Here is a 60,948-nt window from a genome sequence, read left to right as displayed (position 1 = left end):
CTACCTACGTTTCAGAATGATATTTCACTTTTCATTTTAGTTTGTTTCATAATGTTTGTTAATTGGGTAAAAGTTTGCCGCTAACAGACTATATATCATGCATGCAGCATGCATGTTTGATAACCAAGTATAATTTTCTAACTAAAATAATTTTTAATAAGCTCAGATAGATTCAGATAAATTTAAATAATTACTCTGTCTATAGATGTATTTATCCAAGCATAGGTCAGCGCTATGAAATTTGATTAAGTAGTACCGACGTTTTCAGTCAAAATGTGAGTAATGTATTGTTGAATGTTGACTGTTAACATGTCGTATAATTGAAAACATTAATCTTGAATTTTCTTCAGTAAAATTTACGTGACTCTGTTTGTTTCTACTACGGAGTATGACTTTCTCATCTTAATTTTCTAGCTTTCTTGTTTTACAAATTCTTGTAGGAAATTCTACAGGACACTAGTTGTTTTTCTTTTTAAAGCAATACGTACGGACTATTTACTTGAATAAAATTTATTTTGTTGAAAATTACTTCGCTATTTAGTATTTAAAGTTCTCGATCTCATTCACAATTACCGTGATTTGCTAAAATGGAATTTATTTGCTTCAGTTCAATTTGACAAGTATGAATTATTTGTTAAATTTTGACTTCTTTGGTAGATATTGTAAGACTTTTCAATAAATTGATTTTAGTTTAAAAAAAATATGTTACGAGTACTTACTCATCTAAACAACTTTTGGGAAACCCAATTTCATTCAGAAATTCATTATTTTAAAACAACATACACTATATATACACTAGGTGTACAAAAATTCTTGTACACTACCAATATTGATTGAGAATAAAAGCAATAATTGTACACTGTAAGAGCCAGTATGAGCGGGGTTAAGAAACCTCCAACCGATCCTTCCTAAAGTGTTATTATTGGAATTGAACTTTCAACCTCAAGGTCAAAACGTAATGATACCAAAAAAAAATTAGGCTTCATGTATGATTAAGAAACGACAATACATTCCTAATATGAGTAACACGTACTTTTTTTTGGTTACGAAAGAGCCAAGATCATTATAAATTACAAAGACCAAGCAAGGCTTGGCCTAGTGGTAAAGGTTTGGCCTCATAACCTCAAGGTTATGGGATCGAACCCACTAGGGGGTCTTTGTGAGTGAAGATTTTCCCTATAACCCCCCTCATTTCCAATGAGTTTGACCTGCAAAGCTGGCTGGAAATACTAGTGCAGTAGATCATTTGTCGGTCTTTATCACTAAGTCAATACCTTGTTGGTAATATGTGTAATATTTGGGTCGTGATATAATCCGACCCTCAACTTAGATGAGAAGTAAAACGGGCTTGAAGGGTCCTTGAGTTTGGTAGTGTATTTGAAAGCAATTAAGCAATGCTTCATAAAGAATGGAAAGTATGCAACTGGCCATAGAGTTTTTTATTTATCAAACAATGACTAAGATGTCTCTATTAGCACACCGTGGTTGACCCTCCATTCCTCCAATATATAAGGAGTATATTATTTTGCATAAAATCTTTTGTATACCAAAATATCCAGATAAACAGTTCATCATTTTAATAATTATATTTTGTCATCATTTTAATAATTATATTTTTTTCATCATTTTAATATTTATATTTGGTCACATAAGTTATTCAATAATTGTACTAGTAATACACTAATACATACTACATGGATTACTAAAATGGATGCCAAAATTGCCAACTGTTTAGGTTGTCTTCTTCTCAAAATAATAAAAGTTTTTAGGTAATTGTGTAAGAACTAATGTAGAGAGAAATAACAGAAATTGGGTGATCAAAGAGAAATTCAAATCATTAATCGCCAAACATTTGAGTCGTGAGTAAAGAGAGAAGTTAAAGATGTTTATTGGAAGTTTACAACTTTTTTAGAATTTGAGATAAGTTACTAATCTATTTCTAACATAAAAGAAAAAAAAATTAGTTATGTAAGATCTTATTTGATTCGTCTGATAGCGGTTTAACAACAGCCCGTCTCTTGTGTGGCCGGTCACACCATCAATTTGATGGTGTGACACATTCACATTGAAGATTTAAGTGTAAGCTTCTTCTCCAGGATTAACTTGGCATCACTCACATCTTTAAACTCCATATTATTGGTGTTGATGTGTTGACGCAATAATTCCAACACTTGATCATCTGAATGACGACGATCTTGCAGGGGCGGACCGACTTGACCCCGGAGGGGTTCAAGGGGACCCCATTATTTTCCAAAAAAATTGTTAAATTGATATTGAGGTAATTAATTATACTTAAAATAGTTAAAATATATTAGTTAACCTACAATAATGGCAATGAAATACCCTTGGCTTAATGATTGATTGATTTATGTTTTACCCATGCAATTTGGGTTCGAATCCTCACAAAAGCACATTTTTTACAATTTTATTCGTTAATCCTCTAAATTCTTCAATTTTTTTTGTTTTTTCCTTTGTAAGTCGTTTTTTCTTCTCACTTTTTATTCTTTTTAGTTCTATAATGATGAATGATTTTGCTTTATAAAAACACAAAAAATAATTAGTAATGTAATTTTTTCTTAAAAAAGTTTTCGGAATTCCCATAAGATATACTTTTAATAATGTATGTAATACTTCAATTTTTTCTTATAGTTGCATGTTACTTCAAACTTTTTAGAGGTCTAATTAATTACTTCGTATATAGATTTATAATGCCCAGGGTCTTTGTGTGCTATTTGTTCAGTGACAACTATTGTAATAAAGTAAATCTCTTTCAAAGTATGAAAAACTCGTTTTCATTTTAAATTGAAATCGCGCCAAGTTTTTGTTGTAACTTGGACTAGGTATTGAGTTTTATTGTTATGAAAACCTAAAATTAAAGTTCTTAAATTCTCCACATATTTTATTAAGGCATTTATAATATTTCGACTAGTTACCTTTCAACTTTAAGCCGCTAAAAGGAAAGAAAATCATAAATTTTTTGGACCCCCATATATAAATTCTTGGATCCGCCACTGCGATCTTGTTCTGTTTTTAATTTCTTGGGGATGGAACGTCTGGTGAGCGGATTATAAAAAGAAGTAACTGAAATTATAAAAAGAAGTAATCACTTACTAACTCTACTAATATTTTCTAAAGCTATTAAAGTAATTACTACTAATATTACTATAAAAAGTAATAGATCTAAACTATAGAAGTAACATACCCAAACTAAAAAAATACCTTCTCTAAAATTATATATAAAAAAAAAGTAACATGTCTAAACTATAGAAGTAACATACATAAACCAAAAAGGTACCTCCCATAAAACTACTCCGTATAAAAAAAAGTAACATGTCTAAACTATAGAAGTAACATACCCAAACTAAAAAAGTGCCTCCTCTAAAATTATATATATAAAAAAAGTAACATGTCTAAACTATAGAATTAACATACCTAACTAAAAAGGTACCTCCCCTAAAACTACTCTCGTATAAAAAAAAAAGTAACATATCTAAACTATAGAAGTAAGTCAATTAACATACCTAAACAAAAAAGTACCTCCTCTAAAATTATATATATATATATATATAAAAAAAAGTAACATGTCTAAATTATAGAAGTAACCTACCTAAACTTAAAAGGTACCTCCCCTAAAACTACTCCGTATAAAAAAAAGTAACATGTCTAAACTATAGAAGTAACATACCTAAACTAAAAAAGTACCTCATCTAAAATTATATAAAAAAAAGTAACATGTCTAAATTATAGAAGTAACATACCTAAACTAAAAAGGTACCTCCCCTAAAACTACTTCGTATAAAAAAAGTAACATGTCTACTTCTTTCTTTTTTTACAAGTATATCTCTTTTCCTTTGTTGTACCAAACGACCCCTACGTGTTACTACTCACTCGAATTCTTGAAGATCATAGCAGATCTTTCATGATATTTTTTGGATTACCCAACATAATATTCAATAAACATATGATTCAGTGGGAGAAGTTACCTATCACTACATTTAAAGGTTACTAATTTATTTTTTAAAGAACTTATTAACTTAAATTGAGATGGGGTATAGAGGTGGACAAAGTGAAAAGGCACAAAGGAAGGCATTGGAATAATATTTAATAATGAGTATGAAGCCTCTGCTTTCGCATGAATGAGCATTGTCGGATTTAAATTGAAGATATAATGAGAAATTAATCCATATAGTGTAAACACGTCACACCATCAAATGATGGTGTGGACGGTCTCATAGAAGACTTGACAGTTTAACAATATCTATTTATAATATTATTTACTAATACGAAATTAAAGATGTGTATTAACAAATGTGCACAGTTAAAACAGGATCAAAGTTACATTTCTTATCTCTGTTATATAAGTGAAGAGACGTTATTTTAGTAAATTCACAGGTGTCCCCATTGAATTACTAAAATATCCTCTACACTTATAGAGTAGAGAATATAATGACAACCTACCCAATAGGAAAAGACCAAATAAACATTTTAATCAATCTAGCCGCTAAATAAATTCTTACTCCCTCCGTCCCGGAATACTCAACCCGGTTTGACCGGCACAGAGTTTAAGGGACTTGAATTGACTTATTTAATTTAATAGGTAGTAGTTGATAGTGGGGTATTATTTTAATGTAGTTAGTGGGAGGTGGGTTAAGAGGTGAGATTGGGGGAGAGTAGGGGTTGAATTTTTAATTATTTTTTGCATGGAGTAGGGGGTAGGTGGGCTAATAGGGGAGAAGTGAGAAATAATATAATATTGTTAGAATATTTTCATTTTTAGAAACAGGTCAAGTATTAAGGGACGACCCGATAAGGAAAACAGGTCAAGTATTCCGGGACGGAGGGAGTACCATTTTAATCAATCTTTTTATGTGTTCGGCTCTATCTAACTTATATGTTTCTTATATTCACATGCATCGCATTTATATTATATTTTTACATGTTATTTTAAGTTTAAATGTAATAACGCAAATCTATTTCTTATATCTGCACGCACCACGTTAGTGAGTAATTGACTCGGTTGACTTTAGACCGTCAAAACCTCATTATAAATGTTCCACCAGCAAGCTAGCAGTTTCAATAATCAAAGTCTAGTTCTGTACCGGTGGATTGGTAACGGCATGAACTTGTTTTATCAACACGGAGCAGCCAACAGGACCATTTTGTTGAGCATATACAATTTACAAGTTGATGGAGTTATTTCTCACATTGTGACAGGATGAGATTTATCATGATTAAGAATATAACATGATTTACAAAGTCGATGTTATAGGGAGTAATGTTGCATATAAGGGTGTTTTTTCTTCAACCTATAACTAATAAATTTCATATTCAATAAGTTCAAATAGGGAGTAATGTTGGGGATGCACACGGAAGTTTTAATGGACCTCAATTATATAACAAAATTGTATTTCCATTATTGATTGCATTAATAAGAATTGTACAATAATATTTGCGAGAGCCCATCTCCCTCACTTATATCTTTGATAAAACTCTTGTTTCTACCCCACTCATGTTTATGTGGGAGCTCTCTTGATTTGCTCATCCCTAAACTTATGCAAATACAACCTATTTATAGTTGTTGTATTATGGTTTCTAGATTCTTCTACTCCCCTCATCATCTAGATTTTTCTTAGGAATGGGTATTTCCTAAGATTATTCTAGATTATAATTTACAATCATATTTCTAGATTTTTCTACACAATTAATACATTTTACTACTAGATTTTTACAAGTATATTATCTAGATTTTTCTAGATTAATACTTTAACATCCATTCTATTGGATTTATTTTGACTGAACTTATATTATCTGAACTTAACTGAACTTATCTGAACTTATTTTATCTGGAAAAAACTTATTTTGTCATAAATAAACTTATTTATGTGTGAAAATGTATGAAAAAAACTTATTTTTGCTGAACTTATATTATCTGAACTTATTTGAACTTAACTGAACTTATTTTATCTGAAATAAGTCAAAATAAGTCGAACAAAACAAAGTCTAAGTTCTGATTAGATCTAATTAAAAAGTGCATAAACTTTTAGACGAAAGAGAATGCATCTATACCTAGTAGTATTTAAAAAGGAAAACCACAAACGATTAGATGACACGTGTCACTCCAACTTTCATCCACGGTTTTTTTTTTTTAAAAAAAAAAATGTCATTTTGTTGTTTGTTATACGAACCATTTTACAGTTTGTATACCTCTTTCACTTCATCTTCCTCATTCAATACCGATTCACCATTTAGTTTATCTATTCATTCAACATCTTTCACTTCATCTTCCTCTTCAACAGTCAATATTAATTAACCATCTATTTTATATATTTTTTCTACATTTAAATTTCAATCCTATATAAATCATATATTACCAATATAAGGACAAGCCCTTAATAAAATTAGTACTTTAAAAGATAGCTTAACAATAATTATATATGAACGGGCTTAAACGCTAGTTCTATTTAAATGTTTTACCACGCCCAGTAGATTACAAGAAAATTTGATAATACGGAGTAATTCGTATAAGATTGTTTTGCTTAGAATTAAGTTTGAACTACTTGGAGTTGGAGTTGGAGTTGGAGTTGGAGTTGGAGCTGGAGCTGGAGCTGGCAACATTAACTCTTGTCGAAGCGACAGCATCATCGGACCCAAAAAAATATACTCGTAAAATTGAAAGATGCTGAATGCGCATGTGAGCACTATGTATTTTATAGAATCGTTGGAAAAATACAAACAAGTAATGCATAAATATTGGTACATGACAACTTTTAACTTTATAAACCATAAAATTATTCAATTAAATTACCATACAGTTGGTATAATTCGAGAGATGATCACCCTTAAAGGCTTAAACATACAACTGAAGGTCACTTAAGAGCATCTCCAATAGTAAGCTAATTTGATAATTAGCTTATTATGCCACATAAGATTTCAAGCTATTTTATTGTCTAGCTAATTTGTGCTCCAATGGATAGCAACTAGCTTGTTAATTAAATTAGTTTCACTTGTCCCACTTGTCAATTAATTATTTGACAACTTTGGTAGCTAGTTGTCAAGCAAATTAGCTTAAACAAGCTAATTTGCTTGGCCAAGCTAATTTATTATTTGCACTCCAATTGTCTAGCTATTAGCTTGAAACTTTTATAAATTTCAAGCTAGTCCCTAGCTACAACCATTGGAGATGCTCTAATTAATAATGACTTATATGAAATGATTTTGTCACATCCGTTATTAAGGCACAGAAAACTGTGTTACACTCACATAGATATATACTCCGTAATAATATCAATATAATGATGTGTCGAAATTATTATCCCTTTACATTATCCCCCTACGGTTCTATATTAGATCATTGTTAATCATGGGGGAAAAAAGTCCTCACCTCTTTCTCTCTACTCACTTCCTCACTCATCTTTTTTCATTTTTCCCATTAACAAAAAAAATCCTCCATCCCTCTCTTATCCACGAGCAAAAAAAAAAAAAAAAAACTCTCCACCCCTCTTTCTCTACCCTACTTCTCTCTCCAACAACAACAATAATAACAATAACACAATACTAATAATAACAACAACAATAATAACAACAACACAATAATAATAATAACAACAACAACAAAAAATTAGACATTAATTAAGTTTTTGGTACATATATATGTAAATAAGCAAATTAGAGAGAGAAATGAAAAAAGATTGTTAAATTATATCAAAGTGGGTGTCTATTTGTAGATCTTGAATTTTTATGAATGATTGTAATTTTATTTTATTTTTTTATGAATCAGAAATATAAAAAAATTCCCGTTAAAAATAATCGTTACATGATTTTTTTATGTCATGCCACATGACGGATTTAGATTGGATGAATTTCCCCACTCCAAATCTTAAAAATCCCAATGCCAAGGGGATTTTTGGTTTTCCACTCCCCAAGTACAAAATTTCCCCAACCATCAAGACCCTAATTTTAGTTTTCCCCCCTTATTTCTCCCCAAGTGTAAAAAGAAAATACACATGATTAACAATGCTCTTACATAACACAGACATCTGAGTTGATGACTTGAATTTTGAGCCCTACATATCAAGTTCGAGTCAAACACTTTGACCCAGAGTTGAGCTAGCTAAGAGCATTGACGGATCCCGAAACATTTTGACCACTACAAGAAAAACTCTCATCAACGACGATTTTTTCAGTCGCAAATAAGCCCGTTTTGGTCGTAAAAGGTCTTTTACGACGAGAAAAGCGTATGGTCGTCGGTCGTCGCTATAGGCTTGGTCGCGAAAGATATATGTCACTTTTACGACGGTTTCGAATTGGTCGCCGTAATTAGTTTTTGACGACGAGATCTATAACTTGTCGCAATTGGTATATTTTACAACCAAAATTCTCGTCGCAACTATTCCTTTTGAAAAATCAATGACGCATTTTTCACCACAAATATAAATATGTAATTGCGACCATATATCCTTTGTTTTAATATGAATGAACAACAAATATAAAACCCAATATATACGGAGTATGGAAAATTCTTTTATAAAGTAAAACTACCTTTTAATTATTTATATTTATGAAGGAGTATGGAAAATTACAAAGATACAAATATACAAGGAAATCATTCCAAACATTTATTTTACTGGAAAATTACTATCCACGGAAAGTAACAATTCAACATGGAAAATTTTGATAAATATATGTTACAATATTTATTTTTGTCCTGTATTTCTTTTTCTTTTGCTCCCATCACTTGAAATTCCAAAATCGATCAAAATCCCCTGCAAACACATACGAAAAAAATAGATATTATAAGATGATTAAACAAAAAGCATTGAACTAAAAGTATGATTAATCAACCAATTTTATTTGACATAACAAATTATATGGTATTTTTAACACAAAGTTCAAAAAGAAATCCAAAAAACGTACCAAGAGAGATGGAGAGAGATAATGATTAAAAATAGAGTTGAGTAGTCGCTCACTGCCCTATATTAAAACAAGAATATCACATATGAGTATGGTGTGAAAGAAAGTCGTAGATCTACTTAAAAGAAAGAAGGAAAGTAATTAAGAAGCAAAGAGAATGAGAGAAAAAGAACATAAGAAAAAGGAGGTTGCGGCGGATGAAGGAAAACAAATTAACCTAAGTGAAGAAATAACCTAAGTAACTCGATTAAAAATCTCACTAGAATTTCTTTTTTTTGGCGACCAGAATTTAATTTTAACGACGAGAAACGCGTATGGTCGTAGATAATTCTTATTATTTACGACCGCTGCAAAATTTGGTCGTTGTTATAGTTAATTACGACCAGTAACGCGTATGGTCGTTAAATTTGGTCGTAAATGAACCATTTTCTTGTAGTGGACCCATGGTGAGCTATCTACGAGCATTGGCGGAACTCCCTTACATTTTGACCTGAAGTTGAGCTACCTACAAGCATTGGCAGATCCTGCAACATTGTGACCCGGAGTTGAGCTACATATAAGCATTGACGGATCCCGCATAGAGGAAGTGGGTCACATTACCCCACTTGGAAAAAAACCTAATTTAGTTAATTTTTCATGATTTTTTAAAAATAATACTTAAACCTGGTTAATTTTACATTAATTTTTAAATAATGACCCCACTCCATATGTTTTCTAGATACTTAAACTTGGTTAATTTTACATTAATTTTTAAACTTACTGATCGGAAATATTACTCCAGCTAGCTGTTCCGATCATTTGATCTCTGAATTAATTATTCGTAATTAATCTGCACCTTGGTATTACACTAATACACCTTAGGTGAATGAGATATTTCTTTCAGATTTTAACATACAACAAGAGTTTTATGTTTCCCCGAAAAAAGTGAAAATAACAAGATCTAAATTTGTATTTTACTTAGTATACCACAATGCTTAATTAAACAATTTGAACTAGATGTTTTACACAAAGTGAAAATTTTACTGCGTTGTTATTTTTAATTTGTACCTTATATTTTCTCAATCTCACATAACACATAAAACCAATAAATTCTGCTTCATAGTTTCTCCATAATCATCACCATCATCATCTATCACCAATATAATTCATCCAATTCTTAATTAGTGACCCATTTTTTTTAAAGAAAAACAAAATAACCAAAATAAATGATTTTTTGACAGCCTCATTTTTTAAAACTGTAAGATGTTACTCTCTTTTTCATCGCCTGACGTAGTCTAGGATGCGATGGAACTCATAGAATAGACTTGAATGTTCTACCTTGAGCTCAGCTCTGGTCATCCGGTTGCCACCTGCCAAATTATTGCACGGGTTCCCACCAATCAGAAGATCAAATCCATTGAGCTTCTCAATCAGCCCATTTAAAATCGAATTATAGATCTTTGAACATAAATAACATGAAAAAATCTACCCTTTTAATTTTCCCTTTGTAACATTTTGGGAATCCAAGCAACATGTGTATTTTGGGTAACCAGGTGACTATTAAGGGGGTTTAGAGAAGAATTACAAGGTGAAATGAAGGTTTTAGTGGCTGCATTTGGTGGTGATTATCGCAGGTGGATGTTGGCATCATAGAAAATGGGGGAAAGAGAATTCGATAGAAGGAGGTGGGAGAGAGAAAATTCTAAATTTCGAAATTCTTACTGGTTATGGGTCGACGATGGTTTGCAGCTGAGTGCGAGTCAGTGGTCAGTAAACTAGGTGTGGGCAGACCGACGCTAATTGTGGGTCGCCGGTGAGTGCATGTATGTATTTAAGAGATATACTTGGCCAGACACGTGTATTAAGAAGAAGAGTTGAATGAATTAAAATAGTAAAGCAAGTGGGGTTGGGTAGATATTTTAATAAGTAAACAAGTGCGGATCATGTCATTTTTGGGGTGGGAGGTGGGGTAGGTAAATTAGATAGACTATTTAATTAGATGGTGGGGTTGATAAGTTACTAAAATGGCAAGTGTATCTCTGAAATAAATACGGTCGGAAAAAGCAAGTGTATTTCTTAAATAAATACGGACGGAGTATAAACTATTATTTACGAGTAATTAATAATACTCCGTAAACAAATTTAAACCTTATTTTCCTACCAAGTTTATCCCCAAACACCATTGAACCAACAGAAAATCGGTACAACCTCAAACTTTCAAATTTGTAAATTACAAACTTAAACTTACATCTCTACTTTAAATTACAACCACGAATCATTTTCTGGTGAAATCAGTTAGAATATGATGTCATTAATTTTATTAAAACAAATTTTCATAATTTCTGAAAAAATAAAATAAAAGAACAATTAATTTCTGATTAATTTGTTTTTGCCTTTTTTGGAATTATTTAATTTATGTTTAGAGGGTTTTTGGGTTTTTTTCCTTCAGATTAATATATTAATGAATTCATATTCTGATGGTCTTTGTCGAAAATTAAATGACTCGGGTTGTGATTTAAAGTGAAGTACTTCATCCGTTCCTTAATACTCACCCCGTTTTTATAAATGACATATTACTAATATTGTATCATTTCTCTCACTTACCGTAGACCCGCATATATTCTTAATTCCTTAAAAAAAATATTAAAAAAATTCAACCCACCCCCACCCCTCCTCCTTTATTTGACACATTTTCCACTAATTGTATTAAAAAAAATACCCAACTATCAACTACTCCCTCTGTTCCTTTTTGTTCTTCCCGTTTGGGAAATGGTGTGGGAATTAAGAAAATGAAATCTTGTAATGATTGGGTGTAAGAGTAATGATTGGGTGTAAGAGTAATAATTGAATGTAAGAGAAAGTAATAAAGTAGTAAAGAAAAGTAATAAAGAAATGAAGGAGAGGGAAAAGACTACATGTACACCTAGTGTACAAGATTCTCTTATACAACACCATTAATTTGTTGACACATCATCAAACCCACTAAAAAATGAGAATGAAAGACAATAAATATGCAATTTCAACCAATAGAAAGCATGGTGTACAAGATGCCTTGTACATTAGGTGTACATGTAGTAGGATCCGAATGAGAGAGAAGATATTTTTAATAAAGTAATAAAAAATCATAAAAGTGGGGTTGGGTGGTTGAATAGAGAAATGTGAATGAATTAAATAAGGGATGGTGGAGAATTTATGGTAAAAAATCATGTCCAAAAATAGAAATGGGAAGAACATATAGGAACGCCCGAAATAGAAACGGGAAGAACATTTAGGAACGGAGGGAGTAATGGAAAGTTTAAGATTGTAAATTCAAACTCCACTCGCCCCTCCCATTTTATTCGACACAAGGGAAGGGAGGAAAAACAAAAGGGATCGGAGGAAGTATAAATTTAATCCTCACCCCATCCCACCCCATCACCTCTCCTTTATTTGACACATTTCCAACTAACTATATATATATAAAAAAACCACTATTAACTACTCCTACCACCTAATAAATCAACAAGTCAATTAAATTGTCTAAAACTTTATACCGGTCATATATATCGGGGCGAATATTAAGGGATGACAGAAGTATAAAATTTAAGGAGTGTAAAGTAAAATTAAGGAATACAAAATTTCCTTATTTTTAAACGTTTGATTTACAAAGTTTTTCTTAATGAAAAGAAATATGAAGTACTATGATAACGGCCCCCTTGATGCAATAATCTTGGTCCCGCCACTGATTACAACCTAATGCTATTCTATAATAAACATGTATATCTCACGGTTAATATTTCCTCTAGTCTACATTTTTTTAGGGAGATCCTCTGATCTACATTTGAACGTAGCTAATACATTAATGACTTTATTATTTTGTTAGTGAATGGTGTTACCTTATTTTATGTTCTTAACTTATCTTTCTTGTGTCCCTTATGAGACATACTCCATATAACATAACCAATGGTCAACTTGTATAGTTTAATTAGGCTTACTAAATTAGCTAATTAGACTCTTGTCACAACTCACATGTCCTAATAAGATAAATATAATGGCTGAATTTAACTTGTAGTTGGACCATTTTGTCTTAAATATGATGTAAGCAAACAAGGTGGTCTACGACTAAAACTCTATATTTCTTCTATTTAAGTGTTAGTTTCCTTGCACTTTCCTTGTAAAATCTCAATCCAAATAATACAACTCTTTCTCTCTCCTCATTTTTTTTCTCTCTCTCTCCTCTTTGAGTTTCTCTCCAATTATATTGGTGAGAAAAATGGAAGAGAATTCAAAGTCAGACATAATGACAGAAGAAAGAAGCAAAGTAATAGCAGAGTTTGATCCTATGAAGAAGCCTGCTAAGAGAAACAAGTTTGCCTTTGCTTGCGCTACTTTGGCTTCTATGACTTCTGTTTTACTTGGATATGGTAATTTATTTAATTTCTCCCCTCTTTCTAGTACTTTCATTAATAAACGGTGGTAATAATAATGATAATGATAATGTGTTCCGTCAATTATGCTATGTTCTTTTTAAGTATGATGTTTTGACTTTCTCGCTTGTCAAGGCACATATTTGACCATTAATATATCTAAATATGTATTTCCTCCGTTCTTTTTGTTCTTTATGTTTGGCTTTTTTAACGACTAATTAATGTACATTGAGATCCCTCTATTTTTTTTATTTAAACAAGGCAAATTACGTTTGTTTATAATGTTTTCACTTTTATCAAAATTCTGATATTGGGAAAATGAGAAAAATTTATTGTCCCAGTGGAAAAATGTGAAAGAGATTAAATGAACCAATGAATTTAATTGGTTAAAATATTTATGGACACAAATTTTGTTAGAATATTAAAGCATTTATGCGATAATATAAAAGAAAATGTAAAGAACATTTTAAAATACCCAAAAAAGAAAACGTAAAGAACAAAAAGAAATGGAGAGAGTATAAAATTATAAAACAATTGATATTATGAAAATATAAATCTAAATAAATATAATAAGATCCCATAACCATGTTTTAATTTATGTATAATTCATCAAAGTCGGTCAAAAGAAAGTATATAAATAATATAATAATCAAAATGTTGCAACTAAGATGTAAAACGAGACTCATTTTCAAAGTGTGTGTGAAGTGTGGTCCGTGTATGGCCCTTGAGTTAGTCCTACTTATGATATATGATATGACCATTCAATCATTTAATAAGATCCTTGCCAAAAAAAAAAAATCATTTAATAAGATGAAACAGGCTGATATTTTTTTTAAGAGAATTGCACGTCTTAGTCACAACTTGGTTGTACACTCTGGTTGTGAGCAACTAGCCAGCTAGTACTATACTTCGTATTTTGAGTTTGCCCATAACTTTATGAGATTCAAATTGTACATTACTTTCTCCGTTTCTGAATCTTATAACCAATTTAACGGAGTATAGATTTTGAAAAATTTAATTTGATAGAGAGAATAAGTGGAAAAAGTTATTTAGAGTTGATCAACATGGGCGGCTCAGCCCGGCCCGTAAAATGCCGTGTTTTGGTAGAATTTTCTAGTCCAAACTTTTTAAAAAAATTGTGGGCTTTGGGCAACGTAAAATAACAATTTTAGTTATAAATTTAGCCCCGTTCGAAATGGCCCGAAAAGCCTGTTATTTTTTACTCGAAATAACAGGGTAGGGCAGAAAAAATTGACCCGAATCTTCATCCGGCCCGACATAATGGCAGATTTTATTACAATGGCCCAGCCCGACTTTTGATCAAGGCTAAGTTATTTAAATAAATTTATGAAATTTAAATTGTATACTTAAAAAATAAATAAATTAGAATATGAGATATTTTTAAGAATAGAGAGAGTACTCCTTAAAAGAGCTACTGTCGAATTGCGTTTATATCCACTTTTTCTAGTAAACATGACATTTTTATTATGGCCAACTTGAAGGACTAGTAGTCAAAGGTTATCGAAAGCCAAAAGTTTAATTATTTGGATTTTCTTAAAAAAAAAAGGGTAAAAGTTAGAAGGTTACCTTTGTAATCATTAATAAATCTAGAAGTATCATTATTTTATCCCTATACATATCGGCCTTTTTACTGTGGAGTATTGAAACTTCGTATATATTTTCATTTGTTGGGCTAATTAAACAATACGGAGTCAATGTCAAAAAAAAAAAAAAAAAAAAAAAAAACAATACGGAGTAATAAGAAGTAAATGGAGTGAGGATGTGAGGTGGAGTACCGGTATTTTTACTTCGTAATATTTTCTCCGTTTCGAGAATATTATCCAATTTGTTTTTTATACTATTTACACTACGATTTTGACTATTTTTTGCGATTTGTATGTAGTTATGTAGCGTCATGTTAGATTTTTATCGGATAAATATTTTCCAAATATTAATTTTTATAATTTTTACTTGCACACGATTTGAGATATTAAGGGCCAAAGTAATGATTAGAAAATTAAAAGTTAATTATGATACGATATTTTCGAAACATTGAAAAAATGAAACTTTTACGGTAAATAATTTATGAACAAATACTTTGTTGAGTAGTTTAGTAATTCTAGGTCGAAGAGTATAAGACGTAACTAGTCTAAAATATCGGAGTTGAAGGTACCACAAGTCTACCACCACCAACTAGGATATTTCATGACAAGAAAGATTTACTAAGAATAAGACTGTATATTTATTTGCTGTCACATTTTTATTGCTCCGTTAAATTATACTCCCTCAATTCCCTTGTGAAGTTGTGATGTTACTTCGGATTACAGTTATGTACGTTATGACGAATTTATCACCACTGAATCTACTTTATTTTATTCATGGTAATATAAATTATAAATGATATAGGGAGATTTAAACTTAGACCCTATTATACACATAATATATACCATCGGTTTTAACTATTAGGTCAATACCTCATTAATTCATATAAACAATGTAGGTGATGATAAATGTCGTAAGTTGCGATAACATTTAGTTATCGCAGTCTTACGTGTTGGAGTTTAATGACTACATATAGGCGCCACGTAGGCTATGCGTTATCAGAATATTTTTACTATCAATGCAATATTTTTACTATAAAAATATGCAAATAAGATAGTCGATATAAAAAAGGAAACAAATTAGAATATTAAAATTTTCCTACTTTTTTTTTTTTGTACTCTCTCCGTTCCTATTTAAGTTTCCACTTTGGACATTTACGCAGTTTTTAATAAAACTGAATTGTTTGGAAGAGGTAATGATTAAGAGTGTTTTTTTTTTGAAAAGTAAAAAGTAAATAATTGTTTAATGTTTAAAGTACAAATAAAAAGGATGTGGTGATTGAAAAGTGGGAAAAATGTATAGAAAATTGTATGTCCAAAAATGGAAACTGAACACTTATAAGGGAACGTTATTTATGGGAACTGGACACTTAAATAGGAACGCAGGGAGTAGCATGTATAATACTTCCTCTGTTCATTTTTACTCGCCGTCATTTTCACGCATGCCAATGCACAACTTTAATTATTAATATCTTTAAATCTTTTTAATTTAAAATTATAAAAATTTGATATTTTGAAAATAAACATTGGGATGTATCTAACAAGATCCCACAACACTATATTTTATCTTACATATAAATCACAAACAACAGTCAAAGTAAAATATGTGAATAGTGGTTAAAGTCCAAACGTTGTGAGTATTAATAATCGGAGGAAGTATGTTATATAAGTTAAATATTTTAGTTTCGAATTTAAATTATAACACATAAGCATGAAATGTTAATCATTATAACACGACTTAAAAGTAGCATATTGCGAACTTTTTTATTTTTAAAACTATAATTAGTACTCCGTATCTAATTAAATAACAACTAATCTCTGATTCTAATTATTTGCAATTATTGACTTGATATAGACATTGGAGTAATGAGTGGAGCAGCACTCTACATCCAAAAAGACTGGAAACTCTCCGACATACAAATCGGAATCTTAATCGGAAGCTTAAACATCTACTGCCTATTCGGCTCCTTTGCAGCAGGTAGAACATCAGATTGGATTGGCCGACGATACACAATCGTATTCGCCGGAACAATATTCTTCGCCGGAGCAATACTAATGGGGTTCGCCACCAACTACGCCTTCCTAATGGTTGGCCGTTTCGTGGCGGGCATTGGTGTTGGCTATGCTCTTATGATTGCACCTGTTTACACTGCTGAGGTTTCCCCTGCTTCTTGTAGAGGATTCCTTACTTCATTTCCTGAGGTATTTATTAATGGCGGAATTCTTCTTGGATATGTATCGAATCTTGCGTTTGCGAATCTTCCGACTCATTTGAGTTGGAGGTTTATGCTTGGGATCGGGGCTGTTCCGAGTGTGTTCTTGGCTGTTGGAGTACTTGCTATGCCTGAGTCGCCGAGGTGGCTTGTTATGCAAGGAAGGCTTAAAGAGGCTAAGAAGGTGCTTGATCGGACCTCCGACTCGCCTGAGGAGGCTCAACTTAGACTCAGGTAAATATATATGTTGTAAATCACAATTGCTAATGGCTAACATATACCTATAAGGTAGACCACTAGACCTGATCAAAAGGAGGGCTGGTTTGGGTTCGGGACATTGGCCAAAAATTTCTGCCCCTTATATCGGGCCTACTTGGGCTAGTCTTAAGCCGATTTTTCTGCCAAAATCCACTATTTCTAGTGAAACGTAGGGACATTTCGGACCTTTTTGGACTTGGTCAATTTTATAGCTAAAATTCCAATCTTGAGTTGATCAAAACCCAGTCTAACATTCAAAATTGGCCCGGCCTACTACTTCACGGGTCGGGCCAGCAGGTTGAGCTCAAAATGATGCGGTCTAATCTAATGTAATACAATTTATACCTAGTATTTTAAAAGCTAAACCATATAGATAATTACATTATAACCGTGTATATGTATTTTTGTATGTAATCAGTGAAATTAAAGAGGCAGCAGGGATCCCAGCTGAGTGCAACGAAGACATTGTTACAATAGACAAATCATCAAAGAATAATAAATCTGGTAAAGGAGTTTGGAAGGAGCTATTTATCCACGCCACACCGGCAGTAAGGCGCGTGGTAATCGCCGGTATCGGAATCCATTTCTTCCAACAAGCATCAGGCATAGACGCCGTCGTTTTATACAGTCCAAGAATCTTCGAGAAGGCTGGAATTTCAAGGGATATTGACAAGTTACGTTGCACCGTTGCAGTTGGAGTTGTTAAAACGTTATTCATATTGGTCGCTACATTTATGTTAGACAAATATGGACGAAGACCCTTATTACTAACTAGTGTTGGGGGTATGGTCATAGCCCTAGTAACCTTAGCTGCATCATTAACCGTTATTGACCGGTCCCACGAAAAGGTTACGTGGGCTATAGCGTTGTGTATAACCATGGTTTGCGCCTTTGTTGCGTCCTTTTCAATTGGGTTAGGCCCGATTACATGGGTTTATAGTTCGGAGATTTTCCCGTTGAGGTTACGGGCTCAAGGTACGAGCATTGGTGTGGCGGTTAATAGGGTTGTGAGTGGTGTGATTTCAACGTTTTTCTTGTCCCTAAGTAAGGGTATTACTATTGGTGGCGCGTTCTTTCTATTCGCAGGGATGGCTACTATTGCTTGGATATTCTTCTTCACGTTTCTTCCTGAGACTCAAGGGCGTACATTGGAGGATATGCATGTTTTGTTTGAGGATTTTAGGTGGAGAGATTCATTACATGGTAATAAGAAGTCAAGTGATGAAGTTACTACAAAAGAGGAGGTAAAAGATGTCAATGACAAGAACCAAATACAAATGGGGGCGACTACTACTACTACTAACACTGCTAACGATCAATAAAAATAGGTTATAGTTTTGAGAGAAAGTGTATGTATAAGTATAATTGAAGAAAAAATCATGTTGTGTAACAACCTTTTCGGCTTATTGGGTAATTAATCTTAGTTTTCATACAACTCCTTATACTCTTAATGGTTGAAGAAAACCGTACTATGTAAAAACCATGCTATGAAACAACCTTTTTGGCTTTATTGGGCCGTACATTTGAGTTCTAGTCAAGCATTTTGAACCCAAGTTGAGCTAGAAGTCAAGGTTTTTGTATCCAATTCGAGCAATATTGTTGCAAGGTAGCTTGAAGAGCGAATTTCAAATACTAAGTAGTCGGAATTGTTGTTCAAAAAATAAATAGTCGGAATTTTCTCGAGTTCAGTCAATGACTAATTTTCATTACATTAAAATTTGCGGAGAACAAGTTTTTTCCCAACGATATATAGATAAATAGAAAAAATGCTCAATTTAACTTGTAGTTGGACCACTTTGTCTTAGAAATTGAGCGGACCACCTGAAATCATCATTTTCGGATCATATTTCTTTTCTATTTAAGTGTTAGTTCCTTTACACTTTCCTTGTAAAATCTTAATACAAAAAACAACGCTTTATCTCTCCTCATTTTCTCTCTCCTCTTTTAGTTTCTCTCCGATTTTGGTGAGAAAATGGAAGAGAATTCAAAGGCAGGCATGGGAGAAGGAAGTAAAGTAATAGCAGAATTTGATCCTATGAAGAAACCTGTTAAGAGAAACAAGTTTGCCTTTGCTTGTGCTATTTTGGCTTCTATGACTTCCGTTTTACTTGGATACGGTAAATATCTCCCCTCTTTCTATCTCTTTTACTCCGTATAATTTTATTCACCTGTTTAAAGACTGTTATGATGTATTGATGTATCTAGTACTCCCTCCATCCCATAATACTCGTAACGGTTTGACTGGACATGTTGACAATGCACAACTTTGACCATCAATATATTCAATTATATATTATAAAAACTTATAAAATATTAATATTTTGAAAATACTCCCTCTGTCCCGGAATACTTGACCTGTTTTCCTTATCGGGTCGTCCCTTAATACTTGACCTGTTTCTAAAAATGGAAATATTCTAACAATATTATATTATTTCTCACTCCACCCCTATTAAGTATTAACCCACCTACCCCTACTCCATACAAAAATAATTAAAAATTCAACCCCTACTTTCCCCCAACCCCACCCCTTTACACATTTCCCACTAACTACATTAAAATAATACCCCACTATCAACTACTACCTATTAAATTAAATAAGTCAATTCAAGTCCCTTAAACTCTGTGCCGGTCAAACCGGGTCGAGTATTCCGGGACGGAGGGAGTATATATTAAGATGAAACCAACAATATATTATATGCTAACACTTATTTTCATATACTATAAATAAAATAGAGTCAAAGTGAATTATGTGAATAGTTTATAAAGTCAAACCGTTACGAGTATTCCGAAACAGAGGGAGTATTTAACTAACTACGAAATTTCAGCAAGAGTTTGGATGACCGAGAACGTTAAAAAAAACTATAAAAGTAAGATCGAATTTAAAATTTAATTAAACTATTTGTTACCCACGAAGTTTCCAACTATATAATATGTGGTCATTCATGACACTGGAGAACTTCCAACATGGCAAATGGATACTCCCTCCGTCCCGGAATACTCGACCCGGTTTGACCGGCACAGAGTTTAAGGGACTTGAATTGACTTATTTAATTTAATAGGTAGTAGTTGATAGTGGGGTATTATTTTAATGTAGTTAGTGGGAGTTGGGTTAAGAGGTGGGGTTGGGGGAGAGTAGGGGTTGAATTTTTAATTATTTTGTGTATGGAGTAGGGGGGTAGGTGGGTTAATAGGGGTGGAGTGAGAAATAATATACTATTGTTAGAATATTTCCATTTTTAGAAACAGGTCAAGTATTAAGGGACGGCCCGATAAGGAAAACAGGTCAAGTATTCCGGGACGGAGGGAGTAATAATCTAATATGATAGATATTATGATCTAGAACCAGTCTTATTTTCAAAATGGGTGCGGAGTGTGGCACGTCCAAGTGTGGCTTTTAAGAGTATATTGATCGATACTATGGGGCAGGAATGAGATGAAGATGGATATGTACTCAGGTAAGTTGTAGGGTCGGAATAAATTTTAGTTTGTACCCATTAAGGCGAGGATGATGATGAATTTTGTATTTTAGGTGAGATTCGGGATTGAGCGAGAGACCTACATGACTACATCAGCATTCGTCCAGAGTTATCCAGACCCATTAACATTCCTTTAATATCGATATGTACTCAGGTGGGTGCTATATCTATGGGCCATTTGGGCTGAGCCCATAGGCTGCGGGCCTAAGCCGGGCCGGGCCTAAGCTGGGCCCCCCTGCATCGTGTCGGGCTGAATAGTTCAAAACAGGGCCCAGCCCCACAGGCTGTCTTACCTAATCGTAATGGTACTATATTTAGCGTGTTTTGTCGTGCCGGGTCGAATCTTGTCGTGCTTTTCCCTAAAAATACGGGTCATGCCCGACCCACGACTTTGTGCTTACGATGAGCCGGGCTTTTTTCGCGCCGGGTAGGGTTGGGCCTAACCATCTCTTTCACGTTAACCGTCGGTATAACTTATCTAGCTAGTTCATATGAACTATTATTAGTAAAAACTAATCCGTCATTTCACAATTATTTACGGACATTGGAGTAATGAGTTGAGCAGCACTTTACATCCAGGAAGACTGGAAACTCTCGGACACAAAAATTGAAATTTTGACAGGAATCATAAATATTTACTGCCTCTTCGGCTCCTTCGCAGCCGGTAAAACATCTGATCGGATCGGCCGACGATACACAATCGTATTCGCCGGAGCAATACTGATGGGGTTCGCCACCAACTACGCCTTCTTAATGGTGGGCCGTTTCGTGGCGGGAATTGGTGTTGGCTATGCTCTCATGATTGCACCTGTTTACACTGCTGAGGTTTCCCCTGCTTCTTGTAGGGGATTTCTTACATCTTTTCCTGAGGTTTTTATTAATAGTGGCGTTCTTCTTGGTTATTTTTATTAATTGGTGTTGGCTATGCTCTATTGGAGTGCTTGCTATGCCTGAGTCGCCGAGGTGGCTTGTTATGCAAGGAAGGCTTAAAGAGGCTAAGAAAGTGCTCGACCGTACATCCGACTCGCCTGAAGAGGCTCAACTTAGGCTCAGGTAAATATATCTGTACAGTTTGCCACATCCGTTCAAAATGGTCTTTGCACGGTCTGTTTTAGTCAATTTTATAATATTTTTACATTGTGATTTATACTATTTTTGGACATGCAAAATTACTAACTTACCGATCTTATCCCTACTCCGTACATCTTTCCACTTAATTAATCTTACTCAATTTTTATTTATTTCTCTTTCTTATACCCACCCATTTTTTACACATTTCGATCTCTTACTTTATTTATCTATATTTTATTATATTCGCCACCTTTTTATACACTATTCCTCTTTTGTCTAAATATTAGTGATTTAGTGCAAATAATAACTATAAATATCATTTTGGAATGAAGGAAGTAAGTGACATATACATTTGAATATTTATGGTAAAATCTAAAAGAAATTTCATTAGCGACCTTATACCTCTAGCGCATTGTACTAAATATAACACGTTTATTGTCTTAGCCTTGGACCTTTAACTAGAGCTGATCATGGGCGGGGTAACCCGCTAGGCCCGACCCGCTCGGCCCTCTAAAATAGCGGGCTTGGACAAAGCTTTTTGAAAAAAATTGAAAGTTGGGAGGGCTAGGCCCGGCCCGTTAATAAAAATGGGCGGATTACGGCACACAAAATTTATTAACGGGTAAGCCCGTCCAGCCCGCTAAATTAAAATAACGGTTTTTTCATGAAATGCCCTTGAGGTTTAACGAAATGCACCAAATGCACCTGCGTGTTTCAAATTACATAATATACCCCTATTTTTCCCGTACTGTTCACCAAATACCCCTGATTTGACATTCCGTTAGTCCTCCGTTAAGTCATGTTTATAATTCACCAAATGCCCCTATTTATAAACTTATTGCACAATATACACCTATTTGTAAACTTATTTGCACAAAATACCCAAATTACAGAAATTGAATCTAACGGCTAATTTTATTAATGCGTCAAGATAATCACAAAATATATTGATAAAGAAAATCAATTCGTGAAACAGCTGTCTTTGTTCAAAATATACTCTGCACTATTGAAAATAATACTTCACTATTGAAAATAGAAATATGATGATTAAACTAACAAACTAATGGAACTATGATGATAAAAGAATTAACAAAATAATACTTCACTATTGAAAATAGAAATAAGATCAAGGTGCTTGACACTTGAACATGCTATAGAATTCAACTAAATTTAACAGATACAATGATGATGTTACTCCCCCTGCTGCCCACAGATACCCAGCAACAACTATCAGCTTTACACGCTGCACCACCATCAGGGCCTTGCATTTCTTCTATTTAATCCTTAATAGAATCAAAATCAAGAACAGGCTCGACAGGTGCAAGAGAGAACCCGCCAAATTCAGATGAATAACCCTCAAAATCAAACCTGAAACTCTCTGGGCAATGCGTATTTTTAAGTGTACTTAAATCAACCTCTTCTAGATTCTCGCACAATGGACTCATGGGAAAAAAACTGCTCCCATAACACATAATTACTCCAGGAAGTAAACATCCATATCAGGAATTTTAAGACTCTTGCAAACATGAAATTGCTCGAAAATCTTCAAGAAACACTATAATTTGGGGGGAAAACTAAAGAATAAAAAATCATTTAACACCAAAAACACTATAATTTTGTTCTTAGAAGGAGGGGTAACTGATGGCGTCTTCTTTTCTAGTCTCTGCTACTTCCTAAGACTAACCAGGCTCGAATTTCTCTGAGCTCTCCTTAACCCAAAAGCATCTGAGGCTGAGGCTGAAGCTGATGAATCATTTTTACCACTACTCAACTTCTTCGAACTACCATCATCGTTTTCGTTAGATTTCAGCGCAGAAACTGCATCATTCACCATTCTCTCACCTCCGAAATCACAATTATTACGCGCCCTATCAAGGATTCATAGCAAGAAATCCCAAAATTAAAATTAAAATTGCGTTCCCAATCTAGGATTCATATCAATGCAGACACAATTCCCAATATTAGGGTGTAGAAATTAGCGGAATTCGAAAACGCTGGAATTTAGAGAATACCTAATCCGAATTTTGCATTGTAATACGGAAATTTCTTAGCAATTCAGGGGAAATTGAAGAAGTAGAATACCCTAAACCTTCAATCAACGACTCGGCAAAACCCTTGTTTCAGTTTCAGAGCCTCGATTTCAATGCCCTAACCCATCTTCAATTCAGAGCCTCAATTTTAAAGCTCGAGCACCTTGTTTCAGTTTCAATTACCTCTTTCGAATCAACAGAGCTCTTCACTGCCGGACTTCCCGCCGGAATTCCCACATGCACCACCAAATCACAGGAAGAAGAGGCTTGTATTTCTGGGTAATTTGAGGTGAATCAATGGCTATTGATGAATTGGGGGTGAAATTGAAGATGGGTAAGAAACAACAGAGGAGATGAGAGGAGAGAGAAGAAATGAGATTTTTTTTAAAGTCAAATTGTATAATATTTGGTGAATAAGGGCATAAACGTAAATTAACGCTAATGGAGTACTAACGGCCGTTAAATCCAAGGGTATTTGGTGCACTCTAAGTTTAAATAGGTGTATATTATGTATTTCGAAACACGCGGGTGTTAAATCCAAGGGTACTTGCTTACAATTCTGATGGTAGATCATTCTAGGTTTCTAGAGTAACTAATTAATACTTCCTATTGCCTAAAAGAAACCCTAAAGCCCAAAGGCAATCTAATAGACTAACACTTTCATTTCACAAAAATGCCGCCAGTTACCCTTAGTCCTCTACTCTCTTACTCTCTTACCTTCTTCTTCTTCTTCTTCTTCTTCTTCTTGCTCTACTCTCTTACTCTATTGCAAATATATATCTAGTAGGTATAACAAGGTTAATTAATTAACTACCAGTTAAAATAGTGCTGAAAAAATTATGTATTACACTTTCATAAGCCCGTTAGCCCGCGGGCAGCCCGCATTTTATGTACAGGGCGGGTAAGGGTAATAAATATATTTTTGGCGGACGAGTAAGGGCAGCATTTTTAAGCCCGTTGGACAGATTTTTGGGAAGGTTGCCCGTCCGTTTCCCGTCCAAACCCGCAAACGATCAGCTCTACCTTTAACGTAGTACCTCCGTTTTAAAAAGATCTTTACAGTTACTATTTGCACAAATTGCGATGCAATATTTAACTACTAATATATATATCCAATTTCGTATGTGGAAAAATTATAAAAATTTGATATTCTGAAAATACATCTTGAGACCAATCACTACAAGAAATTGTACTATTAACGACGGGAAATCCCATCGCGAAAGGCCAATAATCGTTGATTAACGACGGGATTTCCTGTCGCGAACCCGTCATAAAAGGGGGCCGTCGTTAATAGAAATCCCGTTGTAAATCCGTCGTAAACCCGTCGTAAAAGACATTTGCGACGGTTATTTCCGTCATTGTTTGGTTGTTTGCCCCGTCGCAAAAGCCTTTTGCGACGGGATTTTTAACCCGTCGTAATTAGGTTCTCGTTAAAGATACAAATTCTTGTAGTGAATCTAACAAGATCTTACATGTAACGTTTTGATGCATATAATGATGAAATTAACGGTCAAAGTTTTTATACTTTGAACACATTTTCCAAAGCGTAAAGAATTTTCTGAAACTGAGGTAGTATATATTATGTATACAAAATACAATATACTTTGTTTTCGGATCCTTGGATCAATCTTTTTTGTTAACCGTGTATATATTTTTGTATGTACGTAATCAGTGAAATTAAGGAGGCAGTAGGGATCTCAGCTGAATGTAACGAAGACATTGTTACAATAGACAAATCATCAAAGAATAATAAATCCGGTAAGGGAGTTTGGAAGGAGCTATTTATCCACGCCACACCGGCGGTAAGGCGCGTGGTAATCGCCAGTATCGGGATCCATTTCTTCCAACAAGCGTCGGGCATAGACGCCGTCGTTTTATACAGTCCAAGGATCTTTGCAAAAGCCGGAATTTCAAGGGATATTGATAAGTTACGTGCTACTGTAGCTGTTGGAGTTTTTAAACGCAAATATGATGGTGCAGGGGTGTGCACAGTGCTCTTGGTGCACTGGTGTCCAAACGACATGCAATAAATATAAAACGCGGATATCTTGTTGAATCCGGAGAAGAAAAGAACAAACGTTGTTTTTTTGATAAAAAAAGAACAAACGTTGTTCTTTTGTTAAAAAAAAGAACAAACGTTGTTCTTTTGTTAAAAAAAAGAACAATGACTGCTCTGTCCCTTTTTTTTTCGTTCTTTTGTTTTTCACTCCATTTTTCTGGTATATATACCTTCTTTTTTATGATTTTCAAATCAGAATTTGTGAAGAGGAGAGAGAAAAACTATGGAAAGGAGAGAGAAACTGTGAAGAGGAGAGAGAAAGTAATGGAAAATTCTCAGATATTGGTTGATTTTTCTACTTCAATATCAAATTCTATTGATTCTTCTTCTTCAAATTTGAATTCCTCTGTTGATAATCCGATTTGTGAAGGTAATTTTTCAATTTTTTAAAACGAATTACTTATTTATGATGATTTTGATTTCCATGTTCATTATTTTCATCATTTCAATTTATTTTGATTTTTTTGATCATTTCGATTTCTGCATTTCTCAATAACCTTGATTAATGTATTTTGATTCTATATTTTGATAATTTTGATGATTAATGTATCTTGATTATATATTTCTGATGATTTTGATTTCTGTTCTTTTTTCGATTTTATATGTTCTTTTAGTCTTATCTTTTGTTCTTTTATATATTGGTTCTCATATATGTATTAAGAGATTGTAATAATACAGAAAATAATTATTAAACATGTTGTTCTTTTTTGCTTTAAGTTGTTGTTCTTTGTTCTTTTTTGCTTTAGCTTGTTGTTCTTTTGATATTACACACTTCAGATCAAATTGTTCTTTTACCATTTTTGTTGTTCTTTTATCTTTTTTGTTGTTCTTTTTTCACATGGTTAAAATAAGTGTTCTACATGATATGTTCTTTTCTGCTATTTTTAATATTCTTTTTCTTTACTTTATTATGTTCTTTTATGCTCTATTGTTGTTCGTTTTTTTTATTGGTAATGTTGTTTTACATGGTTAAAATAAGTGTTCTACATGATATGTTCTTTTCTGTATTTATAATGTTCTTTTTCTTTATTTATAATGTTCTTTTAGGTTCATCCTCTTTTTGTTCTTTTGAGGAATTGCTTTGTTTATTCAGCCTCTCTTCTTGTTCTCTCAGCTGTTTTTGAAGATTTAACATCATTTGTTGCTGGTCAAGTAAAAGCTTCATTTTCTCTTCGATAATGTACTTTTTGAAAAAAGAACAAACATAAAAGAACATTAAGATTTATATCTAATAAACATAAAAGAACAGAACAACAAAACCCAAAAAAAAAAAAAAAACAAGTGCACCGTTCTTATCATGAACATGGCTTGTATTTCTTCTCCTTCCCCCTCTTTTTTTTTATTTTTTTTATTTTTCATTTTCTATATATATAATATTTCTCCTGTTGGATTCATAACTTCTCATTTTAGAAACACATTCTTGAGAGAGAAAGATGAGTGCTTTTAGTTTCTCCCAACAAAAGAGAGATTTTATGAGAGAGAAAGTTCAAAACAAAATTTCTCCTCCTTCTTTCTCTGAAATGTGATTTTAATTGAATTACGTTTACAAAAAACTAGTTTATTAAGCGAAATACTATTTCAATTTCACTCTTTTTTGAATTTTTTTATTCATTCAAAGAGGTTTATGCTGTTGATGAAGGTGCATCGGGTGATTAAGGTAAATTTTCTCGTTCTTAATTCTATGTTCTTTTTAAATTTTAATGTTCTTTTCTTATAACTTTCTATTTCTGTGGCATCAAAACAGTGTGTTCTTTTTTAGAATCAGCAATTGTTCTTTTTACATATTTATAGTGTTGTTTTCAGATATCTTTTGATAAATAAAATAACGGAATTAGAACATAAATTGGTTGAAAAAGAACATTTCCAGAACTTAAAAGAACAAGAAAAAATATAGATCTGGTTTTAAAGTTCATCAAAGGTTCGTCGTTTTATTTTTTAATTAGAACATAAATTGGTTGGAAAAGAACATTTTCAGAACTTAAAAGAACAAGAAAAATTATAAATCTGGTTTTAAAGTTCATCAAAGGTTCGCCGTTTTATTTTTTAATTAGAACATACTGTAAATTGGTTGGAAAAGAACATTTCCAGAACTTAAAAGAACAAGAAAAAATATAACTGCTTTCTATATTTGTACATTTTGTCTGATTTGTCAATATTAATGTTCTTTTTGTTAGTGTTCTTTTTGTTAATTTTCTTTTTGTTAATGTTTTTTTTTTTTGCGGTATTTATTTTTGTTGCGTTTTATTGTTATTTATGTGCGTTTTGGGACAGGTGCACCAAGAGCACCATGCACACCCCTGCACAATCTGAGCGTTGGTTCCAATAACGAGAAGATTACATGGGCTATTGCGTTGTGTATAACCACGGTTCTCACCTTTGTTGCGTCGTTTTCGATTGGGTTAGGCCCGATTGCATGGGTTTATAGTTCAGAGATTTTTCCGTTGAGGTTACGGGCTCAAGGTACAAGTGTTGGTGTGGCGGTTAATAGGGTTGTGAGTGGTGTAATTTCTACAACTTTCTGTCCCTAAGTAAGGCGATTACAACAGGTGGCGCGTTCTTCCTCTTCGGAGGGATGGCTACTATTGCTTGGTTGTTCTTCTTCACGTTTCTACCGGAGACTCAAGGGCGTACATTAGAGGATATGCATGTTTTGTTTGAGGATTTTAGTTGGAGAAATTCATTACATGGTAACAAGAAGTCAAGTGATGAAGTTACCTCAAAAGAGGAGGTTAATAATGTCAATGCCAAGAGTCAAATACAAATGAGAGGGACTACTAATAACATCACTAATGGTCGATAAAAATAGGATATAGTTTTGAGAGAAAATACATGCATGTAAAAATGTAATTGAAGGAAAGTATGTTATGTAATAGCCTCATAAACTTTATTTCGTAATTAATCTTAGTTTTTATACCATACTCTAGGCGTTCTAAGAGTATATAAAGTTGTGGTTCTTAATTCTGAGATTGAGGTGGTGAGGTGGTGGACTAGTGGTATCGCTTTCCACCTCATATTCATATGGGTTAGAGATTAATCTCATGAGACTCATTTGAGTGATTTCTCCTAACCCAGTTTCAGAAGAAAAAAAAACACGTTAGCATGTATGTCAAATTTGCGCATAAATATGTAACACGATGTCTAATTATGAACACGATTAGGGGCCCAATTTGTTTAAAAAAAGGAGGATTAAAGAAATAGGAGTAGTGATTATATTAATGGGTCTAGCCAACTGTGAACTCTCTGTTAGACACAATAATATGTAAATATTATTGTTACATAATTAGCATTGTAAATATAGTAATAGGTAAACCCTAGTTGACTTTGTAAACTATATATGTTGTGGGGTTTTTCCGGTGAGATACCTTGGAGGTTTTCCGGTAACTTCTAAGGATTTCACAAGATTGTATTTTTATAGAGAGAGAAAGTAGAGAGAAGGCAGAGCAGCAATTGCTCTTGAATGTATTGATTGTGACCCCTTTTTCTAGGGAAGTGGGACTATTTATAGTACTAGGTTTTTGTGGGAATGACCTAATATTCCCTTTACATGATTGGCTAGGGTATGGGAGGAGGACATGTGTCCTTTCTCCTTACAATTCCCTGGCCCCTTTTGGCAATAGTGGGCTTTTTGGGCCTATTGTGCTTATTCATACCACTTGGAATACCTACTACTTAGGCCTCTTTTCAGGTATAGGTACATTACATACATTTATACATTCTTAAATACAAATTCATATACATTGTAGATACGTAGATTGCTACCCATGCTGTGGTCTAGTCTTCGTATGGTTTCTGCTTAGGTGGGGCGTAATACGTGCCATGTGTCGCATCCTCATTGGTACACGAAGGCATGGTAATTTTGCCCACAACATTTGCCCCTCAAGAAGGGCATTTCTGGAAACACTTTCCGGGTATCGCTTCTTGACCTTTGATTTGCATCTTCGTCTTTGGGACAGGTGTTGAGGTGGTGACACGTGTCACCTTTCTCCATTTTGCCCCTCCCTATATATAGAGGGGGGTAAAATTCATTTATTACATTTCGTTTTCACAGAGCTATTCACAGGCGATTTCCGGCGAACTCCCACCACCAGCAGGCGATTTCCGGCCACCGCGAGACTCAACCTGTTCTTCACCAAACTCAACCTGTTCTTTACCAAACTCAACCTGTTCTTCACCAAGTATTTCACAGATCTTTCAAGGTTAGTTTTCGCCTTTCTTCCTTGTTTTTGTTATCCCCTCGTCATTCTTTCCCTTTGTTAGCGGCTGGCCTCCTAGTACTAGGTAAGGGTTTGAAGGTTTTAATTGAGATTTTTCCGCCGTTCGTCTTTTGTCGGGGCGGACGTCCAATCGCGTCTTTTTCTTCATTGTTGGTCACTCCTAAGCCGTGCTTCGTTCACTATACAGAAGGCATGGCTAGAACCAAGCAAACGACAGATCCTACGCGCCTGCGCTTGCGGGAGGAAACATTCACACCCCCTAGGGAGAGATATTCTTCCACCGCCCCGGCAGCCGACGAAGAATATGCCGAACTCTTTCAAGAGATCGATGAATATGTCGAGGTGGAGGAGCAAACGGCAAGTTCGTCAGGGGGTACAGCGAGCCAGGCGGTGGGGGAGTCGAGCGTCGCTCCATCGCCATCGGCCGCCGAGGAGCAAGAGGTGTTAGGTTATGATACATATGACAATTCATAAATCATGCGGAAAAAACCATTTAGCCAGGAATACATATTATTTACACATAATCATATAGCATAGTTTAGATGCATACTCTTTGTTGCGTGCCTTCCCTAGCTGCGCCCGAACCGAACAAGAACAAGTCTTTAGGACTCCAAGTGTCGTCCCTCCGTAGATAGTCCACAGCACGTCCGGATCCGCCTTAAGATTGACCAACTAGAATCGCCCTTAAGGTACTAAAGATTTTTGGCACTTATAGTCAAGAAATGTGTCTGAATTTTCTCTCAAAAACTCACTTTGAATACTTGAATAATCTATAAAATATGTGACCCTAGGCACCTATTTATAGAGTTATGGAAAGGGTTTTGGAATCCTATTAGGATACTAATTTATTTAATTATAACCCTACTAGGACTCTAATTAAATAATCATTATCTAATAGTTTTAGGATTTAATCACACTTCGAATCCTGATTGCTTCAGGATTCTCGCACAAACATTGCACGAGCACCGTACACCCGCGCAAGCCTTGCGGCCCACGCTAGGCGCACAGCGCTCGGCCCACTGCTGTGCTCCAGCGCGCGCGCCCAAGGCCTTGGCTGGGCCTGGCCTTGCGCTGGGCCTGGTCGAGGCTTGGCGTGCGATGATGCGCGTTGGCTCGCTGGGCGACGGCCTGGCTTCGTGCTGGGCCTTCGTCTAGCGGGCCTCGTCCGATGCTAATTCGTACGATACGCTTCCGATTAAATTCCCGATTCCGGAATTCATTTCCGATACGAACAATATTTAATATTTCCGATTCCGGAATCAATTTCCGTTTCGAACAAATATTTAATATTTCCGTTTCCGGAATTATTTTCCGATACCGATAATATTTCCGATTCTGACAATATTTCCGTTTCCGGCAATATTTCCGATTCTGGCAATATTTCCATTTCCGATAATATTTTCCGATACGTACCATGTTTCCGTTTCCGGCAACATCTACGACTTGGATAATATTTATATTTCCGATACGATCCATATTTCCGTTTCCGGCAATATCATCGTTTCCGGAGTATTCATTTCTTGCCTGTGACGATCTCAGCTCCCACTGAAACCAAGATCCGTCGATTCCGAATATCCATAGATGGAGTATTTAATGCCATTAAATACTTTATCCGTTTACGTACTATTTGTGTGACCCTACGGGTCCAGTCAAGAGTAAGCTGTGGATTAATATCTTTAATTCCACTTGAACTGAAGCGACCTCTAGCTAGGCATTCAGCTCACTTGATCTCACTGAATTATTAACTTGTTAATTAATACTGAACCGCATTTATTAGACTTAACATTGAATGCATACTTGGACCAAGGGCATTATTTCCTTCAGTCTCCCACTTGTCCTTAGGGACAAGTGTGCATTTCCTAATTCCTTTGTCGCTCGATGCTTGCTCTTGAACATAAGGTAAGAGTTGTCATCCTTATTATGTCCAGAGGTGTTCCTCGGTTTCAGAGTTCAACTGATCAAATAAACAGATAATCATAGCCTATGATTCATCCGAGCACGGCCATGCATTTCACAGTTTCTAGCTCTCCGAGTGGCCTTGTACAACTTTTAAGCATCTCATCCCGATTTATGGGAGGACAATTTCAATCTTGCGATCTTGAGATTAGACTTCGTTTGATAGGTGATTACCTGAGCGTTGCCTTTATAGCCTCCTTTTACGGTGCGACGGTTGGTCAACGTCAAAGCAACCAGTTCTCAAACAAGTAATCTCAAATCACTCAGGTATTGAGGATTTAGTGTCTAATAATTTTAATGAAATTTACTTATGACAGATTTTCATCTCTTACAGTAAAGTTTCATAGGTCTTGTCCGATACTAGTCTTCCCAAAGTAAGTATCTATGAAAATGATTATGACATTGCCATGTCCACATAGTTCAAGAAACAGAACTACTAGTCATCTTGCATTCTAGTCGTCTAACGTTTTCTATGCGTCCAATTTTACAGAAAACTCCGACTAGGGACCATTTTCAACCTTTGACATTCAAGTTCACTTGATAGACATTTCTTAGTCACGGGACTGGTCTTGACAGTCTATCTTGAATATATCGTCAAATTGAAGGGACTCATCATTTAATAAACCACAAATTAAATGGAAAAATGAATTCTTTTCATTTATTGTGAATGATTAACCAATAATTTTTTACAAAGATTTAAACTCTAAAACTTTAAAACATTAAACAGAGACATCAAAGCCATTCTCCAATATGCTTGATTCCCATAGCTGCAGTGTGCGAGTTGTGCTTCGCTTGCGGCAGAGGTTTAGTCAATGGATCTGATATGTTGTCATCAGTTCCAATTTTGCTTATCTCGACTTCTTTTCTTTCAACGAACTCTCGTAGAAGGTGAAATCTACGAAGTACATGCTTGACTCTCTGGTGGTGTCTAGGCTCCTTTGCCTGTGCAATAGCTCCGTTATTATCACAATACAGGGCTATTGGTCCTTTAATGGAGGGGACTACACCGAGTTCACCTATGAACTTCCTTAGCCATATAGCTTCCTTTGCTGCTTTATGTGCAGCAATGTACTCCGCTTCAGTTGTAGAATCCGCAATGGTGCTTTGCTTAGCACTTTTCCAGCTTACTGCTCCTCCGTTGAGGCAGAAGACAAACCCAGACTGTGATCTGAAATCATCTTTGTCGGTTTGGAAACTTGCGTCCGTATAGCCTTTAACAATTAATTCATCATCTCCACCATAGACCAGGAAGTCATCTTTGTGCCTTTTCAGGTACTTCAGAATGTTCTTGGCAGCAGTCCAATGCGCCTCTCCTGGGTCTGACTGGTATCTGCTCGTAGCACTGAGTGCGTACGCAACATCCGGGCGTGTACATATCATAGCATACATTATTGAACCAATCAATGATGCATATGGAATCCCATTCATTCGTCTACGCTCATCAAGTGTTTTTGGGCACTGAGTCTTGCTTAGAGTCATTCCATGAGACATGGGTAGGTAGCCTCGCTTGGAGTCCGCCATCTTGAACCTATCAAGCACCTTATTGATATAAGTGCTTTGACTAAGTCCAATCATCCTTTTAGATCTATCTCTGTAAATCTTGATGCCCAATATGTACTGTGCTTCTCCTAGATCTTTCATCGAAAAACATTTCCCAAGCCAAATCTTGACAGAGTTCAACATAGGAATGTCATTTCCGATAAGTAATATGTCGTCGACATATAATACTAGGAAAGCAATTTTGCTCCCACTGACCTTCTTGTATACACAAGATTCGTCTGCGTTCTTGATGAAACCAAAGTCACTGACTGCTTCATCAAAACGTATATTCCAGCTCCTGGATGCCTGCTTCAATCCGTAGATTGACTTCTTTAGCTTGCATACCTTTTTAGCATTCTTTGGATCCTCAAAACCTTCAGGCTGTGTCATAAACACAGTTTCTGTTAAAACGCCGTTTAAGAAAGCAGTTTTGATATCCATCTGCCATATTTCGTAATCGTAATATGCAGCGATTGCTAACATTATCCGAATAGACTTTAGCATTGCAACTGGTGAAAAGGTTTCATCGTAATCCACACCGTGGACTTGCCTGTAACCTTTTGCAACCAATCTAGCTTTGAAAACTTCAAGTTTCCCATCCTTGTCCTTTTTCAGTTTGAAAACCCATTTGCTTCCAATGGCTTGTTAACCATCTGGCAAATCGACCAAATCCCATACTTGGTTTTCAGACATGGAGTCTAATTCAGATTGCATGGCTTCTTGCCACTGCTTGGAGCTAGGGCTCGTCATAGCTTGTTTGTAAGTCGCAGGTTCATCACTTTCAAGTAATAGAACGTCATAGCTCTCGTTCGTCAAAATACCTAAGTACCTTTCCGGTTGAGATCTATATCTTTGCGATCTACGCGGGGTAACATTTCTAGATTGACCATGATTCTCACTAGATTCTTCTAAAGATCTCTGAGTTTCATCTTGAATGTCATCTTGAGCATTCTCTAGAGTTTGTTGTTCGACTCGAATTTCTTCGAGGTCTACTTTTCTCCCACTTGTCATTTTGGAAATGTGATCTTTCTCCAAAAAGACACCATCTCGAGCAACAAACACCTTGTTCTCAGATGTATTGTAGAACTAATACCCCTTTGTTTCCTTTGGATAGCCCACAAGGATACATTTGTCAGATTTTGGATGAAGTTTGTCTGAAATTAATCGTTTGACGTATACTTCACATCCCCAAATCTTAAGAAAAGACACATTTGGAGGCTTTCCAAACCATAATTCGTATGGAGTCTTTTCGATAGCTTTAGACGGAGCTCTATTTATAGTGAGTGCAGCTGTATTTAGTGCATGTCCCCAAAATTCTAATGGAAGTTCGGCCTGACCCATCATTGACCTGACCATGTCTAGCAAGGTTCTGTTCCTCCGTTCCGACACACCGTTCCATTGTGGTGTTCCTGGAGGAGTCAATTCTGATAGAATTCCACATTCTTTCAGATGGTCATCAAATTCATAGCTCAGATATTCACCGCCTCTATCAGACCGCAGTGCCTTAATCTTCTTGCCTAATTGATTCTCTACTTCACTCTGAAATTCCTTGAATTTGTCAAAGGATTCAGACTTATGCTTCATTAGGTAGACATAACCATACCTACTGAAGTCATCAGTGAAAGTGATAAAGTAGCTGAAACCACCTCTAGCATTTGTACTCATTGGTCCACATACATCTGTATGGATTAAACCCAATAGTTCATTTGCTCTTTCTCCAACTTTAGAGAAAGGTTGCTTTGTCATTTTGCCAAGTAAACATGATTCGCATTTACCATAATCCTCTAAGTCAAATGGTTCTAGAATTCCTTCCTTTTGAAGTCTTTCTAAGCGTTTCAAGTTTATATGGCCTAATCGACAATGCCACAGATAGGTGAGATCTGAATCATCCTTTTTGGCCTTTTTGGTATTTATGTTATATACTTGTTTGTCGTGATCTAATAAATAAAGTCCATTGACTAATCTAGCAGATCCATAAAACATCTCTTTAAAATAAAACGAACAACTATTGTCTTTTATTAAAAAGGAAAACCCCTTAGCATCTAAGCAAGAAACTGAAATGATGTTTTTAGTAAGACTTGGAACATGGAAACATTCTTCCAGTTCCAAAACTAGCCCGGAGGGCAACGACAAATAGTAAGTTCCTACAGCTAATGCAGCAATCCGTGCTCCATTTCCCACTCGTAGGTGGACTTCACCCTTGCTTAACTTTCTACTTCTTCTTAGTCCCTGTGGATTGGAACATAAGTGTGAGCCACAACCTGTATCTAATACCCAAGAAGTTGAATTAGCAAGTATACAGTCTATAACGAAAATAACTGAAGATGGAACGACTGTTCCGTTCTTCTGATCTTCCTTTAGCTTTGGACATTCTCTTTTGTAATGGCCTATTCCATCACAATAAAGACAGCTTGATGTGGACTTGTCCTGCTTTGATTTAGCATTGCCCTTGGACTTTCCACTTTTCTTGAACGGTCTCCTTCTAGCCTTGAGTAAATCTTTGGCTTCACAGTCCAGTATTATTTCAGCCTTTCTGACAAGGTGAACAAATTCTGCAACTGTTTCTTCTCTTGGTTCACTTAGGTATAGTTTCTTGAAGCGACCAAACCCAATGTGTAGTGAATTGAGCAAGATAGAGACTGCCATCCTTTCGCTTATTGGTGTTCCTAGTAGACTTAGGCGATCAAAGTATGAACGCATAAGATCCACATGGAACCTCAGTGGGACGCCTACCCTCTGTTTAGTGCGAAGGAGCTGAACATGTGTTTCTTGGATCTCCATCCTATAACACCTGTTGGGAGAACTAACCTTAATTTAGACCAGACATTGATTCAATCAACTCATGGACGTTTAGGTCCCTGTCCTCCGTGCTTCCACGACAGATATCCCTCAGATTCTTGATGAGCGTAAAAGGTTCATAGGCTACAAACCTTTTAGCCCAATCATCAGGGATATTGTTCAGCATGAGACTCATAACCTTTTTGAGATCCGCATCCCAGGCGTAAAATCTCTCAGGGGTCATGTCTCTGGCATAGTAGCTTGGCATGGGATGTGACAGTACATACTCAAGTCCATTGAGTTTGACTATTTCAACTAGCTTAGCTTCCCATTCAAGAAAATTTGCCAGGTTCAGCTTGACCATAAGCTCAGAACCTATGATGATGTTTTGATTGTTGTTTGCCATTTTAAAAACTACAATTGAAAAGAATAAACAAATAAATAACCATTCATAGTTTCTCTTAATAAACTTAAATTCTAGCATACATGCATAATTCAATGTTTATTAAGCATTTTATTCAAGTTAGGTGTTCCGGCAGGTGTGAATAAAATGATTCCAAGATCCTAAAATCATTGAAGAACTAAGCACAGTTTGTCGACTTAATCCTAAAACATCTTAGGTAAGCAAAAGCCTTTTGCTAATAGTCTAGAAACTAGTCTTGGTTGATAGGTACGTCTAAGAACTTATTAGGTAAACCTATCGATTTTTCCACGACATAAAAGGACTCCTTACTTATATCGTTGAGTTTCACCAAAACTAACATGTACTCACAATTATTTGTGTACCTTGCCCCTTTAGGACCAATGAGTAACACCTCGCTGAGCGAAAACTATTACTAGATTGATGTAAAGGATATCCAAGCAAGTGTATATTTTGGCATGGCACCTTTTAACTCAATTTTTAAGTTTGGAACTTAAGGCTCTTACTATGTTGGTTAGATTTTAAGTGAACTAAAATCCTTAATCATGAAACATAATCAAGCCACAATCTTATGCATAATTAAGACATATTTAAAGCAATAAATAACTTAAAGCATGCATAAGATAATTGTGATCTAGTATGGCCCGACTTCATCTTGAAGCTTTGACTTCAAAGTCCGTCTTGAAAATCTCCGTGGGAGGCACCATTTTCTTCAAATAGGATAAGCTATAATTAAAACTAATTACAACTATTTGATGGTACGCAGACCATATTTGAATTGAAAAACAACTTTGGTACTTTAGACCAATTACATTCAAATTAATGGTGCGCAGACCATATTTTCTATCCTATTTGGGCCATACTAGTCACTTCATAACCTGCAAAACAGTACATATACAATATATACCATTCACCCATTCATTATCATGAATGGCCCACATAGCTGGTTAGTAAAACACATTATGCATCACGTAAACATTTGCAGCAATTAATCAAGGGCACCAATAATCTACCAATTATTCAGTCCTTATTAATTCTAATCAAGTTGTTTTAACCTTAAGGATTTGTAGACCTAATCAAGAGTTTATGACTAAAAAGCGCTCCCACTTAAACCAATAAATTCATATGCTTTACTAATTTTAAACATAAAAATGTATTTCAAGTCTAACCGGAAACATACAAATTTAATTAAAATTTAAAGCTCATATAAATTTATAATTGAATCCAAAAAGTTTAATTTAATTTCAGTCGTATTTAAATTAATTCATGATTTTAATTTTAGTAAAATAATTAGAATAAATAAAATTTATTATAATTACAATATTCAAAATTAAAATCCAAGAAAATAATTTAAATTATTAATTTTAAAATTAATTAAAATTACGTAAACTGGAAATTTCAAATTAAACATTCAAAACGATCTAATCGTAACGCAAACACCCTACGCATCGCACGCCCATGGGCCACACGCACACAGCCATCGCTGGCCATGTGCGCGCAGCCCATGCACTCGTCGCATAGCTGCTGCATCTTCCCTTCGCAAGCCATCGCACAAGTGGTGCTCGCTGCGCGCGCGCCAGCGCTCGACGCACGCGAGCCATCGCTCGCTGTGCGCGCTCGCCAGCGCTTGCTGCGCGCGCTCCAGCGCTTGATGCACGCGAGCCATCGCTCGCTGTGCGCGAGCAATTGCGCGTGATCAACACTGGGCGCAGCGCTCGTGGCACGCGAGCTTGCGCTCGCTTGCGCGAGGCAGTGCGCGTTGTGGCGCAGCTCGCTTGCTGCCCACACGCGAATGCCATGCCTTGCGTTCGCCCATGCCCATTCATCCATAGCTCGTGGCCCACGACACAAGGCAGGGCTGCTGCCTTGTGCTCGTGCACCATGCCCCTGCTCATTGCATTCGTGCCGCACGGGCGACGAGCTCCCTTGCTCGTCGTCGCATGCCCGCACTATACAACACCCCTTAAGGGTAACACGAAGCGTCCATTGCTTTGTGCGTGCAAGTTATATGAACGAATCGCATAAAAAAATTAAAATTTATATTTAAAATTAATGACAAATTAATAAATAATATTAATTTCATAATTTTAGGGCGAAAAATCGAAAATTTATTATTCAATTGATTTCCGATTATCATGGATTCAAGCCTAGGTCATAAAAATTTAAAATTTATCATAAATTTAAAATTTTTATGGTGGTTTTTAATCATAGGTTTCTAATTAAATTATAATTAATTATGAAAATCAAATTAATTCTAAATTATTCTAATTTTCAACAAATTAATCATAATTACAAATTAGATTGCATAATTAACAAGGCTAGGCATTCAAACTTGTTAAACATATACAGTAGGTCAATCAAAAATTCAAGATTTATCAACAAGAATCGCAAATATTTAATTTAACATCTTAAATTTACGAAATTTTGCATTCGAAAAACTAAAACCTTCGAAAAGTCATAGTTAGGCTTCGAATTTGAGAATTCTGGGTTCGGCAGAAAAATACTACTTTTGTCAAAATTTTAGAATGCCTTTTACATGCGGAATTGACACAAAAATCACTCGATTTGGATGAGTAACGAAGAAACTACCGAAAAACTTCGTACGTATAATTAAATAAACGCAATTTGCAATTAATTAACAATTACGAAAATTAATCACCCCTATTAATTCTTGCAAATTTGTAATATTTAACCATGTTCATGCAATTTAGATTATGAAAATAATAAGAGGCTTCTGATACCACTGTTAGGTTATGATACATATGACAATTCATAAATCATGCGGAAAAAACCATTTAGCCAGGAATACATATTATTTACACATAATCATATAGCATAGTTTAGATGCATACTCTTTGTTGCGTGCCTTCCCTAGCTGCGCCCGAACCGAACAAGAACAAGTCTTTAGGACTCCAAGTGTCGACCCTCCGTAGATAGTCCACAGCACGTCCGGATCCGCCTTAAGATTGACCAACTAGAATCGCCCTTAAGGTACTAAAGATTTTCGGCACTTATAGTCAAGAAATGTGTCTGAATTTTCTCTCAAAAACTCACTTTGAATACTTGAATAATCTATAAAATATGTGACCCTAGGCACCTATTTATAGAGTTATGGAAAGGGTTTTGGAATCCTATTAGGATACTAATTTATTTAATTATAACCCTACTAGGACTCTAATTAAATAATCATTATCTAATAGTTTTAGGATTTAATCACACTTCGAATCCTGATTGCTTCAGGATTCTCGCACAAGCATTGCACGAGCACCGTACACCCGCGCAAGCCTTGCGGCCCACGCTAGGCGCACAACGCTCGGCCCACTGCTGTGCTCCAGCGCGCGCGCCCAAGGCCTTGGCTGGGCCTGGCCTTGCGCTGGGCCTGGTCGAGGCTTGGCGTGCGATGATGCGCGTTGGCTCGCTGGGCGACGGCCTGGCTTCGTGCTGGGCCTTCGTCTAGCGGGCCTCGTCCGATGGTAATTCGTACGATACGCTTCCGATTAAATTCCCGATTCCGGAATTCATTTCCGATACGAACAATATTTAATATTTCCGATTCCGGAATCAATTTCCGTTTCGAACAAATATTTAATATTTCCGTTTCCGGAATTATTTTCCGATTCCGATAATATTTCCGATTCTGACAATATTTCCGTTTCCGGCAATATTTCCGATTCTGGCAATATTTCCATTTCCGATAATATTTTCCGATACGTACCATGTTTCCGTTTCCGGCAACATCTACGACTTGGATAATATTTATATTTCCGATACGATCCATATTTCCGTTTCCGGCAATATCATCGTTTCCGGAGTATTCATTTCTTGCCCGTGACGATCTCAGCTCCCACTGAAACCAAGATCCGTCGATCCCGAATATCCATAGATGGAGTATTTAATGCCATTAAATACTTGATCCGTTTACGTACTATTTGTGTGACCCTACGGGTTCAGTCAAGAGTAAGCTGTGGATTAATATCTTTAATTCCACTTGAACTGAAGCGACCTCTAGCTAGGCATTCAGCTCACCTGATCTCACTGAATTATTAACTTGTTAATTAATACTGAACCGCATTTATTAGACTTAACATTGAATGCATACTTGGACCAAGGGCATTATTTCCTTCAAGAGGCTGCTCCCCAGCCTATTAGGCCCAGAGGACGTGAGGAGGCCCAACTTCTTCCGTCGGAGATTCACCCAGACATAGGCTGGATGCGGTGGCTAGACAGGCATGGGGCCCAGATGAGGGACGACCTCTGCGTGGGGGAGGGGTACCAGATGCGTGTGCCGGCCGGTCTGGACTCGACCGTCAGCCTGCTTGCCGAGGGAGAATTCCCAGTGTATGCCGCATCCATCAAGCTCGGCATGAGATTCCCTCCACACCCCTTCGTTGTGGAAGTATTAGATGGTTTTAACATTGGGGTGGCCCAGCTGACCCCCAACTCGTGGGCTGATATCTTTGGCTATATTGCCAAATGTGCGCTGAACGACGTGGAACCGTCTTAATTTCAACGCTTTTCTGCATCTGGTCTCCCTCTCTCGTTCCCCCAGTGCCGCCAAAGGGTGGTTCAATCTGAGCAGTTGTGGTACATACCAGACAGTGGTCGGCAAGCTCAGCAAATGGCATATGTGGAGGAAAAGATGGGTCGTGTTTTACACGGACGACCAGGAGATGTACGAGAGGATGAGCCGCTGGAATTGCAACGCCAACTATATGGACCGTGACGAGCCCCTCCCACCCCTTACTGCTGAGGAGTGGGATCAAATAATGGTCCTGTTCAAGGCCAACACTTACCACTTAACCGTTGACAAGACTTTCCATGTGCCGGCCGAGTGGTTGCCGCACATTAGTCAGTTTCGGAATGAGGCCTTTCTAGCGGCCGTAGGCTTAGGATATTCTATGACTCGAGGTTGTATGCCAAATTATGTGCCGTCCCGCGTTGGTCTATTCATTTTTTCTAACTTTGGATTTCTTTTGTTCACAGAGGAAGGGATGAGCAAGTTATCGGCGGCGGATATTGGGAAGGGCGACATGACCGATTGGATGGCCGACATCTATGAGGCCAAGATGCAGAAGGCCAAGGCCGAGTTGGAGGAGAAGGTGAGTATTCTCTTAGGTTGTTGTCTTTGCAAGTTAAGCTTTTCCCGTCCAGTGTCTACAGTGGGCGTCTTTTTTAGTGACGAGTCGTTATCTTAGCATGTGACCCGTGTTTCCTAAGGTAGGCCTCGTCACTTTTTAATGACGGGCCCCTAAGTTAGTGTTTTTTCTTGCGGTTGCCAAGGTGCGCCTCGTCACCTTTTAAGACGGGCGTCCCTTTGGTGACGAGCCATTTTTTTTCGCAAGTGACTCGTGATTGATAGGGTACGCCTCGTCATTTTTGAGACGGGCGTCCTTTTTAATGACGAGCCACTATTTTGTGAGTGACTTGCACTTGATACGGTACGCCTCGTCATTTTTGAGACGGGCGCCCGTTTTAATGACGAGCCACTATTCAGTGAGTGACTCGTGATTGATAGGGTACGCCTCGTCATTTTCGAGACGGGCGTCCTTTTTAATGACGAGCCACTATTTTGTGAGTGACTTGCACTTGATAAGGTACGCCTCGTCATTTTCGAGACGGAGGTCCTTTTTAATGACGAGCCACTATTCAGTGAGTGACTTGTGATTGATAAGGTACGCCTCGTCGTTTTCGGGACGGGCGCCCTTTTTAATGACGAGCCACTATCTTGTGAGTGACTTGTGATTGATAAGGTACGCCTCGTCATTTTTGAGACGGGCGTCCTTTTGAATGACGAGCCACTATCTTGTGAGTGACTTGTGATTGAAAGGGTACGCCTCGTCATTTTTGAGACGGGCGTCCTTTTGAATGACGAGCCACTATCTTGTGAGTGACTTGTGATTGATAAGGTACGCCTCGTTATTTTTGAGACGGGCGTCCTTTTGAATGACGAGCCACTATCTTGTGAGTGACTTGTGATTGATGACGAGCCACTATTCAGTGAGTGACTTGTGATTGATAAGGTACACCTCGTCATTTTTGAGACGTGCGTCCTTTTTGATGACGAGCCACTATTCAGTGAATGACTTGTAATTCATCACGAGGCCCAATATCTGACTGTCCTTTGCGTTCTTTTTCTTTTTAGCAAGCTAAGGACGCGGCTAAGGCGTCAGGGAAGAAAAAGGGGACGACTCTGTCCCAATTGAAGAAAAGGGTCGTGCCAGCTGGCTCGGAGACTCCGAGTACCTTCAAAAAGCCCAAACCTATACCCCGCCGTCTGGTGAAGAAGGGCGAGTCAAAGGTTGCTGAGGGGGGTCGCCCTGATGACGATGAGATTGGCATGGACAAGCCGTCGCTGGTTGTGGACTTGGTGTCCAAATCAAAATCTGGTGGGCATCCTGACGAGTTGGAGGACCCTCTTTCGGGAATTCCGGCCGACGTCCGTTCCCAGATTCCTGCGGAGGTGGCCCGCCGAGCTAGGTCATCGGGCGGTAAGTATTATTCGAACGTCGTTCAGACGTATCGAGCGTCCTCTCTATTCGTCAAAGGATAGGGTGGCTAGAGCGTCCTAAGGCCGTTGTTTTCCTATAGCTAAAGACAAAGGGAAGGATGCAGCTGCTGCAGAGGACGAGAACGTACCCGCTACTCCTCACTATTCGTCAAAGGATAGGGTGGCTATATGCCGTAAGGTATTTAAGGCCGTCCCCGCAGAGTATGTTGCTTCTCTTCCTGGCCGCAAGACTGACGCCCGGTTTGGTGCAATCCAGGCCACCCTACTCGACGTGAGTCTATTTCTCACCCTACGCCCGGTTTTTCTTTTCAAGTCATTTACTAACATGTAGCTCCTTTTGCAGTTGTTCTGCCGCATGGAATTCTGCAAGAGTTGGAAGACGCGCACTGCTGAGGAGCTCAAAGCTCAGGTGGCTGAGTCCACCCACCATGGCGACTATGCGTTCAAATCCATTGAAGAGGTCCGCCTGCAGATGCAGACGACCATAGACCTTCAAGCAAAGGAGGTAGCTTCATTGAGGTCTGACAAAGCCGAGCTGCTTAAGAAGATCCTGGCGCAGGACAAAGACATGGTGACAATGGTCGAGGAGGCCAAGACAGTGGCGGCGGAAATACGGACGCTTCAGGACCAGTTGCGGGAGTACCCTCAGGTCAAAGAGGCGGCTGAGGAAGCCGAGCATCTTCGGGGGGAGCTGGAGACGGCCAGGTCGCAAGTTCGCACCTTGCGTGAGCGTCTTCTGGAATCCTATGATCAGGGGGAGCAAGCGGCCAAGGACGCTGTTAAGCACGCCTGGGAGAGCCACATGCCAGAGTATGATCTTGCGTGGTTCCAGCGGCGATTGGAACACAGTGCCGCTGTGTTGGCTGCTGAGCGTCTCGGTCAGCCGCCCCCTGAGTTTGTACCTTCTGATGATGAGGACGATGCGGCTGCTCCCTGATTTGCTTCCTTCCAAGTTCTTCAAAATTTTATTCAAGTGTTCCCATGCCTAAGGGCAAAAAACAATTATTTTGTTAAGTTATGGCGCTGCTGGCGTCTGTACCATTGTGCCTGCTGAGCACACAACAATTTCTCTTTTTTTTTTTGTTTTTGAATTCTGGGCTACTTTTACACGCCTTTCTACGGGCGTGGTTTTATAAGTAAATAGGTTATTTTTGTTGCTTCTTTTATCTCGCATTTATTTGCTCTTCGTAATTTGATTATTCCTTAATCAATAGGCTTAATCAATAGGTATGGTAGCCAAGGTGCAACTGAGTATACACTAAGCACGTTGGTGCCGCAGGCAACTGAGCATGCGCTAGGCACTACTGTGGTCGTCTCTTTCTTTGGCGAGCGTGTCTATAACGATGTTGATTGACGCAAGTCAATCAATAGGTATGATTGCCGCTAGACATGCTCGTTAAATGGACTGGACGGCCAAACGTTCGTGCCGCCGAACTTTTGAGCAAACAACCTTTGTTTCAAAGTTATTGGTGCCGCAGGCAACTGAGCATGCGCTAGGCACTACTGTGGTCGTCTCTTTCTTTGGCGAGCGTGTCTATAACGATGTTGATTGACGCAAGTCAATCAATAGGTATGATTGCCGCTAGACATGCTCGTCAAATGGACTGGACGGCCAAATGTTCGTGTCGCCGAACTTTTGAGCAAACAACCTTTGTTTCAAAGTTATTCGTGCCGCTGAGCTTTTGAGCAAACAACCTATGTTTCAAAGTTGTTCATGCCGCTGAGCTTTTGAATGAACAACCTATGATGTAAGGTTATTTGTGCCGCTGAGCTATTGAGTAAACAACCTATGTTTCAAAGTTGTTCATGCCGCTGAGATTTTGAATAAATAACTTATGATTTAAGTTTATTTGTGCCGCTGGCACTTACTATGCCGTACTGGTTGGCCAGCGGCTTGCTATACTGGGAAGGGAGTTGGATAGGTGATCAGCCTACAACTTGGTGCTAATCTGGGCCACTTCTTAGGTTTCAAACAATTAGTCTTGCTGAGAGTTTTTGCTAATCTGGGCCACTTCTCAGGCCGTCATACAATTAGGCTTTGGTTATGCATTGGAGTGTACATTTTTATATTCATTGTGCGAGCAATAAATATTACGAGACAAATAGAGTAGTATTATTTATAACTTTGCAAGGCGAATTTAGCCGGTTACAAAAGTAATTACTACCCTACTATGACCATTAGAGGCCGCCCCTTGGGCAATGGATCGTGGTAAGTAAGACAAAGCTTAGCACATATCTTGAAGAAATACTTCTTGAGATTGTCGGCATTCCAAGTGCGCAAAATAGGCCGGCCCTGCATGTCTTGAATGCGGTAGGTTCCATCTCTAACCTCATCATAGATCTCATAAGGTCCCTCCCAAGTGGGCGTCAGCTTACCCTGTTCGTTTGCTCGTCCTGTGGATTCCATTTTCCTGAGGACAAAATCTCCCACTTTGAGCACTCTATTAGAGACTTTCTTGTTGTATTCTCTTGCCATTCTTATCTTGTACAGCTGTTGTCTGAGCGCTGCATTTCCTCTAACCTCGGGCAGGAAGTCCAGGGTTGCTTTCATTGTCTCCCAGTTAGCATTTTCGTCATACAGCATGACTCTCAACGTTGGTTCACACATTTCTATGGGTAGGACAGCCTCGGCGCCATAGGCTAGCAAGAAGGGTGTTTCACCGGTTGAATTCTTAGCCGTGGTGCGGATGGACCATAAGACATTTGGCAGCTCATCAGCCCATAGACCTTTGGCTTCGTCAAGCTTCTTTTTCATTCCTTCGGAGATAATTTTGTTGAACGCCTCAACCTGACCATTGGCTTGGGGACGTACGACTGATGCAAAACAAGTGTGTATGCCGTGATCTGCCAGCCACTCTTTCAGCTTAGGCGTCTCAAACTAGGGCCCATTATCGAAGACGATAGCCTGTGGAATCCCAAAGCGAGTCATGATGTTCTTCCAAATGAATGCTCTCACATCAGTAGTTTTTATGTTTTTGAGCGCTTCTGCCTCCACCCATTTGGTGAAGTAATCTACAGCAACGATGACATAACGCCTTCCTCCTGGTGCGGCCGTAAATGGGCCTAGAAGATCCATCCCCCACTTAGCAAATGGAATTGGGCTTGTAATGGGCGTCAGAACTCGTGCCGGTCGGTGTATTAGGTGAGAAAAACGCTGGCATTTATCACACTTCTTGACCAGTGAAATTGCGTCCTCCTTAAGAGTCGGCCAGTAATAGCCGGTTCGAAGTGCCTTTTCAGCCAAAGCCCTTCCACCAATATGCGAGCTGCACAACCCCTGATGAAGGTCTTCTAGAATTTCCTGCCCCTTCTCAGGTGTTACACATCTTAACAAAGGACGGGAGTAGGCCTTTTTATAGAGGGTGCCGTTCCACATTTCAAACCAAGAGCATTTCTTCTGAAGTTTTACCGCTTCCCTTGAGTCTTCGGGCAAGACTCCATTCATTTTGAAGTTTACTATGTCATCCATCCATGTGGACGTCCTGTCAAGAGTTTCCACCTCCATTTGCTCAACACTTTTGTGCTCTTTTACCTCCCAAAACACGTGCCGAGGGGTATCACAAGACGCGGAACTTGCCAATTTTGACAGGGCATCAGCTTGGTTATTTTCCGAGCGAGGGACTTGCCTTACTTCAAAACTTTTCAGTGGCTCTACTTCCTGATGGACGGCCTGCATGTATTTGACCATAGTCGGATCCCTAGCTTCGTAGGTCCCATTAACTTGGCTCACAATCAGTTGGGAGTCAGATAGTGCTACAATCTCCTCGGCGCCTGCCGCCTTACACATTTTAATGCCACAAAGCAGGGCTTCATATTCGGCTTCATTATTTGACGCCTAGAAGTTAAATCGCATAGCATACTCAAAAGTATCTCCTTCTGGGGAGTGACAGATTATCCCATCTCCACATCCATTCTGTGTGGATGAGCCGTCTACATACACTGTCCACACCGTGTTTGTATTCTTGGCAAAGTCTGGCCTCGTCATTTCAACAATAAAGTCGGCACATGCCTGCCCCTTGACAGCTTTCCTCGGCTCATAGGTGATATCAAAGGCGTTCAGCTCTATTGCCCAATTCAGCATTCGTCCTGACGCCTCCAGCTTTGTGAAGGGCAGTTTGAGCGGTTGATCTGTGTAGACCACTATTTTGTGAGCTAAGAAATAAGGACGGAGCTTTTTGCTGGCCATGAACAGAGCTAAGCCAAACTTTTCCACTGTAGGGTATCTAACTTCAGCATTTTGAAGAACATGACTGACAAAGTATACCGGCATCTGTATTCCCTCCCTCTCTGTCAGTAGAACGACACTCAACGAGTGCTCGGACACGACGAGATACATGTACAAAGTCTCTCCTAGCAAGGGACTAACAAGACGAGGCAAGGTATGCAAGTGCTCCTTTAATCTGACCAATGCCGCCTCGGCCTCGTCCGACCATTCAAACTTGGCCTTCTTTCTGACAGACCTAAAAAAGTAGTGGCACTTGTCTCCAGCCCTGGAAAGGAATCTGCCCAGGGCGGCCAAGCAACCTGTGAGCCGCTCGACCTCCTTCACTGTCTTTGGTGAGCTCATATCAATTACTGCCTGGATTTTGTTTGGGTTGGCTTCAATTCCTCTTTCATCAATCAAGAAACCTAAGAATTTGCCTGCCGTCACCCCGAACACACACTTCTTAGGATTCAACCTCATGTTGTAAGCTCGAATAGTCTCAAATGTCTCCCTGAGATCAGTTATGTGCGCCGCCCTCAGCTTACTTTTTACGATCATATCATCAATATAAGCTTCAATATTTCTGCCGAGCTGCTTAATGAACACAGTGATAATAAGACGCTGAAAGGTGGCCGGTGCATTCTTTAACCCAAACGGCATCACTTTGTAGCAGTAAAGGCCTTGTTCAGTAACAAATGACGTTTTTTCCTGGTCGTCAGGCCACAACGGAATCTGATGAAACCCTGAGTATGCATCCATAAAGCTCATCATAGCATGCCCTGCTGTAGAGTCGACGAGCCGGTCAATCTTGGGCAATGGGAAACTGTCCTTGGGACATGCCTTATTGAGGTTGGTGTAGTCAACACACATTCTCCAGGTACCATTAGGTTTTTTGACGAGGACCACGTTTGCAACCCAGTCGGGGTACTGACTAGGCCTGACGAACCCTGCCTCCATCAACTTTTGTATTTCAGCGGCTGCCGCCTGATTTCTATCTTCCCCATGGTTCCTTTTCTTCTGACGAACCGGTTTTAAGTTTGGGTCCACATTCAGCTTATGGACGGCCACAGCCGGATCAATACCCGGCATTTCGTCCACTGTGAAAGCAAAGATATCTTCAAATTCTCTCAAAAGGTGGACCAACTCTGCCGCCAGCGGGTCGTCAGGAGAAATCCCGATGGGCACTACTCTGTCAGGTTTATCTGTGTTTAATACCACATTGAAATGAGCCCCAACAGGCTCTGGGCGTCTCTCTTCCATGTGCCCTGCTGAGATAGTTAATGTTTCTTTGACGATCTTGGGTTGTGTGTCGCCACACTTTTGTTTGTTTCCCGATGTCCCTTTCTCTTCACCCGTCCCCCATGCTTCTGGGCTCAAGGTGGTTAGGTAGAAATCTCTAGCTTGTTTCTGGTCACCATGTATAGTGCTGACACTCCCATCGTCACAAATGAACTTAAGAAGCATCAGATGAGTCACAATGACAGCCTTTGCCCTATTCAAGGTGGGACGCCCCAAGATGATGTTATATGCCGTCAGGTCTTTCACTGTGAGAAAACGGACGTCCATTTGTCGAGATTCCTTTTTATTTCCCATCCTCAGAGGAAGGGCAATTATGCCGACTGGGTGGATGATACTACCTCCGAAGCCTATAATGGGATAGTGGATTTTCCCAATCTTTGAGGAATCATGTTGCAGCCGATTCAAGCACTCTAGACTAATTAGGTCCGACGAACTTCCTGTATCAACCAAAATACGCCTAACCCTCAGATTAGCAACTTTTAACTCAATTACCAAAGGATCGTCATGCGGGGTGGAGATTTTCCCACGGTCGGCCTCGCCGATTTCAACTTTTGGAAACGGGTCAACTGTGGCCTTGCCGGACAGCATCACTTGCCCCAATCGCTTGGCATAATCCTTCTGGCCCCTCATGGTCGGCCCGCCGGCGACCAATCCTCCGGAGATGACTGCTACGCACTCTGGGTCGGTACGATTCCCATCTTCCTCCGAGGGAGGGGATTTGTTTTTTTTGTAGAAGGGTTTGCCAGAACCTCCCGTGTTCCTGCTGATATAACTCTTTAAGAATCCCTTGGCGACTAGGCCGTCCAATGCCCTTTTCAAGCTCTTACATTCTTTGGTGTCATGCCCAATGTCACTGTGAAAGTGACAGTACAGTTTGGGGTCCCTACTTTCTGGTGGCGACTTCATGGGAAATGGACGATCAATGTCATATTTGGACCCGACGTCCATCAGAATTGTGTACATGTCTGTGTTATACTCAAATCGCTCCCGATCATAAGTTCTGGACCGTTTCTGGCCTGCCGCCCCGGGAGCTCTGTCTGATTCTTTTGCAATAGCCCACGTCCCGTTAGGCCGGCTCTTCTTTTCGAATTTCTCCTTTTTTGCCGCCGGCTCGGCGGTATCACTTCCTCTGGGATCTTTCGGGATGCTGCAAATCTCTGTTGCATGGATGAAGGCCTCGGCCTCATCCAGCACTCCTGGCATTGTTCGGACGCTTTTCTTTACCAGATCAAACTTGAAAGAGCCCTTTTTAAGCCCTCGAATGAAGTTATCGAATGCAACACCATCTGGCAAATCCGGAATTTGCCCTGCCTCGAGATTGAATCTCTTCACATAGCTCCTCAGAGACTCGTCTTTCCCTTGCTGAATCCTACTCAGATGCATGCTCGTCTTCTTTTCTTCCTTGTGAGCCATGAACCGAGTAGAGAACAATAGCTCGAGCTCCAAAAAAGAGCGAATAGTTCCGGCTGGAAGTCTCTCGAACCACTTAGATGCTACTCCTTTGAGTGTGCCCGGAAAATACTTACACCAGGTTGAGTCAGTTGTTCCTTGGACATACATGTGATGCCGGAAAACCAAGAGGTGCATGTCTGGATCTGTGGTCCCATCGTAAGCATCAATGTTGGGCGGCTTGACTTTGGGTTCCCTCGGGGCTCTCATGATGGAGTCTGTAAAAGGGGTGGTGTGTCCTAGGGCCATGTTGGACACCCCCTCCTGAATGTGATACACAGGATCTTGACGCCTTGAGTAGGGTACCCGCTGGGAAGACTCGCGTCCGCGAGTTTGACGGGTTGGACGGGTGACCCCTGGGCGCGCCTGGCTCAGATGCGTATAAGTTGGATGAGGGAGAGGTCTATCCGGCATGACGGGGGTTGACCCAGTGTCAGAAAGTTCAGACTCAGAGTCAGGCAATTGCTCTGCGCGTGGCTGCTCACGTCCTCGGGACGTTTCTCCAATCAGCCGCCGTGGCAGTCGGCGTGGTAGGTAAGACATTGCCTGATTGGGCTGACTTGCTGGCGGATGCCTCCTCAGGTCCTCGCCTGTCTACCTGGTCCAGACGTTTGGGGGGCGCAAAGAAAGTGTTGGCCTATTGCTTGCCGGCCCCTCATGATTTGCAGCCACAACAGTGGTGTAGATCAGCATACTCTTCTGTACCTCAGCATTAACTGTCTTTCCCATATCAGCTTGGAACTCAGCCAAAATAGCACGAAGATCACCCACAGCGACAGGCATATCAGGGTTCTCCTCTATTACTGTATCCGCCCGAGGATCCAGGTGTCCTCCAGGAGGGGTGCGATTGGCTTGGTCCTCCTCCTCGCTGAGCACCTCTACCTCGGCAGCGTGACGAGGGGTGTGCCCGGCCGCAAATATACGCGCGGCATCTCCAGTGATTCTCGTGGCCGGCGTATGATGTTCAGTCGGCATTTCTCTTTCGAGGGGTGGCCGCTCTACTCGCGTAGGCCGCCCAGTATCGTTGTCCTGTCGTTGATCTTCCATGTTACCGTACCTCCCCACAGACGGCGCCAAATGTTATGGGGTTTTTCCGGTGAGATACCTTGGAGGTTTTCCGGTAACTTCTAAGGATTTCACAATATTGTATTTTTATAGAGAGAGAAAGTAGAGAGAAGGCAGAGCAGCAATTGCTCTTGAATGTATTGATTGTGACCCCTTTTTCTAGGGAAGTGGGACTATTTATAGTACTAGGTTTTTGTGGGAATGACCTAATATTCCCTTTACATGATTGGCTAGGGTATGGGAGGAGGACATGTGTCCTTTCTCCTTATAATTCCCTGGCCCCTTTTGGCAATAGTGGGCTTTTTGGGCCTATTGTGCTTATTCATACCACTTGGAATACCTACTACTTAGGCCCCTTTTCAGGTATAGGTACATTACATACATTTATACATTCTTAAATACAAATACATATACATTGTAGATACGTAGATTGCTACCCATGCTGTGGTCTAGTCTTCGTATGGTTTCTGCTTAGGGGGCGTAATACGTGCCATGTGTCGCATCCTCATTGGTACACGAAGGCATGGTAATTTTGCCCACAACAATATACTTCCTCCATCTTTTAATACTCGCAACGTTTGTTAGTTTCACACATGCCAATGCACAACTTTGATCATTTATATCTTAAATTCTCTTTATGCAAAAATTATAAAAAGTTGATATTTTGAAAATACACATTGAGACGAATCTAACAAGATCACACATGACTATGTTTTATCTTATATAAAAACACTACGAATAGTCAAAGTAGATTATATGAATAGTGGCAAAAATCCAAACGTTGCGAGTATTAAAAAATGGAGGAAGTATATGTTAATAATCAATGCATAGCCTCCGAAGGGAGAATTCCATAATTCTACATGGTATCAGCCTAACCCTAGGCACAATCTCTTCCGCTGCTTCTCTCTTCTTTCTTCTCCTTCTTCTTCTCATTCCATGGCAGGCGGTGATGACGGTATTCCTCCTCCCACTCACACAACAATCGTCAATGCCTATCATCCTGCTCTTAATGTGACGAACGTCAAGGCCTTGATTCCCATCATCCTTGATGTAGACAATGTCCAATATGCACCATGGGCAACTCTCTTCCGTAACACATCGAAGGTCTATACTGTTTTGGACCACAACGACCCGAAGGTCAAGAAACCGTCGGACATGGATGTTGATTTGTGGGATCGTTTGGATGCTATTGTTCTCCAATGGTTGTAAGGCACAATCTCGAAGGATCTCCTTCTCAAGGTTTTTTGGACGAAAACTCTACAGCCTTGGAAACGTGGAATCATATCCGTAAGATCTACCAAGATAACAAGGGAACTCGGGTGGTGTTCTTGGAGAATCAGTTTGGTAATGTGCGTTTGGCAAATTACCCGTCCCTAGATGACTATTGTCAAGCACTTAAGAATATCGCCGACCAACTCGCGGCCTTGGGTCACCCTGTATCTGAGGAACGCTTGGTGCTTCAATTGGTGGGCAAACTTGATGTTGAGTATCGTACTATTGCGACGATTATTCGTCAAACAAACCCCTTACCCTCTTTCGAAGAAGCTTGCTCCACGCTTGATTTGGATAGGATGGGTCGTCTGACTGAAGACGACGGGTCGAAATGAAGGAAATAATGCCCTTGGTCCAAGTATGCATTCTATGTTAAGTCTAATAAATGCGGTTCAGTATTAATTAACAAGTTAATAATTCAGTGAGATCAAGTGAGCTGAATGCCTAGCTAGAGGCCGCTTCAGTTCAAGTGGAATTAAAGATATTAATCCACAGCTTACTCTTGACTGAACCCGTAGGGTCACACAAATAGTACGTAAACGGATCAAGTATTTAATGGCATTAAATACTCCATCTATGGATATTCGGAATCGACGGATCTTGGTTTCAGTGGGAGCTGAGATCGTCACAGGCAAGAAATGAATACTCCGGAAACGATGATATTGCCGGAAACGGAAATATGGATCGTATCGGAAATATAAATATTATCCAAGTCGTAGATGTTGCCGGAAACGGAAACATGGTACGTATCGGAAAATATTATCGGAAATGGAAATATTGCCAGAATCGGAAATATTGCCGGAAACGGAAATATTGTCAGAATCGGAAATATTATCGGAATCGGAAAATAATTCCGGAAACGGAAATATTAAATATTTGTTCGAAACGGAAATTGATTCCGGAATCGGAAATATTAAATATTGTTCGTATCGGAAATGAATTCCGGAACCGGGAATTTAATCGGAAGCGTATCGTACGAATTAGCATCGGACGAGGCCCGCTAGACGAAGGCCCAGCACGAAGCCAGGCCGTCGCCCAGCGAGCCAACGCACACCAGCGCACGCCAAGCCTCGACCAGGCCCAGCGCAAGGCCAGGCCCAGCCAAGGCCTTGGGCGCGTGCGCGCGGAGCACAGCAGTGGGCGAGCGCTGTGCGCCTAGCGTGGGCCGCAAGGCTTGCGCGGGTGTACGGTGCTCGTGCAATGTTTGTGCGGGAATCCTGAAGCAATCGGGATTCGAAGTGTGATTAAATCCTAAAACTATTAGATAATGATTATTTAATTAGAGTCCTAGTAGGGTTATAATTAAATAAATTAGTATCCTAATAGGATTCCAAAACCCTTTCCATAACTCTATAAATAGGTGCCTAGGGTCACATATTTTCATAGATTATTCAAGTATTCAAAGTGAGTTTTGAGAGAAAATTCAGACACATTTCTTGACTATAAGTGCCGAAAATCTTTAGTACCTTAAGGGCGATTCTAGTTGGTCAATCTTAAGGCGGATCCGGACGTGCTGTGGACTATCTACGGAGGGACGACACTTGGAGTCCTAAAGACTTGTTCTTGTTCGGTTCGGGCGTAGCTAGGGAAGGCACGCAACAAAGAGTATGCATCTAAACTATGCTATATGATTATGTGTAAATAATATGTATTCCTGGCTAAATGGTTTTTCCGCATGATTTATGAATTGTCATATGTATCATAACCTAACAGTGGTATCACGAGCCTCTTATTATTTTCATAATCTAAATTGCATGAACATGGTTAAATATTACAAATTTGCAAGAATTAAAAGGGGTGATTAATTTTCGTAATTGTTAATTAATTGCAAATTGCGTTTATTTAATTATACGTACGCAGTTTTTCGGCAGTTTCTTCGTTATTCATCCAAATCGAGTGATTTTTGTGTCAATTCCGCATGTAAAAGGCATTCTAAAATTTTGACAAAAAGAGTATTTTTCTGCCGAACCCAGAATTATCAAATTCGAAGCCTAACTATGACTTTTCGAAGGTTTTAGTTTTTCGAATGCAAAATTTCGTAAATTTAAGATGTTAAATTAAATATTTGCGATTCTTGTTGATAAATCTTGAATTTTTGATTGACCTACTGTATATGTTTAACAAGTTTGAATGCCTAGCCTTGTTAATTATGCAATCTAATTTGTAATTATGATTAATTTGTTGAAAATTAGAATAATTTAGAATTAATTTGATTTTCATAATTAATTATAATTTAATTAAAAACCTATGATTAAAAACCACCATAAAGATTGTAAATTTATGATAAATTTTAAATTTTTATGACCTAGGCTTGAATCCATGATAATCGGAAATCAATTGAATAATAAATTTTCGATTTTTCGCCCTAAAATTATGAAATTAATATTATTTATTAATTTGTCATTAATTTTAAATATAAATTTTAAATTTTTATGCGAGTCGTTCATATAACTTGCACGCACAAAGCAATGGACGCTTCGTGTTACCCTTAAGGGGTGTTGTATAATGCGGGCATGCGACGACGAGCAAGGGAGCTCGTCGCCCGTGCGGCACGAATGCAATGAGCAGGGGCATGGTGCACGAGCACAAGGCAGCAGCCCTGCCTTGTGTCGTGGGCCACGAGCTATGGATGAATGGGCATGGGCGAACGCAAGGCATGGCAGTCGCGTGTGGGCAGCAAGCGAGCTGCGCCACAACGCGCACTGCCTCGCGCAAGCGCGCGCAGCGAGCGCGCAGCGAGCGCAAGCTCGCGTGCCACGAGCGCTGCGCCCAGCGTTGATCGCGCGCAATTGCTCGCGCACAGCGAGCGATGGCTCGCGTGCATCAAGTGCTGGAGCGCGCGCAGCAAGCGCTGGCGAGCGCGCACAGCGAGCGATGGCTCGCGTGCGTCGAGCGCTGGCGCGCGCGCAGCGAGCACCACTTGTGCGATGGCTTGCGAAGGGAAGATGCAGCAGCGAGCGCATGGGCTGCGATGGCTGTGTGCGTGTGGCCCATGGGCGTGCGATGCGTAGGGTGTTTGCGTTACGATTAGATCGTTTTGAATGTTTAATTTGAAATTTCCAGTTTACGTAATTTTAATTAATTTTAAAATTAATAATTTAAATTATTTTCTTGGATTTTAATTTTGAATATTGTAATTATAATAAAATTTATTTATTCTAATTATTTTACTAAAATTAAAATCATGAATTAATTTAAATACGACTGAAATTAAATTAAACTTTTTGGATTCAATTATAAATTTATATGAGCTTTAAATTTTAATTAAATTTGTATGTTTCCGGTTAGACTTGAAATACATTTTTATGTTTAAAATTAGTAAAGCATATGAATTTATTGGTTTAACTGGGAGCGCTTTTTAGTCATAAACTCTTGATTAGGTCTACAAATCCTTAAGGTTAAAACAACTTGATTAGAATTAATAAGGACTGAATAATTGGTAGATTATTAGTGCCCTTGATTAATTGCTGCAAATGTTTACGTGATGCATAATGTGTTTTACTAACCAGCTATGTGGGCCATTCATGATAATGAATGGGTGAATGGTATATATTGTATATGTACTGTTTTGCAGGTTATGAAGTGACTAGTATGGCCCAAATAGGATAGAAAATATGGTCTGCGTACCATTAATTTGAATGTAATTGGTCTAAAGTACCAAAGTTGTTTTTCAATTCAAATATGGTCTGCGTACCATCAAATAGTTGTAATTAGTTTTAATTATAGCTTATCCTATTTGAAGAAAATGGTGCCTCCCACGGAGATTTTCAAGACGGACTTTGAAGTTAAAGCTTCAAGATGAAGTGGGGCCATACTAGATCACAATTATCTTATGCATGCTTTAAGTTATTTATTGCTTTAAATATGTCTTAATTATGCATAAGATTGTGGCTTGATTATGTTGCATGATTAAGGATTTTAGTTCACTTAAAATCTAACCAACATAGTAAGAGCCTTAAGTTCCAAACTTAAAAATTGAGATAAAAGGTGCCATGCCAAAATATACACTTGCTTGGATATCCTTTACATCAATCTAGTAATAGTTTTCACTCAGCGAGGTGTTACTTATTGGTCCTAAAGGGGCAAGGTACACAAATAATTGTGAGTACATGTTAGTTTTGGTGAAACTCAACGATATAAGTAAGGAGTCCTTTTATGTCGTGGCAAAATCGGTAGGTTTACCTAATAAGTTCTTAGACGTACCTATCAACCAAGAATAGTTTCTAGACTATTAGCAAAAGGCTTTTGCTTACCTAAGATGTTTTAGGATTAAGTCGACAAACTGTGCTTAGTTCTTCAATGATTTTAGGATCTTGGAATCATTTTATTCACACCTGCCGGAACACATAACTTGAATAAAATGCTTAATAAACATTGAATTATGCATGTATGCTAGAATTTAAGTTTATTAAGAGAAACTGTGAATGGTTATTTATTTGTTTATTCTTTTCAATTGTAGTTTTTAATATGGCAAACAACAATTCATTCAACATTCGATCAATTCTCGAAAAGGAGAAGTTGAACGGGAAAAACTTCCTTGACTGGCAAAGGAACTTGCAAATAGTTCTTATGCAGGAAGAAAAGGAGTATGTCCTAGATGAGGCGATGCCCGAAGCCGCAGGCGACGGGGTCACTCAGGCAGCCCTCAATCGTTGGATTGATGCCAACAAGGATGTGAAATGTCTAATGCTCGCCACCATGAGTGCGGATCTGCAGAAAACGTTCATCAACTCAGATGCTTTCACAATCATCAGTGAGTTGAAGAACATGTTCCAAGATCTGGCTCGAGTCGAAAGATTCGAGACTCATAGGCAAATTCTTGAGACCAAGCTTAAGAAAGGCGAGCCCGTAAGTCCACATGTTCTCAAAATGATTGGACTCATTGAGAATATGAGTCGGCTGGATCAGCAATTTTCTCAGGAAATGGCTATAGACACCATCCTCCATTCTCTTCATAGCGGGTATGATCAGTTCAAACTGAACTACAGTATGAATAGTCTGGACAAAACGCTCACAGAGCTTCACGGTATGCTGAAGACCGCTGAAAAGACGCTCAAAAGTGATAAGCAGGATGTGCTTATGGTGCGTGGGGGCAAGTTCAAGAAATCTGGAAAGAAGAGGAATGCTAAGAAAGGTGGCGACAAGGCCAGCCCAACTAAGCAAACTGGCGCCAAATCTATAAAGAGGAAGGTCAGTCAACCCACTTCTGAATCCGAATGCTTCTACTGCAAGAAGAAGGGGCATTGGAAGAGAGATTGCTTGAAGCTAAAGGAAGATCAGAAGAACGGAACAGTCGTTCCATCTTCAGGTATTTTCGTTATAGACTGTATACTTGCTAATTCAACTTCTTGGGTATTAGATACAGGTTGTGGCTCACACTTATGTTCCAATCCACATGGACTAAGAAGAAGTAGAAAGTTAAGCAAGGGTGAAGTCGACCTACGAGTGGGAAATGGAGCACGGATTGCTGCATTAGCTGTAGGAACTTACTATTTGTCGTTGCCCTCCGGGCTAGTTTTGGAACTGGAAGAATGTTTCCATGTTCCAAGTCTTACTAAAAACATCATTTCAGTTTCTTGCTTAGATGCTAAGGGATTTTCCTTTTTAATAAAAGACAATAGTTGTTCGTTTTATTTTAAAGAGATGTTTTATGGATCTGCTAGATTAGTCAATGGACTTTATTTATTAGATCACGACAAACAAGAATATAACATAAATACCAAAAAGGCCAAAAAGGATGATTCAGATCTCACCTATCTGTGGCATTGTCGATTAGGCCATATAAACTTGAAACGCTTAGAAAGACTTCAAAAGGAAGGAATTCTAGAACCATTTGACTTAGAGGATTATGGTAAATGCGAATCATGTTTACTTGGAAAAATGACAAAGCAACCTTTCTCTAAAGTTGGAGAAAGAGCAAATGAACTATTGGGTTTAATCCATACAGATGTATGTGGACCAATGAGTACAAATGCTAGAGGTGGTTTCAGCTACTTTATCACTTTCACTGATGACTTCAGTAGGTATGGTTATGTCTACCTAATGAAGCATAAGTCTGAATCCTTTGACAAATTCAAGGAATTTCAGAGTGAAGTAGAGAATCAATTAGGCAAGAAGATTAAGGCACTGCGGTCTGATAGAGGCGGTGAATATCTGAGCTATAAATTTGATGACCATCTGAAAGAATGTGGAATTCTATCAGAATTGACTCCTCCAGGAACACCACAATGGAACGGTGTGTCGGAACGGAGGAACAGAACCTTGCTAGACATGGTCAGGTCAATGATGGGTCAGGCCGAACTTCCATTAGAATTTTGGGGACATGCACTAAATACAGCTGCACTCACTATAAATAGAGCTCCGTCTAAAGCTGTCGAAAAGACTCCATACGAATTATGGTTTGGAAAGCCTCCAAATGTGTCTTTTCTTAAGATTTGGGGATGTGAAGTATACGTCAAACGATTAATTTCAGACAAACTTCATCCAAAATCTGACAAATGTATCCTTGTGGGCTATCCAAAGGAAACAAAGGGGTATTAGTTCTACAATACATCTGAGAACAAGGTGTTTGTTGCTCGAGATGGTGTCTTTTTGGAGAAAGATCACATTTCCAAAATGACAAGTGGGAGAAAAGTAGACCTCGAAGAAATTCGAGTCGAACAACAAACTCTAGAGAATGCTCAAGATGACATTCAGGATGAAACTCAGAGATCTTTAGAAGAATCTGGTGAGAATCATGGTCAAACTAGAAATGTTACCCCGCGTAGATCGCAAAGATATAGATCTCAACCGGAAAGGTACTTAGGTATTTTGACGAACGAGAGCTATGACGTTCTATTACTTGAAAGTGATGAACCTGCGACTTACAAACAAGCTATGACGAGCCCTAGCTCCAAGCAATGGCAAGAAGCCATGCAATCTGAATTAGACTCCATGTCTGAAAACCAAGTATGGGATTTGGTCGATTTGCCAGATGGCTACCAAGCCATTGGAAGCAAATGGGTTTTCAAACTGAAAAAGGACAAGGATGGGAAACTTGAAGTTTTCAAAGCTAGATTGGTTGCATAAGGTTACAGGCAAGTCCACGGTGTGGATTACGATGAAACCTTCTCACCAGTTGCAATGCTAAAGTCTATTCGGATAATGTTAGCAATCGCTGCATATTACGATTACGAAATATGGCAGATGGATGTCAAAACTGCTTTCTTAAACGGCGTTTTAACAGAAACTGTGTTTATGACACAGCCTGAAGGTTTTGAGGATCCAAAGAATGCTAAAAAGGTATGCAAGATAAAGAAGTCAATCTACGGATTGAAGCAGGCATCCAGGAGCTGGAATATACGTTTTGATGAAGCAGTCAGTGACTTTGGTTTCATCAAGAACGCAGACGAATCTTGTGTATACAAGAAAGTCAGTGGGAGCAAAATTTCTTTCCTAGTATTATATGTCGACGACATATTACTTATCGGAAATGACATTCCTATGTTGAACTCTGTCAAGATTTGGCTTGGGAAATGTTTTTCGATGAAGGATCTAGGAGAAGCACAGTACATATTGGGCATCAAGATTTACAGAGATAGATCTAAAAAGATGATTGGACTTAGTCAAAGCACTTATATCAATAAGGTGCTTGATAGGTTCAAGATGGCGGACTCCAAGCGAGGCTACCTACCCATGTCTCATGGAATGACTCTAAGCAAGACTCAGTGCCCAAAAACACTTGATGAGCGTAGACGAATGAATGGGATTCCATATGCATCATTGATTGGTTCAATAATGTATGCTATGATATGTACACGCCCGGATGTTGCGTACGCACTCAGTGCTACGAGCAAATACCAGTCAGACCCAGGAGAGGCGCATTGGACTGCTGCCAAGAACATTCTGAAGTACCTGAAAAGGCACAAAGATGACTTCCTGGTCTATGGTGGAGATGATGAATTAATTGTTAAAGGCTATCCGGACGCAAGTTTCCAAACCGACAAAGATGATTTCAGATCACAGTCTGGGTTTGTCTTCTGCCTCAACGGAGGAGCAGTAAGCTGGAAAAGTGCTAAACAAAGCACCATTGCGGATTCTACAACTGAAGCGGAGTACATTGTTGCACATGAAGCAGCAAAGGAAGCTATATGGCTAAGGAAGTTCATAGGTGAACTTGGTGTAGTCCCCTCCATTAAAGGACCAATAGCCCTGTATTGTGACAATAACGGAGCTATTGCACAGGCAAAGGAGCCTAGACA

At 38.4% G+C, this 60,948-nt stretch overlaps 1 protein-coding gene and 1 pseudogene across 1 annotated transcript; both read left to right on the top strand.

The window, feature by feature from the left end:
* Positions 1–13,006: 13,006 nt before the first annotated feature.
* On the top strand, positions 13,007–18,889 carry LOC110800378 (polyol transporter 5-like). The gene is made up of 3 exons (XM_022005688.2): positions 13,007–13,292; positions 16,752–17,343; positions 17,786–18,889. Exons 1-3 carry the CDS (start codon positions 13,142–13,144, stop codon positions 18,687–18,689), a joined length of 1,647 nt encoding a protein of 548 aa, XP_021861380.1. The 5' UTR covers positions 13,007–13,141; the 3' UTR covers positions 18,690–18,889.
* A 2,515-nt stretch (positions 18,890–21,404) lies between these two features.
* On the top strand, positions 21,405–26,428 carry LOC110800380 (polyol transporter 5-like; annotated as a pseudogene).
* The last annotated feature ends 34,520 nt before the right edge of the window (positions 26,429–60,948 follow it).

Source organism: Spinacia oleracea, chromosome 4, assembly GCF_020520425.1.
Source record: "Spinacia oleracea cultivar Varoflay chromosome 4, BTI_SOV_V1, whole genome shotgun sequence".
Lineage (NCBI taxonomy): Eukaryota > Viridiplantae > Streptophyta > Magnoliopsida > Caryophyllales > Amaranthaceae > Spinacia > Spinacia oleracea.
This window is presented reverse-complemented; position numbering and strand designations above follow the sequence as displayed.

What these genes read in the sequence shown, in the direction of transcription:
- LOC110800378 (XM_022005688.2), top strand. Translation starts at nt 13,142, where the DNA reads ATGGAAGAGAATTCAAAGTCAGACATAATGACAGAAGAAAGAAGCAAA. An exon ending in TTCTGTTTTACTTGGATATG is followed by an intron (nt 13,293 to 16,751) that starts GTAATTTATTTA and finishes GACTTGATATAG; the next exon opens with ACATTGGAGTAATGAGTGGA. An exon ending in GAGGCTCAACTTAGACTCAG is followed by an intron (nt 17,344 to 17,785) that starts GTAAATATATAT and finishes GTATGTAATCAG; the next exon opens with TGAAATTAAAGAGGCAGCAG.